The sequence below is a fragment of the Gallinula chloropus genome (genome assembly GCF_964237585.1).
Source record: "Gallinula chloropus genome assembly, chromosome: 24".
Taxonomy (NCBI): domain Eukaryota; kingdom Metazoa; phylum Chordata; class Aves; order Gruiformes; family Rallidae; genus Gallinula; species Gallinula chloropus.
In genome coordinates, this window is record NC_140109.1 from 7,672,280 (window position 1) to 7,743,684 (window position 71,405).

The window sequence follows — 71,405 nt, forward strand, 5'->3', positions numbered from 1 at the left end:
TATCCTCTCCCCAGGGAAGGAAGGATAGGGTTAAAACCAATAATAGAAAAACTAGTGTCCCAGGGAATATTAGAGGCCTGTATGTCACCCCATAATACTCCTATTTTGCCCGTTAAGAAATCGGACGGGACTTATCGACTAGTACAAGATCTCCGAGCAATAAATGAAAGAACAATAACTAGGTTCCCGGTGGTAGCCAATCCTCACACAATTCTGAATCGTCTAACACCGGAATACAGATACTATACGGTCATAGATTTAAAAGATGCCTTTTGGACTTGCCCCTTAGATTTAGACAGTAGAGACTATTTTGCATTCGAATGGGAGGACCCTGATACGGGAAGGCGCCAACAATACCGGTGGACGGTTCTCCCTCAGGGGTTTACTGAATCCCCAAATTTGTTTGGAGAAGCTCTGGAACAAATATTAGAAACATATGAAAAAAATCCTGAGACCATCCTTTTACAGTATGTTGATGATCTTTTAATAGCTGGAAAGAAAGAAGAAACAGTTAGGGAAGAAAGTATTAACCTTCTCAATTTTCTGGGGAAACAGGGATTGAAAGTATCAAAATCAAAATTGCAATTTACAGAAAAACAGGTAAAGTATTTGGGACATTACCTAACTGAGGGAGAAAAAAGACTAGACCCAGAAAGAATAAAAGGAATCCTGTCTCTTCCAACGCCTACCAATAAAAGACAGGTTCGACAAATGTTGGGTTTAGTGGGATATTGCAGACAGTGGATCGAAAATTATAGTGCTCAAACAAAATTTTTATATGAAAAATTGAGGGGAGATGGACACTTTAAATGGAATAAGGAAGACAACCAAAAGTGGGAAAACCTGTTACAGAATTTAACTAAGGCACCTGTTTTGAGTCTACCTGATCTTAGGAGACCTTTTCAATTATTTACTGCAATTAACGATGATACAGCTTATGGAGTCTTGACTCAACAGTGGGCAGGAATTCGGAAGCCCGTAGGATACTATTCTAAACTCTTGGATCCTGTAAGTAGGGGGTGGCCACATTGCCTACAAGCAGTAGTTGCTGCGGCCTTGTTAATCAAGGATGTAACCCAGATAACTTTGGGAGCGGACTTGACAGTGTACACCCCCCACAACTTAACCAGTGTTCTTAAACATAGAGCAGATAGATGGGTTACCGATAATCGACTTTTGCAATATGAGAGCATTCTTTTAAACACACCACGCTTGAGGTTGGAAATAACATCACTTTTGAACCCTGCTCAATTCCTATATGGTGAACCAAGGGAAGACCTCACACATGATTGTTTGCAAACCATAGACCTCCAGACAAAAGTCAGAGAGGATTTAGAAGAAGAAGAGTTAGAAGGTGGAGAAAAACTTTATGTGGATGGGTCCTCCCGGATAATAGAAGGAAAGAGAAGGTCAGGATATGCTATAATCGAAGGAAAGAATTTTACAGTAAAAGAAGCCGGAGCCTTAGATCCAAAATGGTCCGCTCAGGCATGTGAAATCTATGCCTTATGGAGAGCTTTACAATTATTAAAGGACAAAGAAGGAACCATTTATACAGATTCAAAATATGCATACGGGGTAGTGCATGTATTTGGAAAAATTTGGGAAGAACGAGGATTAATCAATACTCGAGGAAAGGGGTTGATTCATGAACAACTTATAAAAGAAGTTTTAAAATCATTAAGAGGTCCAAAACAAATAGCTATAGTATATGTTAAAAGCCATCAAAGGGGGTTATCTCCAATAATACGAGGCAATAACCTGGCCGATGTAGAGGCCAAACGGGCAGCTCTTTTAGTGGTACAGGAGAGTTTAGCACCACCTGAGGAAAGACTAGAAATACAAACTAAACATAGATTTACTAGACAAGAGGAAGAAAAATTAAAGGAGATGGGAATTACCTACGAGCAAGGACGGTGGCTTCTCCCGGATGGGCGACAAGTACTGCCAAAAGGAGAAGCCTGGAATTTTCTCAACAAATTACACCAGAAAACTCATTGGGCCACTCAGTCTTTGGTAGATTATTTCGAAACAAAATTTGCTGCCATTGGAATATATACATTGGCCAAACGAATAGTTATGGGATGCTTACCTTGTCAACGAATTAACAAGAAAAATTTTAGAGAAAAAATACAGGGAGGACGAGAGTTATCCAAACGTCCTTTTGAAAGGATACAAATAGATTTTACAGATCTACCGAAACAAGGTAAATACCGACATTTTTTAGTAATAGTAGATCATTTTACACATTTTGTTGAAGCTTATCCCACCTCCAGGGCAACTGCTCAAGTTGTAGCTAAAATATTGATGGAAGAAATTATTCCCCGATATGGAGTAGTGTGGTCAATAGACTCAGATCGAGGGCCCCACTTCACCTCACAAGTAATCCGGAATTTATCTCAAGCTCTGGGAATTAAGTGGGAGCTTCGTGTTCCATACCATCCTCAAAGTTCAGGTAGAGTTGAAAGAATGAATGGGGAAATTAAAAAACACCTTATGAAGCTAATACTAGAAACAGGATTGAATTGGCTAAGATGTCTACCCCTAGCACTCTTACAAATAAGAACTCGTCCCCGCGCCGATATTGGCCTATCCCCTTATGAAATTTTATATGGAATGCCATACGATTTTGGGCACAATCCTGATTCCTCTAATTTAAGTGATGAGGGAATGAGAAATTATTTAGACATATTAAATAAAAGATGAGAACAACTTAGGAGAAAAGGACTAGTCGTTCAAAGACCTCCACTTGACCTGGCCATACATCAGATACAACCAGGGGACCAAGTTCTAATAAAATCATGGAAAGAGACTAGTTTAACTCCCCGGTGGGAGGGACCTTATCTTGTTCTACTTACAACAGATTCTGCGATACGAACAAAAGAAAAGGGGTGGACTCACGCTAACAGAGTAAAGAAAATAACCTCGACCGAGAGATGGACGTCAACCCGCCATTCAGATCCCTTGAAAATCACTCTGAAACGACAAAGTAGATGAACGAAGAAAAAAGACTTAAACTTTGGTTTGGACTACCGTCTTATGAATCATTGCAAAGGGTATCGTATGTCTCTTGGGCACAGGGGAGGGTACCTCATCTAGGAGAAAAGGGGGGACTTTATAGAGCCTGTAAAGAAGGGAGAACTTTAGCTTTATGTTGTGATATCGAAATTGAAATTAATGCCAAATCTACTCTCCCCAGACGCATCCCTTGTTTAAAACATCCTTCATCAGGCCACGAGGCCTGGGTACAGTGTGTTTGTTTTAATTGTAAACAAGTTTGGAATTGCATCTCTCGGTTTAGACAAGCTTATTGTATCTATTGTAGAGGACATCGCAATTTAAGGTCAGGACAAGTGACTATATCCACGCTCTTTTGTGGATGGGAGCTACTGATCCCTTATTGGTGGGAATTCTTGGAAACAGATTGGACAAAAGTAGTGACAAAGTGTAAAAAACGATTTCACTGGAAGCTGAGCACACGGAAAGACCTAAAATAGGATCCATTCTTGAGAAAAATGAGAGAGGTGAATGAAAATAAGCCGTCCCTGAAGACGCTGAGCTGTCGTCAAGAAGAATCTTACCCGGTTGTCCCTTGCCCGGGACAGACTAGGGAAAGGACAAAGTCAGTGAAACGTGGGGCAGATGGCTGCTTCCCATTCTTGGGATCCTTTTACCCTCTCGTGGAATTAGCCATCAACCATACGAATGGGTCCTAAAAGGTACTGGAAGTGACTCAGAGAGCAAAATTGTTCAAACAATAATTACATCAGAAGCTCCACAGTTTATGACCACCACTTGCACGTTGATAAATCAAATCAATAGCGGAAATAGAGTACCCGTCACCAACACGGGATCAGGAACCCCAATTCACAAGGGAAAATGTGACAAGAGAGTGCCCTATTATGGGTGCCCTAGTTCCAACCCTGGGAAAAGATACTGTCACCAGCCAGGGGAATACTTTTGTGGATACTGGGGTTGTGAAACCATTGCGTCAGCCTGGTCTCCTGCCGAGCCAGATCAATATGTATCCGTAAAATGGTACCCTAATGGTAGTATAAGCATACTAGTATTAAGACCAAGAGATTCTACCTGGTTTGTGGGAAAAACTTGGGGCTTACGATATTACGTTAGCGGAAGGGACCCCGGAGGATTTTTCTCCATTCAGAAGAAGGTATTTACTCCACCACCTTCGGCCGTGGGACCTAATCAGGTTCTCCACCCTCCCCCTGAGCGAAATTCTACCCTCCAGCCTACCAACACACCTTCTCATACCTTGTTTCACTCAGTACCTACTCCACAAGAACAGGAGTACAACTTCGTTCAAAAAAATCCTCTTTGGACCTTAATGAAGGCAGCCTTTACGGTGATTAATCAAACGCATCCTAACATTACTAAGGATTGTTGGTTTTGCTACGGAATGCGCCCCCCCTATTACGAGGGAATAGCAACTCCCCTTCCCTTCTTGGTAGGAAATATGACTATACCACATAGTCATTGTAGCTGGACAAATGCAGATCAACAAAAGGCTAAACTTACCCTACAAGAGATAACAGGAAAGGGACAATGTATAGGAAAGGTCCCAACCAATAAACCAAACCCCTGCAATATGACCCTAACTTGGAACGAAACCACCGTCCCAACAGCTAGGTGGAAATGGGCCATCCCTAACCTGGAATTTTGTGTACAGGTTAGCATAGTGCCCCGAATAACAATACAATCCTCAACCGAAATTATGAAAAATCAGGAAGAAACCTCACCAAGATATAAGAGAGAGCCAATAACAGCCCTTACTGTAGCCACCTTAGTGGGTCTTAGCATGGTCGGAGTAGGCCTAGGAACTACATCTATAGTATTACAACAAAAGGGGCTATCGGCATTACAAGCGGCAGTGGATGAGGATTTAACACAACTAGAAAAATCAATCTCATATCTTGAAAAATCCTTAACTTCCCTGTCAGAAGTTGTACTCCAAAACAGGAGGGGGTTGGATCTAGTATTCCTTAAGGACGGTGGTTTGTGTGTAGCCTTAGGAGAAGAGTGTTGCTTCTATGCTGACCACACCGGGATAGTCCGTGATTCATTAGCTAAGGTACGGGAAAGGCTGGAACAAAGAAAAAGAGAAAGAGCATCTCAAGCTCCTTGATATGAAAATTGGTTCAAGGGGTCACCCTGGCTTACTACTCTATTGTCAACTATTACAGGACCAGTTATCATTATTATCCTTCTGTTGACTTTCGGATAATGTATATTAAACAGGATTGTGACATTACTTAAAAACTGAATTGATAGAATTGAAATTCTTACTATCCGAGCTGTGGAATCAGCAAACAGGTGATTAAAGAAAAGGGGTGGAATTGTTATGAGCGTTTGCTGATTCTTCCGATAATAGTTGAAAATAGTACGAGGTTTGGATGAATGATCATAAACGGAATGCTTTAGAAGCTTTTCTGCTTGCCTAGACTCGAACAAAATAAACTGCAGGAGGAGGGAATGATTCTTTTTATGCTTGTACGAGTTAAAACAAAGGTAAAATATTTTGAAGTTAATATTAAGCTTATTTTGTATTATGCTTATGAAATGGAATGAGCGATCAGAGGAAGAGAAAGAAGACGAGGCGGATTTGGAAAACATCCTATAAAATAGTTTGTGACCACACTAGTGTGAAAGGAAACAATGTGCGAAATACATCTGACACCAGGGTCATCGATAAGGAAGAATGAGAAAGTCTGTTTAATGATTGTACAAGAAGACGAAGAAAAATAATATATGAACTTTGCTTGGCTAATCACAAAAATGAATATGAACTTTGCTTGGCTAATCACAAAAATTAATAGATAACTGGAAAATAAATTGCTTTGTTTATTAAAGAGTATAAATACTTGTATCCTACCTCTCTACAGCGCAGAGTGGTGAGACTTAGGTCTCCTCCCGCCCAGCACTGTTTCTTTCTTTCTGAATAAACTGCTGCTAACCACGCTCCCAGCGTGAGTGTCTCGTTTGTCAATAACACCCCACAAAGCCCAAAACACAAAGAAGCCACAAAAAAACCAATTAAAAACTCCCACAAACTGCAGATCCCACAAGAAAACCTAGGGAACCCTGTGACTGAACCTGATGGGACGGGCTCAGAGGGGTCTCTGGGAGTCAGGGTGCCCAATGCCTGGTCTCAGAGAGGCTCCCACAGTGTCTCCTTCCCCTTTACGCCCAGCCTCGCTGTCCTTACTGGCAGCCCTGGCCTCAGCTCATTAGAGCCTGGGCCGGCCCAGACCAGCATGGCCACCTGGCAGCCCTGTGCCCCAGGACTACAGCTCCCAGCATGCCCCGGGGCTCCCCTGGCTGTGCCTGAGCCTCTGGGGACACCGTCCCCCAGCCCGGCCCAGCTCCCTCAGGCCCCAGGGCTGCTCCCTGAGGCTGCCCTGGCCCTGCACTGAGAGGGGCACAGCAGATGGACAGAGGGACGGAGGGACACAGGCCGGGCCAGGGGGCGGGCCAGGGGGACACAGCAAAGGCAGGTGGGAGCAGAAGGGATGGAGAGAGAAGAGAGAAGGGCAGGGAGCGGGAGAGAGACGTGTGGAGGAAGGGAAGCAGAGCAACAGGCTCTGGGACAGACAGACAGGGAGGGGTGAGGAGGGACAGACAGGCTGTCAGGGAAAGAGAACATCAGCCAGTGTCTGTGGGGCAGAGAGGGGAGATGAAGGAAGAAGATGTGTCAGCTGAGAAAGACAGGGAAAGAACAAGATCCTGATGGGCTACAGACAGTGGGAGGAATCCCAAAGTGGGGGCAAGGATCTGGACAGAGCACCGTAGGGAGGGTCAGGAGCAGCAATTATGGGCAGCGGCCCCAGTCCTTGAGCTCCTGTTTGATCCCAGTTTGGAGCCGTGCCATGGCCTGGAGAGCGTGCTGCAGGGAGGTGACAGCCACTGGCGAGCAAGGCTGAGACCCGCCTGAGCGCAGAGGTGGCCACAGAGCAGCCCAGGTGAGCTGGTTCTCTGGACTGTCAAAGGGGACACCCCTGATTGTGCTCATGGAGCAAAGGAGGATACGCTGAGCAGAGATGTCTCTAGTGTTCCGCTCTCCACCCAGGTCACGCGATGGCTTTGTTTCCTCACGCTGTGGCAGTACTGCAGGGCAGGGATGGCAGGGAAGGTTTGGGTTTGGATGTTTGGGATTTGTGTGGATGAGCTCTTGGTTTAGGAAATTCTTTTTTGGGCACCAAAATGGGTGCCAGTGGTTCCAGAAAGTTCCTCTCTCTTCTCCCTTTGCAAGCATCTTGGAGAACGGGAGAAAACTGGGAGGGACGCTCCTGCCTAGGGATATATTCAAAGGGCATTGTAATGTGGGGTGGTGACAATATCACTTGTTTAGTGGTGAAGAGTGGCCTGAAAATAGGACCTTGAAATATCACACAGTCTTTCCATTCCTGTTGATTTGTCCAAGAAAGAAGGAGAGGTGGGAGGAGATAGCATATGTGTTGAAAAGGGACTGTAAGATTAGAAAGAGAGATGGTTTGATGGATTTGTGAATCCCAGAGGGGCAGATAGTCTTTAACTGATGAAGGAAAGTGAGAGGAGCATTTGCATTGCAAAGGTTCTAAGATGAAAAAAGAGTGTGTTTGTTGTTGAAGCCTTGAAAAACTGGCGTCAAAACTCACTAGCCTTGGTTACTCTTAAGCAGGTATCCTTTACTGAAGCATTGGGCAGATGGCTTTTCAGAATGTGTGCCTCCTTTGAAGCAAAATGTCTCATCTTTATACAGATTAGCTCTGCATTGTTTAAGAAAAGGCAGAGATATGCAGATTATTTCTGCAGAGTTTCAAAAGCACCTTCCTGCACCAACTGGACACTAAGGGCTTGTAGCTGAAAACAAGATGTGCTCTGTCTCTTAATGGGGCTGTGGTCTCTTTCTTTATTACTCCCCTGTCTTCACGTACTTCTCTTCAGGCTGTTCCAAGGTTATGGTTCAATTTTGTAGCTGCTCTAACAAAACAGCTGAATTGTCTCTTAAGCTACATCATTGAATCCTCCCCCAGCCCCCATTTCATTATCCTCACAAATTCATTTGTAATCTCCAATGATGCTATTGTGTTTCAATGACTTTTACCTGTCTCTACTTGATGTCTTATTTTATTTCTCCTCCAGTCGTCTGAAGTTACAGTGTTGTGTTTACACCACCAGAAAGAACATTGAATTACCACAGAAGAACCTAAACCCAACATACCTATCGTAATAATCCGTGCAAAAAGCTGCTTGAGCCAGGAAAAGTTTGGGAGCCAGGAAGTAAGCTTATTCCAAACCTCTTTAAATCCCCACGATGTGTCATCTTGAGCTACTGGTTGAAGTTGTTTTGTTTGTTTTCTCATACTAATTAAATCTGCTTCAGTTTCCTTTTCTTGATCTATATCTGCACAAGAGCTTTGATTTATTACCTCCTTCTTTGGCAGGGAGCAAATCTAGTGCTATCAGCTTTGGTCTAACTACGTCCCTTGAGGAAGAAACCTCAGTTTGTAATCTTGATGGCTACCATCTCTTGTGTCCTTTTGGAATAACCCCATGCTGGCAGACATACCAACTGTAGATTTCCCAATTGATTTACTCATAGCAATGGGGAGAACCAAATGGTGGAAAGCATGAGGACATACTACTGGGGGCTTTAGTCCCTTTTTGTGTATTGTCCTCCAAGGGGTTCTTAGAATTCTTGCTGGAGGGTGCAAGTGATTAAAAATTGGGTGTCCAGGAATTAGGTATCCTAAAGCCCATGTTCTGCTCCATTTATGTGGTAATGCTTGGCAGGCCTTTCCATCTCCACATAGCCACCCTGATCCTTCAGGAGTATGGTGAAACAAAGAATCTCCTCTTCATCCGTTAAGCAGAGGGAGTGGACACCCCCTCGGGATGGGAGTGGTGTACTTAGCATTGGTGAGGCAACACCTTGAGTACTGTGTGCAGTTCTGGGCTCCCCACCATAAGAAGGACATTGAAGTCCTTGGGCAAGTGCAGAGAAGGGCAACCAGGCTGGGGAAGGGGCTGGAGGGCAAATCCTCTGAGGAGCAGCTGAGGGAGCTGGGGATGTTCAGCCTGGAGAAGAGGAGGCTGAGGGGAGACCTTATTACCACCTACAACTACCTGAAGGGAGGTGGTAGAGAGGTGGGCGATGGTCTCTGCAGCCAGGGGACAGGAGATGGGAGAACGGGCAATGGTCTCAAGCTGGGCCAGGGCAGGTTTAGATTGGATATTAGAAAAAAATTCCTCCCTGGCAGAGTAGTCAGGGCCTGGCCCAGGCTGCCCAGGGAGGGGGTTGAGTCACCCTTCCTGGATGTGTTCAAAAAAAGGGTTGATGAGGTACTTAGGGATCTGGTTTAGCATAGGATGGGGATGGTTGGACTCGATCTTCAAAGGTCTGTACCAACCTGGTGATTCTGTGATTCTGTGACTGTTTTGACAAGAAGCGTTTCCTTTCATGGGTCAAAACACAAACTCCAAGTTAGGGCTGTAGAACTGACACGAAAGTCTCCTAATTGTAAGGCAGCTGTGTCATTTCCCATTAGAATGATGGCTTTTCCCAAACGTTGCAGCTGTTCCTGGGGACTGGTCCCATTCTTTCACTTCCTGTTCTCACAGGTGTCTGGTGTCAGGACACTCGACATCACTGTAGCTGTCCCCCAGCATCATGTTTATCTGCTGGGGAGTTGCACCGATTTGTGACCAGGCAAACATTCAGTTCCTTCAGCTGCTGGAGAAGGCCAACGTAGTCTCCCTGCCCTCGGGAGCCAAGAGCTATAGGGCCAACTCCAGTTAGCAACTGCCACTGGTATTCCAGAGAGGGGCGGTTCCATGTATTCCGTGGGCAGTGTGGTACAGATCCAAGAGTCATTGTCCTTCCAAGCAGGAATGGTGTCAAAGAACCGTGTTAATAGATGGGCAGAGTCATTTTTCATAGTGCCAGCTCCTCAGTTTCAGCCTTCAAGATCCTTGGGGTTCAGAGGACCATTGCTCTCCTGGGGCTCTTTTTACTCAGGAAGGATGAATCCAGGGAGGTCGCTCTGACTCACGGAAACTAACTTCACAACTCAGGGGGAGTCTCAAAGCAGGTCTGGTTATTGCAGTGCTGAGTGCAAGGGGAGCTGAAGCCTCCATGCCTGCACGCTAACTCAACAAGCAGTGGGATATTGATTAGAGTCTCATGCATATACAGAAGAATTCTGAGGAAAGGTTGTGCTATTCCAAGCAGTTTTGAGAATTCATTATCATAACTCTCCTCCCTCTGGCGCAGGCGAACTGGTGGTGGTCTTTGGGGGTCTTCTGGAGGAAGGCTCGTAGTCTTCCTCAGAGTAAACTAGTCACCTTTGGTGCAGATTGCTGAGTTACAGCCACAAGGTCAGTTTGCACCTTGACTAATTGCACCACCAGCTCCTGCTGTCTTGCCCCTGCCTCTTCCTGTTGCCTCCTCGATGTTATCTAACCTTCAGCTGGGGTTGGGCTCGATGATCTCTCGAGGTCCCTTCCAAGCCCCATGACTCTGGGATTCTGGGATTCTGCTCATGGTAAAACATCTGCTCATGGTAAAACTTCAGCTCGTTAGTGTCTGTCTCTTCCCAGCTATTGTTCCATTAGTCATTTGGAGATGTCAAACTCGTATTTGCCTACTAAACCAATTTCTATCTATATCAGCTTGTTTAACAGTCACAATCGTGAAGAACCTGTCTACACAGAGCAGATAAGAAGCAGTTCTTCAATTGCAGCGCTGGGGAACACGGGGGATGGCTCCACCAAGGACGTGTTCCCCCAAAGGTACAAAGCACAACATATTTATTCACTTTTATCCAAGTCATTGCACATCATGCTCGCTTCTTAGCTTGACCTTTGCAGTGATTGGCTTTTGATGGCTTCACTTTATCTATATTCTTATTCTATAAAAATCATTGGTTAACTACGCTGATTGTTTTAAATACAAAGAGGGGAGGATAGTGATTAGCATATCCATGTTACTTCCTGGAAATTATTCTCCTATGTGAATGTCCTCCACGCATGTGTAGTTGTGTTGAGCTGGGTCCTCTGGTGGTCATCGATACTCTGCCTCACTGTGTCTGCGAGTGAACCCCATCCTTGAGCAAGCTCACTTCGTCTTCGGCTGCTGTTTCCTAACCAAAGCCAGTTTCTTCATGGACTTATTGCTTTAACTCAAGGTCCGTAACCACTACCCACTGTTTTAATTCAGAGTCCATAGTGATTTTCCACAGTGATAAAGGCACACACCGTCTTGTCCCTAAAAGCCTTAACATGCTGTATATTCTCATAGCCCCTATAACTCCTTTAAAAGCAAAATCATTTTCTAAACTAAAACCAAAAATCAACTGGAAGTTAAGCTGTTTTATTTGGGTTACTGTAAGAAGCTCTCGTACATTTAAACCTCTGTCCCTGGTCCCTAATGGACTTTTCTTCATTTGTTTCAATTGTTTTCCTAGAGATCCCTTCTAATTCTGCAACTGCAACGCTCGGTTCAAGTGTGACAGCTGTTCCCCTCACAGTTTAAACACAGCTTAGGCCAAAAATCTGTTCTTCTTGTCTTCCTGCTGACAAAATGGGGAAAACCCCCATCCCCTCCCATCCCATCCAGTGTAAAATGGGGCTGGGAAACACCATCTTCCAGCCTGGAAAAGTCTCCTCGCGGCCGGGTTGGGATTTGTTTTTGCTGAGGGTTATTTGGTGTGTTTGGCCGGGATCGTGCTGTGAGGAGTGACGACTCCTGGCCGCCTTCCCCCTGCCTGTGCTCCCCTCCTTTTCCTCCGTGGGTTTCTGGGCCCCTGTCGAGGTGTTTTTAACATTGAGGGAGAATGAAAACCATTGCGGGATGACAAAATGATGGGTCGGGGGTTTGGGGTGGTTTGGGGTGGGTTTTTTCCTCCCCTCCTTCCCCCTTCGTTTTACCATTAGGAGGGAAAACTCTTTGCCCCGAGGTGAGGTGACTCCAACAACATCACCACGTGTTCTGCTGCTTAAAGAGCGAAGCGGGTTCAAGATGTTTTGGCTTGAAAAGCACACGAGCGTTGAGTGCCAGGAGGAGGTCAGGGGTTGGGGATAGATCCAGGGTCAGGGAGTTCTTCTCCCGTTCCCCATTTGGCCATGTCTCCTCATCCTGCTACCCCAACACTCATCAGACATCGGCCAGGGAGGAGAAGCGTGTCTCCCTTCCGCCTCGGAGAAGTGGCGTTCCGAGCCCGAAGCGCATCTGTCCCCCTCTGTGATTTCTAATTCGTTGCTTTTTTGGAAGGATTTCAGATTCCCCCAGCCCATCTCTTTCCCCCCGACCCGCCTCACCACGTGTGACATCACATGTGTTCCTGTCCCTATAGCAACGGGCTGGCCCAGGGGTGGCCAGTTGCTTCCCAGCATCCTTTGCAGGTAGCAGCCTGCAGTGTCAGTGCTGGTGCCGTGGTTTACGCTTCCCGACGTGGGGGTTCACTCCCTCCAGCTCCTCTTTGGGAGCTTCTCCGGGGTCATTAGCCCAGCCTCGCTGGCCCCATACAGGTCAGACATTTGTGGATCCAGACAAGAACTGCAGCCGACAGACAGCTCAGAAGCCAGGTCCTGGAATCCTTGAGCTGTGGCCCGGGGAAGGTGTTTGTCCACCACCGAGCTTCTCCTTATCATCTGTCGAGGTAGCCGACTTCTTCTCTCTCTCTTTTTTTCCTTTTTCCTTTTTCCTTTTATTGCTCTTCTCCTCCTCCCCAGTTTTCATTCCCTGACTCTCCTTGGGGAGTTCTGACCCACCAAACCCTGGGATCTGAGTAAATACCTCAAACCAGTCCCAGTTCTTCCCCTCCGACCTCCCTCTGAGTCCCAGCCCTGCCCCGTGCCACATCTCAGGTTTATCATCAAGAACTCCTCAATTCCGATCCCTTGTGCCGCAGCAGAACTTTAGGGACGAAACCAACTAAATCAGGGCAGTTTTAAACTGGACTTGGCTTTCTGGCAGCTGGTTGACGTCCCTCTTGACCAGTGGGTGTCCATCCCCACCATCATCGTCATCATTGCTGTGAAGTGGAACACAAAGCGTGGTGCTCGGGGGCTCCCAGCCCCTCTGCTCTCCTGACCATAACCCCTCCCCCCTTTTTCTTTGCAGTTGACATGGATGATGAAGACGCCCGGTGCCTGCTGGATGTCATTTGGTAAGCGAAACCCCACGGTTTCAGGAAGGCAGAAGGGTGGGAAGGGGGTTCTTTTGCTTCCCCGGCGCAGCGTTACATCTCCTGGAGCCAGAAATCCTCCGAGGCGCATTCCAAAGGGGTCCCAGCCCTACAAACCCTTCCTGATGGATGGTTGGCATCCCTCAGAGGGCTCCGGGCTGTACCGGAGGAGGTTTGGCACTTGTCACCTACCCCGTCGCCGCCTCCTTTTCCTTCAGAGTTTGTGGCTGGAGCTCCCTGGGAAGAGGGAGGCCATGGCAGCCTTGGGAAGAGCATTTACCTTCCCCACCATACCTCAGGCCTGCGACAGTGCCGCTGGCTTCCCAACCTGCCTACGCCCTTGGGATCCATTAGCGAAAGGAACTTAATTAGACCCGGGCGCGATGCTGCTGGCGTGGCGTGTGCCTCGTGTCCCCCCTCATCCCTTTTCCTCCCACTTTTGTGTCTTGCAGTGACCCTCTGGCCTTGAACGAATTCTTACATGGATCCCAAAAGGTAGTGGCGGCTTGGTTCTCTGCCCTGAGACCCCTTTTTTTCCTTATTCCACCTCTTTTATTCTTCTTAATGAATGAGGAGGGGGTTGGGGTGTTTTTTCTTACCACACACCTCAAAAAACCAGAAAGCAAACCCCAAGTTCAGAGCCATGTGGTCAGAGCGGCGAGCCAGAGCTCAGATACCTGGCAGCACCACGCACAGGGGTCTTCCCCTCCATCCCCTTTTAGTGTGGTTTTATTTTTTTGTTTACCCTTTTTTAGATACATTTTTAAATCGGGGGTTTTCCTGCATTGTTTCGGCTCTGTTCTCTCAGAAGAAAGTAAATCTCATAATTTTAATTACAGATTGGCAGTGATGATCTCTTGGACAGCACAGGAGATGCAGCCAGTGCCTTTTTTGGAGGTGCTGGGGTATGTATTTTTAATTTATACTTGAGGAATGAGGGTTTAGAAACCTTTCACTTTTTTTATTCCCTCTTCCCCCCCCCCCGCCTTTTTAATATTTCCCTTCCCCCCCCTTTTTTTTTTTAATTCCCCAGCTTGTTTTCCATCTGTTTCTCAGCTCTAGTGAGGAAGAGAGGCAGGATGCAGGGATTTGTATCTCTCACAAGAAAAGCAGCCGGGTTTTTCACAGAGGGCTTTTTCCTTTGAAGATTTCTTCCTGGAGTATGAATTTGTTTCCCCTTCACAACCCGATGGGGTGTTTTCAGAGGTTTGCTCCATGCCCATGTCAAAACAGCTCAAGCCCCCTCCCTTCCCCCCTGCCTCGTTGGGACATCCTTGGCCTCCCTGACTTGCAGCTGGTCATTTGAGGGCCGTCTTGTCGGTTCTCCAAAGGCCACAGTACCCGGGGGTTGGGCTCCCCTGGGGATGTAGAAGCAATTTCAGGTCTGGGGGCGAGGGAACTCATGGCCCCCTCCCCTCCGAGGTGGTTGTCGAAATGTGTCAGGTGAGCTGACTCGAAGTCCTCTTTGCACCTGAGCTCAATTCCTTCTCCTCTCTTCTTCCTCCTTCCTTCTCCTCCTCCCCACGCCGTTGAAGGGCTGTTTACCCAGCTCCACATGCAAGAGCCCTATGGCAACCATCTGAGTACCGAGCAGAGTCCATTTACCACCAGCCTGGGCCTTGATTTTTTAGAGGACATCTTGGGGTCCCCCTCGGGTGATGGGACCAACCTGCAGGACTCGTACCGGCCTCATGACATCCTCCAGCAGAGCCTGCAAGAGGCCAACATCACTGAGCAGATGTTGAAAGCGGAAGCCGAGCTGGATCTGGGCCCCTTCCAGCTTCCCACCCTTCAGCCCGCGGTACAGGCAGCCACCAGCGGCACCCTGCAGATCTTCTCCGGCGGGGCCAACCCCATCGGGCTGCAGCAACCCGCCGTCCTGACTCCCCAGGCCTTGGTGCAGCAGTCGCTGGGAGACGATGTGTTCAACAAGGCCATCAGCATTCAGCCTTTGCTCCAGCAAGTCGGCTTGGGCAACGTCACCATCCAACCCATCTCTACCCTCCAGGGTCTGCCCAACAGCAGCCCCAGCGGGACACTGGGTATCGGCCCGATTCAGGTGGTGGGGCAGCAAGTGATGCCCATCAACCAGTCCACACAGCTGATCAAACAGGTCCAACCCTCCCAAGTGGCCACCATGCCCATCAGCAGCTACGTCACCCTCCCAGCTCTTCCCAACCCTGCTCCTCAACAGCAGCAAAGAGTGGACAGGTTCCAGCAGGTAAATTAAGTTACTGTCGAGGGTCTCCACTGCCGGGCATGGGTCAGAAGGGGAGTGAAGTGCAGCAAGAACGCGACAAAGCACGGCCACGAACCTCCTGCCCTTGGGGAGACGAGGGTTTAGAGGCAAAATCGTAAGCCGAAACACAGCTCATTCCTCCCAGGCAGGTCCTGGGTGCCACCTCCCTCCTTCTTCTTTGGGGTGGGGGGGAGGAGGGAGGCAAAGCCAAGGGGGTTTGGGGGTGCCTGTGCTGCCCATGGTGTTAACATCTCCCTGGCTGGAGAGGCACTGCCATGAGCGTGTGGCCAATCCCTCCCCTCCCTGCGCTCGTGCGCCGGATCACCAGGAGTTTAATGCCCAGTTATTGTTTGGTTTTCCCAACTTCTTGGGGTTTTTCCAAATTTTCTTTTAATTAATCCTGTGTAGGTGCCGCAAGGGATCATCCTGCAGCAGCCTCCCACCAGCCAGGCTTCCGCCACGCTCCGCCAGCTCACCGGCCCGTGCTCCTCCATCCTGGTGAGCGGCCAAGGACAAGCAGTGAGGGTGATACCGACGCCAACCCCTGCACACAGCCAGGCGCCCGCCGCCCTCCCACCTTCCACTGCAGGTTGGTACCCAAGCCAGGGAGGGTATCCCAAATGGCGCCTGTTCACTGTGAGCTTGGGGCAGTGGGGTGAAGCCTGTCACACCCATGTGTGGTCAAACAGCTACTCATTTCCTTTTGCTAAAGCTCTGCCTTTTTTTGGGAGGGGGAAGGTGGGGAAAGGATAAAGGGTGAATTGTGGGAGGTCGTTACTTATTATTGAGATTTTGGGTAGGGGGGTGGGCGGGAAAGACATGGTTTTGAAAGTAAAGGGTGAAAGGTTGAGGACTGAATGTGGCATCACACCGGTTCGGTTAATGATGGTGGATGGTGTTGGAAAGTGGGGAAGAGGAGGGGGTGTGCATCCAAAAGATTGACATGGTGTTTCCCTTGCAGATGGGTACATCTCCTCCTTGTCCCGCTCGCAGAGCCTCTTCTCTTCTTCTTCTTCCTCCTCCTCCTCATCTTCCTCTTCCTCCTCCTTGGCTGTCCCAGCCTCCTCCAGCATCCTGCCGCCCTCACAGAGTCGGAAACATCCATTGCTGCAGCCGCCTCCCCCCATCCACCCAACCAAAGTGCTCATCAGGCACAGTGGGGGTTCTCCATCCCTCACTGGGGCCAAAGCCACTCTGGCGCCGGACAGCGGGGATGAGGACGCTCTTCCATCGCGGAGCAAACCCCCCATCAAGACCCCCCATGAGGCGCAGAGCTGCATCCGCCTCAACCTGAAGGTCAGGCAAGAAGCCGGGCGCATCAAGGTGGTGCACAGCACCGTGGTGTACCCCGTGTACCAGCGCCCCGCCAGGCGCCGCCTCACCAAGGGACCCGTCCCCACGGCTCTGGCGCCGGCAGGCAGATGAACGGCACGTGGGTCACGTGGCTCCATCTCCCCCCAAGACAAAACCTGTCCTGACCTACTGCTGCCTCCCGCTTTGGAAACCCGACCTGGAAAACATGGATGTGTTGCTGGACTCCCCGCTATGCACACCCCCACCCCCCACCCCCAAGTTTCCTTCCCACCCCCTGGGGCATTTGTGGGATCATTTAATCCCTTGTTTTTTAATCCTGGGTCCTTTAATCCTGGATTGATAAACCCTGGTTTGGTTAAACCCTGGATCAATAAATCCCGGATCCAGAAATCCCAGATTGATAAATCCCAGAATGTTTTAATCCCATATTCCTTCAATCCCACATCTCTTAATCCCGGATCGCTTAATCCCAGGTGATTCAGTGTTTCTCTGCCACCGAGGGGCCGTCCTGGAACCCCTTGAACCCTCCAAAACCCCTCTGGAACCCACAGTGATGTTTCCAGGGCTGGGAAGTGGCGGGTGGGGAAATGATGTGGGGTGGGGGGTGTATTAGTGGGATGGGGGAGGTTATATCAGTGAGGGGGGTGTATCTGTTGTGGGGGGGACTAACGCAGCTCCCCCCATGCAGGTTCAGATGCACCCATGTCCCCAGCCAGGTCCTGGAGAGCATCAGCCTCATGGACCTCCCCGGAACCCTTTTGGGGGCCAAGCAGCACCTCCCCAGGGATAAGGGGGGTGTGAGGGGGCCCACGGTCCCCCTCCCTGTATTTCCTCCACACCCCCTCCCAGACAATAGTCAGTCTGGCCATTCCCACTCTCCCCCTCTACTCCCCAAAACAGCCATACCCCCCTTTCCTGAAGCTGTTTTGGGGGGCCCACCCCATCCCTGGGTCTGGCGCCAAGTTTCCATGTCCCCTCATCTTGTTCTGCTCCCCACATTTCCCAATTTCCTTCCGCACCCCAAAATCCTCAGCCTCTGCCAAGAGCCCTGTCACTGGCTGCTGAATCCCGGGAGGAGGTTGGTTGGAGGAGCCCCTACCCCCACATTAAGGGAGGGGGATTGAGAAAGATGGGGAGGGGGAAAGGGAGAGGGTGGGGGTGAGATGGCGTGTCAGGACTGTTTTGGTGCCAAATTGCTGTCTGGGCGGTCCCCGCCGAGGTATGTACAGGGGGCCATGGAGGGGCAGGGTGAAGGGGGTATCAAGGGGGGTTTGGGGTTCAAGGTCAAGAGATTCACGGTGCTCTGGTAGCCCCTGTTTGGGTTCTGGTAGCCCCCAGAGATGTGTATGTGGGAAAGGTAGGAATAGGGGGAGGGGAGGCCTGGGGAGTTGTAGGGTGGGGGGGTTTCAACAGGACACTTCTCAGGGCTGGGATTTAGGGGTTAGGACTGGGGGGAAAGATTGGGATTAGGGAGGGTTTAGTGTTGGGACTGGGATTCGGGGTGGTGTTTGGGGCTGGGATTTGGGATTGGGTCTGGGATTTGGGGTTAGGACTGGGATTGGGGTTGGGATGGGTTCTGGGATTTGGGGTTGGGATTTGTGATTCGGGGCTGGGATTTGTTGTCAAGACTGGGATTGGGACTGGGATTTGGGGGAGGGATTGAGATTTGGGGCTGGGATTTGGGGTTGGGTTTTGGGATATGCTTGAGGTTGGGACCAAGATCAGGCTCGGGTTTTGGGGTCAGGTTTGAAATGAGGGATCAGTTTAGGATTAAATTTGGGATTGGGGTTGGGGATTGATATTAGGGGTGGGATTTGGGGTTAAGGTCACAGTTGGGATTTGGGTTGGGTTTTGGGGCTGAGATTGGGATTAGATTTGGGGTTTGGGGTTGGACTTAGGGTTAGGCACCCTTCCTGGGATCCCCTGCCACTGCGTGTGTCCCCATTGCTGGATGTCATTTTCACTTCTAGTAGTGTCCACCTTAGAACCTGCCGAACATCCATTAATAGATAAAAAAAAAACATAAAAGGCTTAAAGAGGCTCCTGGCCTGAAACCTTCCTGGGTAGCCCATCAGCAGCACAGTGCCCTTAGGGTCAGGGCTTTCCTTACCAATGGAACAGGATTCCCCCGTTTGTGTAGTAGCTCACACTGCCAGAAAACACAGTAATCTCTAATCCTTTGCGCTGGTAACTCATGAATCAAACTTTCAAAGTCCAAGTTTTTTCTGTAATCAAATTCTCATCCATGTAATGATAAAAGATTAGATCAGGATGCGTTTTTCATACTGGAGCAAGTGTCCAGGCTACATAAATCTGGCATATAGTCAGTGAATTTTTATGCCTTGTGGAAGCAAGACCCAATAATACCTTTTGAAGAAAAAAACAAACCCCATTTCTTAAAATTTTTGCGTGGTCCACAAACTTGTGGAAGGGTTTATACGCCCCATGGTCAGTTACTCCTGTATTAAACATTGCAAACGGGCAATATTTTTGTGCAAGTAAGTAGCTAGTAATCAGCCCAATGGGGATTTTCTGTTTTTCAGGTTGAAATTCTAAAGTAAGCTGCCCAGTTTCAATGATTGCTATCAAAAATCCCTTTGCTAAGTAGGCAGCCTTGCTCTCAGTGGAGAAACGCATCCCTGAACCCGCAGCACATACAAACAAACGCTGCAAAGCAAGTCATCAAACAAACCACATTGCAAGACGCGAGTTGTCACATCCAGTCCGTATGGGTGGCTGGGTGGGCAGTTCTGCAAACCCTTTCCCAGCAGGGCATGCTGTTGCCTGCTCCGCTTTTTCCAGCTTTTCAAGGACAAGCTGAAGTTGTTGATGCCAGTTGACATTCTGACTGCGTCATGGGGTGTTTTAGGCTCAGTAAAAGTTCAAGGCAGTCGGTTGTATGTTTGTTTCCACATTTTGCCTTCCAAAGGTATAGTAGTGAGGGGGCGCAGGCCGTGGTGGCAGATTTACGCGCACTACTCGCTCCCCTTCCCGAGCAGTTCCAACAGATTTATCACTTTGGTCTGATAACGCGGCACTATTACTTGGCATAGTAACTGGGGTAGGTGAAAGAACACCCAGAAACAAAAACACATTCTCCATAGTAGATTTTTTCCCTTTTTAAATCGGTTCTGTAGAACCCAGAACTGGTGCTAAAGCTGCAAAGGCTGAAGTAGCAGCAACACGTTCCACTAAAGTCCTTTTACTTAATTTCCAGAGAGTTATTAACGACTTAGGTTTCTTTCGCCCGAACTGAGGGTTCGTCAAGGATTTGAGCTCCAATAGCTTCCCAAGTAGGTAAATCAAAAGCGCTGTCAAGGCTTGTTATCAATTTTCTTTGTTCACTCCCCAAAAAGGAGGGGTTTTACAGACTTTTCATAATTTTTAATCACTCTCTTAGAGAGCATATTGTGAAGGAGTTTCACTGCCGCCTTGCCTTTCCTCCCCGACTTCTGCCTTTCCGAACGCTACCAAACCTTCTAACTCCTTTTTTAAGGATAATGTCCTTTACTTGCCGCTTTTCTAAAAAGCATAAGAATTAAATTAAAAGCTGCCTCGCGCTCCACGGAGATTCCGTCGCGCTGCCGACTCCTGGCAGCTCCTGTTGCTGACTCCCAGCAGCTCGTGGTGCTGACTCCTGGCAGCTCCACCTCGTGCAGCTCATTCTGCGTTTGTAGCCCCGGACGGCAGGACGCTGCTATCAGGCCAGCTCATGACAAGCCCCCGTTATCAGGACGGTCCCAAGCATTCGATCAGACGCACATGTCCGGCATTCGCTGATCTGCTCCCCGGTCGCTGCTCCCGGTGCCTTCCCGACCTCTCGCCACTCCGGATCCGTGTCCACTCCAGGGGACAGGTCCGTATGCACTCCGGGTTCCTGTCCTTTGTAGGGGACAGGCCCGTTTGGGCACCACTTGCCGCGACGAGAGGGAAGAATGTTGCCAATCAATGTGATTGATAAAGCACTTCAACTTTATTGCAGGCACACACTTCCTTTTATATTATTCCTACCACGTGTCACACATAGTACTTTAATTGGTTCTTAACTAAAAATTACATTTACATACTCCACCCATCTTGCAGCCTGGGAATCATGTCTTCTTCTCAGTCCCAGGAACATTGAATCCTTATCACACCTCCTGCTCCCACATCTGGTGTCCTTGCTGCACAATACACAAGAATACACTGACAGATTGTTGACCCTTCTGTTCTCACCAAGATGGTGTGGGGCCTGGTCTGACTAAGCTACACAGGCGACTGCTTGGACAACTGCTCCATAGGCTCATGGCCTTGCTTCTCAAGCCATTCTGCAACACTTGATGATCTTAAAGGTCTTTTCCAACCTTGTGATTCTGTGATTCTCTGGTTCATTTTAATGTTTTCATAAACAACCAGACAACTGGACTGGAGGGTGTCTTAAGTAAATTTGAATATGACACCAAATTGGGAGGAGCTGTTGGCCTTGTTGAGGGTGGAGAAGCCTTGCAGAGACCTGGACAGATCAGAGAGCTGGGCAATCACAAACACCATGAAGTTTAACAAGGGCAAGCACCAGATCCTGTGCCTGGGAAAGGGCAGCCCCTTCATACAGACTGGGGAGTGAGATGCTGGAGGGATTTGGGGCTCTTGGTAGACAGGAAATTAAACATGAGCCAGCAGTGTGCCCAGGCAGCCAGGAGAGCCAAACGTATCCTAGGGTGCATCAAGCATGGCATTGCCAGCCGGTCTAGGGAGGGGATTGTCCCGCTCTACACTGTGCTGGTGCAGCCTCACCTCAAGTGCTGGGTGCAGTTTTGGGAGCCACAGTACAAGTGGGACATAAAAATATTGGAAAGTGTCCAGAGGAGACAATGAGGATGGTGAAGAGTCTGGAGGGGAAGTCTTACGAGGAGAGGCTGAAGTCCCTTGGTTTGTTCAGCCTGGACAAAAGGAGACTTTGGGGAGACCTCATTGTGGTCTGTGGAATCCTGAGGAGGGGAAGTGAAGGGGCAGGTGCTGATCTCTCTTTGGTGGCCAGTAATAGAAGCTGAGGGAACAGCATGAAGCTGTGACAGGGGTGGTTTAGGCTAGAGAGTAGGGAGAGGTTCTTTACTGAAAGGGTGGCTGGGCCCTAGGACAGGCTCCCCAAGGACGTGGTCACAGCACTGAGCTTGACCAAGTTCAAGAAGCATCTGGATGATGTGCTCAGTCCTTGTGCTCTGACTTGGCTGGCCCTGTGTGGAGCCAGGAGTTGGAATTAATCATCCTTATGAGTCCCTTCCAACTCAGGAGATGCTATGACCATGTCTGAAAACACCCCTCAGCAGTGGATCTGCACACCAGCACTTCTGGTTGTTCTCTGGATTTCCCTTCCCCTTGGATCATTCAGACACCTCTCAACAATCCAGCTGCTGCTCTGAGTTTCAGGGAGTTAAACCCTTGCCTTTCTGGCAGTTGTCTGACTCATTCTGTCTTTAGCCAGCTCTTGAGTTGTGGTGATTTCACAGTCTCCTTCCTCACCAGAACATCTCTCACATGGTTAAGCTTTGTGGCAGGTGAACCTCACTGGTGGCAGATTGCACTTGGCATAGAGTGAGGAGTGTTTAATTTAATGGTGAATCTTGTCAGGTTTCTTTTGTTGGTTGGACAATAACTCCCTCTGTGCTGCCTGTGTGCAGCCAGTTCTCTAAGGAAAGCAGGGGAGCTGGTACAGAGGGGCTGTAAATGCCCCACTGTGGAGTGCAGCAGAGAGACCTGATGTAAGAACAAGGGATGCAAGTCCCAGTTGGCTGGTGAGAGTCATGGTGGGCTTGTGGAGATGTGCAGCAAGGTTGTCCCCACTGCCTCAAGGGACCATTTTTCAGACCAGTCCAGACCTCTTTAGGAGGCACCCTGGATCAATCTCAGTCAATTTATCACCTCTCATCTACAGTGAAAATAATAACCTACACCCTTAAAAATAAATCAATTTTACTCTGAGCTCCCTTTGAAACTGCTTCAATGGTCTGTACATCTCTTGAAGACTTGAAGATCATTACTTGAAGAAACATAGCTCGTTAGGGCTTGCTTTTTATTTTAATGACCCCTGGGGTGCATTTGGTGCTGAGTCCTTGAAGCTCAGGTACTGAGAGGAAATTACACAAAAAACTCAATGCCAAAAGCCAAAGTACCTGAAGTATTAATGAGTCCCTCTGAGAGCCATTGCTGGCTGAGCCTCCCCAGGGACTCGTTAGAACAGGTAACTGGAGGCCATGTTGGCTGGTAGGCAAAGGCAATGTACAAGCAGCTGAGAGGCTGAGAAAGCCCTGGGTTGGTTTGATGGAGCATAAAGGCCAAGTCCTGACCCCCAGCCCCAGGGAAGACAGGTCCTGCCCCTCAGGCATTGCTCAGAGCTCCTCCTGGGGCACCACAACGTGGGGTGTGTGATGGAAAGGACAATGGGATGAGAGTACCCAGACTTACCAGGGGTGTGTCAGGAGCCACCAAGCCCCACCCCAGTTCCTTAGGACAACGTTTCTCATTGTAGGTCCAAAAGCCCAGCTCCATGGTAAAGAAAGAAAGAGCAGGGAGACCCTCCATCCCCTATCAGATTCAGGAGGAGACATATCATTGAAAAATGAGGACAAGGCTGAGGTGCTTAATGAAATCTTTGCCTCTGTCTTGAGTTGTACAGAGGACCAGTTGTACAGGGAGAATCCAATTCCCTGAGCTAGGAGACAGGGACAGGGAGCAGAATGACCCCACCGCAATCCAGGAGGAGATGATCCTGCTGCTGCACAGAGATGTGCACAGGTCTGTGGGGCTGAATGGGATGCTGAAAGAGCTGGCGAGGGGGGTTCACCAAGCCACTTTCCATCAGTCCTGGCTGACTGGAGAGGTACCAGCAGACTGGAAATCAGTCAACATAACCCCCTATATAAGAAGGAACAGAAGGATGATCAGAGAGATTACAGGCCTGACAGTTTGACTTCAGTCCCAGAGAAGCTGATGGAGCAGATCATCCTGAGCAGCATTATCCAGTTCATGAAGAACCCCCAGGCATCAGGCCCAGTCAGCTTGGGTTCATAAAGGCAGGTCCTGTTTGACTAATTGGATCTCCCTCTATGGCAGGGTGACCTGCTTCTTGGACAAGGGAAGGGCTCTGGATATTGTCTACCTTGACTTTAGCAAGGCCTTGGACACAGTTTCCTACCACCTTCTCCTGGAGAAGCTCACTGCTTGTGGCTTGGAAACTGTGGTGGTTCAGCCCCAAACAATGGCTGAGCCCCACATGCTGCTCACTCACTCCTGGAGGAGAAGCAGACAGAGCCTCTGTGGGTTGGGATAAGGACAGTTTACTGATAAAAGCACCATAAAAGGGGAACAATATCAGCCCCAATTGCACTCACACCCAGTGACAGCACAAAGTACCTTACAAACCCAACAATAACAGAGTGCTGCACCATGCCACGACCACCCCTCCCCAGCCAGCCCCTTTGACAGGGAAATTATGTCAGTGTCCTGATTTCGGCTGGGATGGAGTTAATTTCTTTTCTAATAGCAGATGGAATGCCATGTTTGGGAGTTGGGATGAGAGCAGTGCTGATAACACCCTGATGTTTTTGGTTGTTGCCAAGCAATCAAGGACTTCTCAGTTGTTCCTATTTCCCTACTAAGGAGAAGGAAGGGGACACAGCCAGGACAGGTGACCCACACTGGCCAAAGTGGGTATTCCATACCAATTACATCATGCTCAGCATAAAAAGGGGGGCTGGTGGGAGGAGGGGGAGGCAGCTCCAGGACATCTAGTTTTCAGGACAGCTCTGGGCTGCACAGCCTGAGTTGGGTGCTTTGGTGAGAAACTGCATTGTGTATCAACAGAGCCAGAAGTGCAGGAGCTGCAGCTCCTGTGTGTCTGCAAAGGCCAGGAGGAGGAACTGGCTGGTGGAGCTGCTGTTGGACATCTGCTGACTCTGGGTGTGGAAAAGTTTTGAGAAGTAAAAGACAGGAGTGAGGAGAGATTTATGACAAGGAAAATTAAAATGCTGGATTTCTCTCACAGACTCAAGTGTGTATGAGGAGCAGAAGCCTCTTCCATGGGCTCCCAAAGAGTCATTCCTGGACTTCAGTTGTGGATAGAGGCAAATGGGGGTGACATATATTTTCAATCAGATGAAGTCCCCTCTCATGGAGAAGGGGATCTTACAAACTCATCTACAACTCCAGTAATTCCCATGGGAGCTGGCACCAGCAGCTCCCAGACAGAAGGTGCCTATTTTGTGCCCACCAGAACCAGGGAAAGAAGAATCCCAGATCCAGTGGCTCTGAGGAAGACACAGGCCAGAGCTGTGTTCCCTTCCAGCCCCAGGGCTGCAAAGCAACGATGAGCGGTCTGGAGTCAGTCGACTGACTCTCTTTCACAGGGCAAGGATTCCCCTTCCTGTTGCTGCCTGGGGGTCCTGTCACATGAGGAGACATGAAAAGGTGATTGTCCTTCCCAGCTCTGGTTTGATCAGGAGAAAGGTCTCTGCTGGTCAGAAGGATTTCTCCCCAGCTGAGGGAGGGAAAGTCAGTAAGAACTTCAGTGTCTTTTGAAGTAGATTCCCTGGAGCTCCAGGGAGGAGCCCAGAGGGGACGGAGGGTATGATGTCTTCACGTGCTCCTCTGCTGTGAGCTGGGTAGGGCTCCTTGGACAGTGGGAGCTCATGGCAAGCCAGAAGCCCTGAAAAGAGACAGCTCTGCCCAGGAGCAGCTCCTCTGCCAAGCACACAGGGCTGGGGACACTGCCTGTAGGCACTGAGGGGAGACCTGTGAGGCTGAGAGAGCTGATGGATGCTGAGAGCTCACTGGGGGAGAAATCTCTACAGAACTCTGCCTGGTATGTCTGTGGGTGCAGGGCAATGCAGGTTCTGTTCCTGGAGGGATCTCCTAAAGCTGGGACATGGGGCAGTGTGTGGGGTCTGTCAGGAGGACAGGTTCTCTCTAGGACCAGAAAGTGCTGCCTGGAAGGGATGCCCTTCTTCCCCATCAGAGGGACAGGGCAGGCCAGATGTCTTCTCCTGGGCATGGCTGCAGAGGTGTGAAGCAGCATGTGCACCCAGGGGTGCCCAGGGCTGTCCTTGTGAGCAGGGTCCCTGCACCCCAGGACCTGTGTGCTGGGGCAGGGACTCTGCTGCTGCCAGGGTCAGCACTCAGCCTGCCTGCTGGGCTTTCCTCAGGGATAGAGAAGGACCTGTGGGTTGAAGGAGTTACCCAGGGAAGAGAAGCGTAAGTTGTTCTGCAGTAATAAAGTGCTGCCTGGGTCAGGTTTGCTCCCAGCTCCAGCTGATCCTTGAGAAATTGCAAAGGGACTTTGAGGAACAACATCAAGGAAGCATTTTCCTGTAGGTAGAGTCTTTGCTTTGACTTTTCCTCTCCTGTGGGCTGTGCTGACTGTGGTATATTAGAACTAATTTCTCCCCTCAAGAATGTCCACATCAGAGGATCTCCTGAGCCCTGCACACACAGAGGTTCCCAGGGCAGTGCCCTGATGCCAGCAGGGGTCTGCAGAGCTGAGCTGAGCACAGGGCAGGTTGGATGAGGTCTGTGAGCACAGAGCAGGAGGTGAGATGGACAGAGAGAAGCAGCTGCAGGGACAGCTCCAGGCAGCAGAGACACTGGCAAGGAGGAAGAGTGAGCTGCTCCCAGCAATGCCCTGGCAGTGGGGATTTGGTACCTCCCTGACATCACCCACCGTGCTGATACTTTCCCACAGCAACCTCCTGGTTTCTGCCACCCAGCACAGACTCTGAGACAAGACTTCCACGTTTTCAGTCTGAGAAACCTGCGAGTACCTGTCTGTCTGTCCCTGTCCTTGCAGTCCTGGCTGGACTGTTTCTCGCTGATTCCCTTCCTGTCCTTGCTGCCTTTGCCCCACCATTACCAAAGCTCTGCTCTGCCCTAGGGTGAAACTGGAGTGACAGTGCTGAAAAGCTCATTCCTATCCACAGGGCATTTAGTCTGAGATCACACCATCCTCCTATGTACTGACTGCTGCCAGGCAGGACTGAGTTCTCCAGAACCCACAGCTGACCATCCTCCCAGCAGTGGCACGCTCAAGCCAGCACAAAGCAGACCTCCCAAAAGGGACCTGCCAAAAGTCTTCTTGAATCCAGAGAGTCAATCTGAAGGCATTCCATAAGAGTTAGAAGATGTTTTCCTAAAAGAAGAGTTCTATCACTTCTCACTGTGTCTTTTCCTCCTTGGACAGGTCTCCACACTTGACAGCAGCAGATGTCCAACAGCAGCAGCTCCATCAGCCAGTTCCTCCTCCTGCCCTTTGCAGACACAAGGGAGCTGCAGCTCCTGCACTTCTGGCTCTTCATGGGCATCTACCTGGCTGCTCTCCTGGGCAATGGCCTCATCATCATCACCATAGCCTGTGACCACCACCTCCACACCCCCATGTACTTCTTCCTCCTCAACCTCGCTGTTCTTGACCTTGGCTGCATCTCTACCACTGTTCCCAAATCCATGGCCAATTCCTTGTGGGACTCCAGGGCCATTTCCTACACAGGATGTGTTTCTCAAATATTTTCCTTTGTATTTTTGATCTCCACAGAGTATTTTCTTCTCACTGTCATGGCCTATGACCGTTACGTTGCCATCTGCCACCCCCTGCACTACGGGACCCTCCTGGGCAGCAGAGCTTGTGTCCACATGGCAGCAGCTGCCTGGGGCAGTGGGTTTCTCCTTGCTGTGCTGCACACAGCCAGTACATTTTCACTTCCCCTCTGCCATGGCAATGTTGTTGACCAGTTCTTCTGTGAAATCCCCCAGATCCTCAAGCTCTGCTGCTCAGATGCCTACCTCAGGGAAACTGGAGTCATTGTGTTCAGTTCCTGTCTACTTTTTGCTTGTTTTGTGTTCATTGTGGTGTCCTATGTGCAGATCTTCAGGGCTGTGCTGAGGATCCCCTCGCAGCTTGGACGGCACAAAGCCTTTTCCACCTGCCTCCCTCACCTGGCTGTGGTCTCCCTGTTTGTCAGCACTGGTGTGTTTGCCTACCTGAAGCCCCCATCCTTCTCCTCCCTATTTCTGGACCTTCTAGTGTCATTTCTTTACTCGGTGTTTCCACCAGCGGTGAACCCCCTCATCTACAGCATGAGGAACCAGGAGCTGAAGGATGCCATGTGGAAACTGAGGACTGGATGTTTCTAAGCAGCAACAAACTGCTCATCTGTTTCTGCTGTCACTGTCCATGTAACTCACATTAGGACCGGTCTGTATTTAGTAGGGTTTTTTCCTTCTATGTTTTCCAAGCTGTAATAACATGGTGCCTGTTCATCCCATTCCTAATGCAGTATCCAGCGGTCTTGTATGAATCACATCCTGTGTAATGACGAGCTGTGCTGCCTTTGCATCATGTTTACCTTGAAACGTGCACATTTTTTGTTTTATTATGTTTCTCCTGGCATTTATAAAAAATTTACAAGAACATTTTCATCACCTGAATGAGTCGACTAATTGTCAGAATTGGCAAACCTTTCCCACCATGATGGAACAGGAATTTACTGGAACTTTACCATAGAATCACAGAATCTCTCCCAATCACAGCCTAACCCTGCCCACTCCACCTCTAGACCCTGTCTTCAAGCACAATATGTAGATGATTTTTAAATGTCTCCAGGGATGGTGAGTCCACCACTTCCCTGGGCAGCCTGTTCCAACACTTGATAATGCTTTGAGTAAAGAAATTTTTCCTGATATCTAACCTGAATTTCTCCTGGTGCAGTTTGAAACTATTTCCTCTTATTCTATCCGTGTCTATCTGAGATAAGAAACTGACCCCCACCACCCTACACCCTCCTTGCAGGTGGTTGTAGACAGAGACAAGGTCTCTCCTCAACCTCCCTTTCTTAAGACTTAAAAAGCCCCAGTTCCCTCAGCTGATGATCGTAGGACTTGTGCTCAAACACTTCTCCAGATTCATTGCCCTTCTCTGGACACACTCCAGCATCTCAACATCCTTCTTGTAGTGAGGGGCAAAAAGCTGGACACGGTATTCAAGGTCCTCACCAGAGCTGAGTATAATGGAACAATCACTTCCCTACTCCTGCTGGTTACACTATTCTGTATGCTGGTGACACCTCCTTATAGGGGCCAGGATGCCGTTGCCCTTCTTGGTCACCTGGGCACAGTGCTGGCTCATGTTCAGCTGCCTGTCCACTAACACCCCCAGATCTTTGTCCTCCAGGCAGCTCCCCAGCCACTCTGCCCCAGGCCTGTAGCATTGCCTGGGGTTATTGTGACCAAAGTGCATGACTCAGCTGTTGGCCTTGTTGAACCCCATAAAACTGGGCTCTGCCCATTGATCCAGCCTGTCCAGGTCGCTCTGCAGAGCCTTCCTGCCTGCCGGCAGATCAACACTCCCACACAATTGGGTGTCATGTGTAAACTTACTGAGGGTGCACTCGATCCCCTCATCCAGATCATTAATAAAGATGTTAAAGAGGATGGGCCCCAGCACAGTGATGAAGGTTTTACTGAACTCTAGGTAGATCACATCCACAGCCTTCCCCTCATCCACTAAGCAGGTCACCCAGCAATAGAAGGACATCAGCTTCTTCAAGCACGACATGACTTTCCTGAACCCATGCTGACTGGGCCTGATGGCCAGAGTGTCCTGCATGTGCTGCATGATGGTACTCAAGATGATTAGTTCCATCCCCTTCCCCAGCACTGAGGTCAGGCTGACAGGCCTGTAGTTCCCTGGGTCCTCCTTCTGTCCCTTCTTGTAGATAGGTGTCACATGTGCCAGTTTCCAGTCAGGCAGAACCACCCTGGTCAGCCAGAACTGCTAGTAAATAAGGGAAAGTGGCTTGGGGAGCACTTTCACCAGCTCCCTCAGTGCTTTTGGGTGTATCCCATCCAAGCCCATCAACTTCTGCAGATATAAGTGGCTGGGCAGGTCAGTAACCAATTCCCCTGGGATTATGGGGGCTTCCATCTACCTCCCGTCCCCATCTTTCCACTCAGGGATCTGGGTATCAGGAGACAAGCGAGGCAAAAAAGGCATTAAGTACATCAGCTCTTTCTTTATCCTCCATCACAGTGGTTCCCCCGAGATCCAATGTGTGGGAGATTCTATTTTTAATACTTTATGTGTTTTTAATAGATTCGATTTTTTTAATTCTTTAAGTACAATAACTAAAGGAGGGACAGAGAGAATCTCCCACCTTTATTATAGGTCACTAACAGAAGCTACAAGGGCTGTAAAAGCATCCTGAACTGAAATCTCCCCAGGTAGCCCACTAGCAGCCCAGTAACCTTGGGGGTCAGGGCGTTCCTAGTCAAGAGAATGGTCCTAAGAGTGCCTCACTTCATTTTTGGGTTCTACTAGGTTCCCCCTTGGATATTTCTAAACATACAGCAATAGCTCCCAAGTAAATCTATGCAGGCTGAACGATGTCCCTAGGCTGAAATCTCCCCAGGTAGCCCACAAGCAGCCTTGGTAACCTTGGGGCGAAGGGCATTCCTAGCCAAGGGAATGGTCCTGTAACACCAGACATCATGTTCTGGCTCTACCAGTGTCCACATTCAAGAAGTGCAAAACGTCCAGCAATAACTTCCAAACTAAAGGTTTGAAAGCTGAAATATCTTGTGAGCTTGAAACCTCCCCTGGTAGGCAGAGCAAAAGCAGCCCCAGTAAATTTGGGATTCAGAGCCTTCATAGCTGAGAGAACGGTCCTAAGAGTGTGTGATGTCCTTTCTGGGCTCTACAAGCATCCAACTTTGAAAAATGAAAAAAGTCCATGTTATCGTGGGTTTCCCAGTCACCAGTCGGAAAACAGTTAATTCAGTTACAAACTTAATTTTATTAATTTAGCAGGCGGCAATTAAGCAAACAGCGCTGGGCGGCCGGAGAGTCTCAGCTCTACCAACGGCACGCACCGTCCCTCTCCGAATTCAGGTTTTTATACTCCTTTAGTTCTGGGTCCCGATTGTTTCACTGAGGCTTATTCTGCACATGCGCCAGTTGTTGTTAGGGGGTCGTCTTCTACCTTCTAGTGGTCGATGGGATGAAGTTGCTCCTCTTCCTCACTTGTCCCTTAGTTGACCCCTCTCCCATATTTGGTCATCTTTAACAGCAAGCTCATTTATTGGCTACTTAATTTCTATGGTTTCCACTTCTAAGTTACCTATAACTCAGTTCTATGCTTTGTTAGCAACTAACAATATACGTTACACAATCATTCTTACAAAATCAGAACGTTACAACCTGTTTCAAGGTACATGTGGTTTACTGAACAAAGGCTCATCTATCACAGGCCACACTGGTTTTGATACAAGCCAGGATGCCAGTGGCCTTCTTGGCTGCCCAGGCACACTGCTGGCTCATATTCAGCCTGCAGTCACCCAACACCCCCAGGTCCTTCTCTGCCTGACAGCTCTCCAGCCAGTCTCCCCCCAGCCTGTAGCGCTGCATGGGGTTGTTCTGTCCCATGTGCAGCACTCTGCCCTTGGCCTTGTTAAACCTCATCCTGTTGGTCCAGCCTGTTCAGATCCCTCTGAAGATCCTCCCTCCCCTCAGGCAGATCAACACTTCCTCCCAGCTCAGTGTCATCTGCAAACTTACTGAGGGAGCATCCAATCCCTTCATCCAGGTCATTGATAAAGATGTTGCATAAGAACTGGACCCAGGTCTGAGCCCTGGGGGTGCCACTCGTGACCGGCCTCCAGCTGGATTTGGTTCCATTCACCACCACCCTTTGGGCCCGGCCATCCAGCCAGTTTTGAACCCAGCTGAAGGTCCACCTGTCCAGGCCAGTGGCAGCCAGTTTCTCAGTCAGAATGCTGTAAGAAACCCTGTCAAAGGCTTTCCTGAAGTCCTGGCAGACACATCCACAGCCTTCCCCTTGTCCATTAAGTGGGTCACCTTGTCATAGAAGGTGATCAGGTTAGTTTGACAGGATCTACCTTTTGTAAACCCATGTTGACTGTGCCTGATCCCCTGGCCATCACACATGTGCTGCATGACAGCTCTCAAGATAACCCTCTCCATGATCTTCCCTGGGACTGAGGTCAGGCTGACAGGCCTGTAGCTCCCCATATCCTCCTTCTGGCCGTTCTTATGTATTGGTGTCACATCTGCCAGCCTCCAGTCGAGTGGAACTTCCCCAGTCTGCCAGGATTGCTGATAGATGATGGAAAGGGGTTTGGCAAGCACATCTGCCAGCTCTTCTGCCAGATCTTCTGTTCCTGGTGTTATATTTGCTGGAATGGAATTAATTTTCATATTGGTGTCACTGTAGTTCTGTGGATTTGATTTATAAGCAAAAAAGTCTATATTAATGTGCTAGTTCCTTGCTGAGCAGGGCTTGCACAGCATCAAGGCCTTTTTTCTAATTCTGCTCCAGAAATGAGTCAACTGGGAGTGCACAAGTACCTGGGAGGGGACAGAACAGGCCCAGCTGACCATAACTGACCAACAGGATCATCCATACTGTATGACTGCAGGAGTGAGCCCACCGTTGTGTTGCACTTGTTGTCTACAAAGGTGGCCTGGTTTATTGCTAGCAGCGAGTGGAATGCTGTGTTTAGGAGTTCAGATGAGAGCAGTACTGATAATACAGGAATGATTTTGTTATGTCCAAAGAATCAAGGACTTTTCAGTTGTTCATGCTGCTCTGCTAACGAGAGGGTGGTGGGCACCCAGGGAGCTGGGAAGGAACACAGCCAGGACAGGTGACCCAACCTGGTCAGAGAGGGTGTTCCATGTCAGTTACGTCATGCTCAGCAGATGACGAGAGGCTTGTGGGAGGAAGAGGCTACCCTTCCAGGACACGTGGATTGGGCACTGTCTCGTTTCAGGACAGCTCTGAGCTGTGAGGTCTGAGCTGTGCGGTTCAGCAAGAAACTGCATTGTGCATCACCAGTTTTGTATATTTTGCTACAAAGTCCTACTGTTGCTTCTCTCTCTCTGCTGTCCCAGTAAACTGTCCTTATCCCAATTCAAGAGGTTTGGGTTGTTTTGGTTTCCTTTTCCCTCCCTTTCCCCTTCCTCAATTTATAACACATCCTCTTAGAGAGGGAACAGCTGTGTGGTGCTTGGCCAGAGCGAAACCACAGCAGGTTCCAGCACAACAGCAAATGTGCAGCTTTGAAGGTCAGAGGCTCTTTAGCCTGGGGAATGGAGGCTGAGGGAAAGCCCACTTTGTGCTATGTGGAAAGAACATAAGAAAGTCCATGTGAAACTGCGACTTTGAAGGTCAGAGTGGACATGAGTATAAAGAAATGTCATTCTGGGGGCAGTGCTGTGGTGCTAAAAGTCACTCAGAGGAAGTGTGGATGAGCTGGTGGCTTTGTGTTTCCAGGATCAGCTGGTGAGGAGGGAGAGACAGCAGTACAGGCAGGGACATCAGGGAGTGAAATCAAAGTGGGGAACGGGGTTTGGTTGCCTGCAGTTTGTAGAGAAACTAGAAAAGGCAAGGGGCAGTGTGGGATGGGCTGTGGTGCAGATGGCCAAGGGGGCCAGCCAGGCTGAAAGGGCCTGATAGCAATGAGGTCTTTACCCCATGGCTATGGCTGATGGCCCTGCCACAGAGGCCTCAGAGGACACACGTTGTCCTCATGGCCATGGAGCATCATTGCCTCCTTGCACCCGCCCCAGGGAAGGTCACCACGTGCCATACCCCTCTCCTTCCCTTGGTGTCACACTCCCCACATCCCAAAGAACAGCCCTGAGACACGGGTGAGGGTCAGGATCTCCCTGCCCAGGGGCTGGGGGTCAGTGCTTGGCATTTCTGTTTCATCAAACCAAGCCAGGGTGTCCTCAGCATCAGAGCTGCCTGCGCTTTGCCTGTGTTTGTCTATAGTTGTCTATTCCAATGAGCCCATTGAGAGTTTCTGCCAGCAATGGCTCCCAGTGGGGCCTCTTAATGCTTCAAGGCACTTTGGGCATTACTCCTGACTAACTTCTGGAGACATTCCTTCACTCTCCTCTTGGTATCTGAGGTCTGTGGACTCAGAAGAAAAGACACCATGGGGCTCATTAACATCCAGAAAGCCCTTACAAGCATGGCTCTTTAAGTAACATTCATTATAAAACTCAAGACTTCTACAGCTACTTGGATTTTAGATAGGTCCTTAGTGATTCCTTAGATTTCAAAGGAATTTCCCAATGAAGGACCTTTGTTCAGCCTGTCCAAGTCACCCTGCAGAGGCTTCCTGCCTTCCAGCAGATCAACACTCACACACTTTGATGTCATCTGCAAATTTACTGAGGGTCCAATTGATCCCCTCAGCCAGATCATTATGAAGATACTAAAGAGAACTGGCCCCAGCAGTGACCCCTGGGGAACACCATGTGTGACCAGCTGCCAACTGGATTTAACTCCCTTCACCACAACTGTTTGGGTCTGGCTGTACAGCCAGTTTCTAACCCAGCACAGAGTATACACATCTAATCCATGGGCAGCTAGTTTTTCCAGCAGCATGCTGTGGGAGACAGTAATGAAGGTGTCACTGAAGTCCAGGTAGATCACATCCACAGCCTTCCCCACATCCAAAGACCAGGTCACCTTGTCACAGAAAAACATCAGTTTGGTCAAGCACGATCTGCCTTTCCTAAACCCAGTCTGACTGGGCCTGATCCCCTGGGTTCCTTCATGGGTTGCATGATGTCACTCAAGATGATTTGTTCCATCACCTTCCCCAGCACCGAGGTCAGTCTGACAGGCATTTTGTTCCCTGGGAACCTCCTACTGTCCCTCCTTGTAGATGGGTGTCACATGTGCCAGTTTCCAGTCAGACGGAACCAGCCTGGTCAGCCAGGACTGCTGGTAAGTAAGGGAAAGTGGCTTGGGGAGCACTTCTGCCAGCTCCCTCAGTGCTTTCAGGTGTATCCTATCGAGACACATTGACTTGTACAGATCTAAGTGGTTGAGCAGGTCACTTACCAATTCCCCTGGGATTATGGGAGCTTCAGTCCCATTCACATCTCCATTTTTCCATACAGGGGTCTGGGTATCAGGACACAACTGGTCTTACTGCTAAAGACTGAGGCAAAAAAGGCACTAAGTTCCTCAGCCTTTTCTTCACCCTCTATTACATTGGTCCCCCTGGGTTGAATAAACACTGGAGATTCTCCCTGTCCCTCCTTTTGTCATTAATATATTTATATAATGATTATTAATTATCAATAGCATGAAATATTAATATTACTCTTAATATTACTTAATATTCAAAGAACTATTATTTATACCAGTAACATTGTTATTAATGTATTCATAGAATTATTGAGAAAAGGAGGGACAGGGAGAATCCAAAATCTTTACTGTAGGTCACAAAAAAAATTTGCAGGGGCTGAAAAAGTTTCCTAGCCAGAAACCCTCCTAGGTAGCCCAATAGCAGCCCCAGTAACCTTGGGGGTCAGGGCTTTCCTAACCACTGGAATGGTCTGAAGAGTCCCTGGTGTCATTTTGTGTCTCTACTAGTGTCCCCCTTTAAACATTCTAAACATACAGCAATAGCTCCCAAATAAATCTGTGAAGGATGAATGATGTTCCTGGGCTGAAACCTCCCCAGGTAGCCCACATGCAGCCCTGGTAGCCTTGGGGCAAAGAGCATTCCAGCAATAGCTCCCAAATAAATCTGTGAAGGATGAATGATGTTCCTGGGCTGAAACCTCCCCAGGTAGCCCACATGCAGCCCTGGTAGCCTTGGGGCAAAGAGCATTCCTAGCCAAGACAATGGTCCTATAATATCACACATCATTTTCTGTGTCTACCCATGTCCACAGTCAAAAATGCCAAATGTCCTGCAATAGCTCCCAAACAAAAGGTTTGAGAGCTGAAATATCTTGGGAGCCTGAAAGTTCCCTGGGTAGCCCAAAAGCAGCCCCAGTAACTTTGGGGCTCAGAGCTTTCGTACCTGAGGGAATGGACCTAAGGGTCACTGACGTCATTTTCAGGCTCTACCAGAGTCCAACTTTGAAAATTCTAAATGTCCAGTAATAGCTCCCAAACAGAAGGTGTGTGGGCTGAGAGATGTTTCTGGCATGAAACTTCCCCAGACAGCCCACTAGCAGCCCCAGTAACCTTGGGGCTCAGGGCTTTCCTAGAAAAGGGAGCAGTCCTAAGATTGCCTGACTTCATTTTTGAGCTCTATGAGCGTCCACCTTTGAAACTGAGAAAGTCCAGGAATAGCTCCCAAACAAATTGGTGTCAGGGCTGAAAACGGTTTGTGGCCTGAAGCCTCCCCAGGTGGTAGAGTAGCAGCACAACAAACCTTGAGGCTCAGGGCATTCCTAGCCAAGGCAACGGCCTTTAGAGTGCCTGACGTCATTTTTCCATCTACCAGCAATCACCTTTGGAAGTGCTAAACCTCCAGCAACAGGTCTCTAACAAGAGGAGCAAGGGCTGAAGGATTTTCCTGGCATGAACCCTCATCAGTGTTCAGATGTGAAGCACAAGGAATCTTGGTGCTCAGGTCATTCCTTGCCAAGGGAACTCTCCTCATATTGCCTGACGCCTCCTCAAGCTCTACCAGCATCCACCTTCGAAACTTCTAACCTTCCAGCAACAGCTCCCAAACAAAAGAGTGAGAGTTTAAAGATATTATTGCCCTGAATGCTCCTCAGGGAGTGGACAAGCAGCCCCAGTAACTTTTAGGACCAGGGCATTCCTAGCCAAGGGAGGGGTCCTAAGATTGCCTGATATTGGTTTTGGGCTCCACCAGCGTCCACACTTGAAACTCCTAAATGTCCAGCAATAGATCCTAAGGAAAAGGGGTGAGGGCTGAAAGATGTTCCTGGCTTGAAATCTCACTGGTTAGCCCACTAGCAGCCCCAGAAATCTTGGGGCTCAGGTCTCTCCTTACCAAGACCATGTTCTGACAGTGCCTGACGTCATTTTCAGGCTCTCCCAGCATCCAACTTTGAAAGATCTGTATGTCTAGAAATAGTTTCCCCAAAAAAGGGGTGAGGGCAAAACACAGTCCTGGATGAAATCTCCATAGGAAACCTACTAGCAGCATGAGTAACCTTAAGGCTCAGAACATTAGTACCCCAAGAAATGACCCTAATAGTGCCAGACATCATTGCACAGCTGTACAGTCCTCCACATTCAAAACTGCTAAACTGCACCAGTAAATCCAAAACAAAAGGTGCGAGGGATGAGATATATTCCTGGCCTGAAACCTCCCCAGATATCCCACAAAACACCCCAAAACTAAACAGGTACTGAATACAAGAAGACCAATCTACCTGGGGTAGGCATCTGAGCATGTGAGGCTGAGGATCTGGGGGATTGCAGAAAAGAACAGGTCACCAGCATTGCCCTTGCAAAGGGGTAGGGAACATGTACTGGTTGTGTGCAGCACAGCATGGAGAAACCCACTGCAGCTCCCGTGTGTCTGCAAGGCCAGGACCAGGAAGTGGGGAATAAAGCTGCCATGGGACATTCTCTGCCTCTTTGCATGGAGCCGTCTGCAAGGAGAACAAGGCAGTGAGAACTTGGGGCACTCTTCACTGAGCAAAACACTCTCATTGGAGACCCAAGGACTGCCTCTCCCTGTTCTATTAGACATTGGAAAGGTGCTTTTTGGGAGGTGCATTTCCTGCCTGCTGAGGGTGCCACTGGCTGTATGGGGCTCTGATGTGAACTCTCCAGCTGGCAGTTTGTGCTGGCAGCAGAAGGTCTGCCTTTTTTGATCTCTAGGATCTTTTCTGGGTGGTGGTTTCCACTTCCCCCAACTGCAGAGCAGAGCTTTGTAGATTTGTTTTTTCTGATTTCATTCTTGTTACACACCAAGAAATGCCCAACTGCTCACCTAACTCCCTTTCACAGGGGGAAAGAGTCCCCGCTCTGTCCCTGCCTGTGGGTCCTGTCTCATGGGGAGACAAGGAAAGGTGATTGTCCTGCCCAGCTCTGTTTCGATCAGGAGAAAGGACTCTGCTGGACAGAAGGATTTCTCCCCAGATGACGGAGAGAACATCATAGATGAGGTCATAGAGCAATCCCCATGAGGCCTGAGACACCAGAGGGAGCCTAGAAGAATTGGTCTTCTGCTGAGCTGTGCTGGGCTCCTGGGATGGAGGAAGCCCAGGGAAACCTGGCAGCGCTGCAGACCGACAGCAGCAGCTCCTCTGCCAAGCACACAGGGCTGGGGACACTGCCTGTAGGCACCGAGGGGAGACCTGTGAGGCTGAGAGAGCTGATAGATGCTGAGAGATCACTGGAGGAGAAAGGTAAAGAGACTTTGCTTTGAATTTTCTGCTCTTGTGGACTGGGTGGGAAGTGGGAACTGTGATTTTCTTGATAACTTTGAAGAAGTCAGTGGTCATTAGGACTTGTCAGAGCTTCTCCTGAGCCCTGCACATGCAGAGGTTCCCCAGGGCAGTGCCCTGATGCCAGGAGGGGTCTGCAGGACAGAGCCGAGCACAGGGCAGATTGTATGAGGTCTAAGAGCACCGAGCAGGGGGTGACATGGGCAGAGAGAAGCAGTTCCAGCGAAAGCTCCAGGCAGCAGAGACATTGTCAGGAAGGGAGAAGGAGCTGCTCCCAGCAATGCGCTGGCAGTGGGGATTTGGTACCTCTTTGAAATCCTCTGCAGTGCTGACCCTTTTCATCAGAGACTCCCTGGTTTCTGCCACCCAGCACAGGCTCTGCATGCACAGTTCCAGGTTTTCAGGCTGAGTCTTCTCCTTGGTAGCATAACCAAAGTAGCAAGAAACACCTGAGTGCCCCACTCTCCTAGGGACTCTTGTGCCCCAAAGAGGAGCCTCATGCAGAAGACATGTTGGTGCTAAGGCCATGGCAATGCTGATCATTGCCTGTGTGTCGGCAGCTGCACTGATGTGTGTGTGTCCCTGGCTTGGAGTGGGGATCCTTCAGTAGGATGAGACTGCAGGAGGGCTTTGGAGATCTGCCGTGGAGACTGGATTCCTCAGCATTCTGAGGGCTCCAGTTTCTTCTACAGAGAACACCAGGGTGTGATCACAGAGTGTCCAGCACAGGGCAGCTGAGAGCAGGGCTGATGGACAAAGCAGCTCTCCCCTCTCTGTACTCAGGGGAAGGTTTCACTGGCACTGCAGCAGCAATCTCAGGGAGTTCTGACAGAAGAAACACTCCTCAGGTACAGGCAGGAGAAAACCAAAGCTCCAAAGCTCTGCTCTGCCCTCTGGTGAAACTGGAGTGACAGTGCTGAAAAGCTCCTTCCTGTCCACAGGGGATTTATTCTGAGGTCACACCATCCTTCTATTTCCTGACTGCTGCCAGGAAGGACTGAGTTCTCGAGACCCCACAGCTGACCCTCCTCCCAGCAGTGGCATGCTCAAGCCAGCACAAAGCAGACCTCCCAAAAGGGACCTGCCAAAAGTCTTCCTGAATACAGAGAGTCAATGGGAATTGGAAGAGGTTTTCCCCATAGAAGAGTTCCCTAAGTTCTCACTGTGCCTTTTCCTCCTTGGACAGGTCTCCAGTATCCACCAGAGCCTTGTACTCTTGTGGGTCTGACGTGCCAGGCCATCGGATCCACACAGTCCAATAAACACGGTTATCCCTCTCCTCCACCTGGCTGGAGGCAGGGCACCTCTATTGTTGCTGACTGTGTTGGCTGTTCACTGGTGCAGCGTTCTTCCTGGCAGAATCTCGTTGTGCGATCCTTTTGCCTCGCAGCTCATTTACTCGTGCTTGAAGGGCTGAGGTGGGCTGCATACCCCGCTTCATCATGTCCTCACCATGGTCACGCAGGTAAAAGCACAGTTGACAGCAGCAGATGTCCAACAGCAGCAGCTCCATCAGCCAGTTCCTCCTCCTGCCCTTTGCAGACACACGGGAGCTGCAGCTCCTGCACTTCTGCCTCTTCCTGGGCATCTACCTGGCTGCTCTGCTGGGCAATGGCCTCATCATCATCACCATAGCCTGTGACCACCACCTCCACACCCCCATGTACTTCTTCCTCCTCAACCTCTCTGTTCTTGACCTTTGCTCCATCTCGACTACAATCCCCAAATCCATGGCCAATTCCTTGTGGGACACCAGAGCCATTTCATACACAGGATGTGCTACCCAGCTATTCTTTTTTCTCTTCTTGGCATTAGGAGAGTACTATCTTCTCACTGTCATGGCCTATGACCACTACGTTGCCATCTGCCACCCCCTGCACTATGGGACCCTCCTGGGCAGCAGAGCTTGTGTCCACATGGCAGCAGCTGCCTGGGCTGTGGGTTTCTCAATGCTGTGCTGCACATGGCCAGTACATTTTCACTCCCCCTGTGCAAAGGTAATACTCTGAAGCAGTTCTTCTGTGAAATCCCCCAGATCCTCAAGCTCTCCTGCTCAGATGACTACCTCAGGGAAACTGGAGTCCTTGTGGTCAGTGTCTGTTTAGGTTTTGGGTGTTTTGTGTTCATTGTGGTGTCCTATGTGCAGATCTTCAGGGCTGTGCTGAGGATCCCCTCGCAGCAGGGACGGCACAAAGCCTTTTCCACCTGCCTCCCTCACCTGGCTGTGGTCTCCCTGTTTGTCAGCACTGCCATGTTTGCTTACCTCAAGCCCTCTTCCATCTCATCCACATTCCTGGATCTGATGGTGGTGGTTCTGTACTCAGTGGTGCCTCCAGCAGTGAACCCCCTCATCTACAGCATAAGGAACCAGGAGCTGAAAGCTGCACTGAAGAAGCTGATTCAGTCAGTAATCCTTCAGCAGAAATAGTGTCTACATGCAACACACTTCCCCAGAGGGCTTATTCCTGCCTCTCTGACCTAGAGACCTTCATGACCTTTTTTTCTAGATCAAAGGTGCAAGTTCCTTTCTACATCAGAACTACTGGTGTTTGAAAGTAGAGATGTTCTTCTACACATGAAGTCAGTTACAGGGTGAATGAATATTCATCAAAACACTGCACTAAAAAATCACAAGTTTGGCAAAGACCTTTAATATCATCAAGTCCAACCATTCCTGTCCAATGCTAACCCATATTACTGAACACCTCATCTACCCATCTTTTAAACACATCCAGGGATGGTGACTCAGCCCCCTCCCTGGGCAGCCTGTGCCACATCCACATAACTCTTTCAGAAAAGAACTTTTCCCTCACATCTGAGCTGACCCTGCCCTGGTGCAGCTTCTTGCCAATTCCTCTTGTCCCATCTCCTGTCCCCTGGCTGAAGAGACTATCCCCCACCTGTCTGCACACTCCTGTCAGGGCAGTGGTGGCAGGGATAAGGTCTCTGCTCAGCCTCTTCTTCTACAGTCTGAACATACCCAGCTCCCTCAGGTGCTCCTCAGAGGATTTGCCCTCCCGACCCTTTCCCAGCCTGGTTGCCCTTCTCTGGACTCACTACAGGACCTCAATGTCCTTCTTGTAGTGAGGAGCCCAGAACTGGACCCAGCACTTGAGGTGCAGCCTCACCAATGCCCAGTACAGGGGCACAATCCCCTTCCCAGACCTACTGGCCACACTATTTCTGATACAAGCCAGGATGCAGTTGGCCTTCCTGGGTACCTGGGCACACTGCTGGTCCATGTCTAGTCAGCAGTGAACCAACAGTACTACTTTTCAGGAGTTCTCAATGGGTTGAAGGGAGCAGTATATGTTATCAAATGGGCCTGGACAGAGCTTGTGACTTCCCTAATGTGCTGTGTCCAGTGGTTTTCCCTGACCACAGTTTTATGTTTTAGTTGTGCTGAACGGCCATTACCCTCCTCCTTCCATGGCTAGGAGAGCATGGCCAGAGAGAATGGCCAGCCCTGCTCCACCTCTCTTATTGTCCAGACCATTACAGGCTCCAGGGCAGGGATGTCAGATGTGGAATCTGTCTCCTGGAATAGGAACATAAGGGGGAGAGGGTGCAAAGGACTGTTTTGGGGATCATGCAAGATCATAGAATCATAGACTGGTCTGGGTTGGAAAGGACCCCAAGGATCATAGAGTTCCAACCCCCCTGCCACAGGCAGGGACACCAACCTCCAGGCCTGGAGCTACACAAGGTTGCCCAGGGCCCCAGCCAACCTGGCCTTGAACACCCCCAGGGATGGGGCATCCACCACCACCCTGGGCAGCCTGTTCCAGCCCATCACCACTCTCTCTGTAAAAAACTATCTAATATCTAATCCAATATCTAATCTAAACCTTAGATATAGCCTCTATCACACTCTGATTCCACCCTTGGCCGTGCTTTGCCTGTTCAGTGTGTCCATGGGACCGCGTGTGGGGCAGTAGGCTAGGACAGCACTGGACACAGCATGGACTAGGGCCATGAATCAGCGGCCAAGGGGTTACCATCTGGAGTGGGTTTCTTCTGAGAAGTCAAGAGCAAGAATAAGAGTTACAATTGTGGGGTTAGAGACTGAGGCTGAAGAAAGGAAATGCAGGGCTGCTGCTGAACGAGGATGGTGATGTAACAAACAGCATACACCAGAGGGGTTGAGGGACTCAAGACCTTTTTTACCTGGATTTTTACTGAAAAGGTCTCCCAGGGCTCTGTGCTCAGTGAAGGGCTTCACAAAGGAGGGCACATCATGGCAGGAACCTCTTGACTTCCCAGAAGGACAAACGCCGGTTTCTGCTCCTGAAGATGACTCAGCCTGGCAGTGGCACAGCCTGGGGGTACCTCCTTGGCAGCAGTCCTGTGAGAAAGGTCTGTGGGCAGCAAGCTCGACAGGAGGCAGCCATGTGCCCTGGGAGCAAGGGAGGAAAGGAGCAACCTGGGCTGTACAAGCAGGACTGTGGCCAGGAGATGGAGAGAAAAGATGCTCTGGGGTACTACATTCTGTTTTCAGATTCCAAATTGATTAAGATACTGGCAAGCTGGAGTGAGTTCAGCAAAGGGATCTCAGTGAAGTCAGGGACTAGAGCACTTTGCCTGTGAGGAGAGGCTGAGGGAGCTGGGCTTGTCCAACCTGCAGAAAGGAGGGTTGATAGGGAGCTTATCCAAGTATGTCAGTACTGGAAAAGAGGACATGGAGAATACAGAGCCAGTGTCTTCACTACAGCGTGTGATGGGAGGACAAGGGGCAATGGGAGTGTTGTGACTATTGTCAGGGCTCTTCCATGGGTTGTAGGGAGTGTGATGGCAAGTGAAAAACAGTGTAATGACACAGGGTGACCTTCCCCAGGGTGGGGGCAGAGTCAACAATACCCCATGGCTGTAAGGACAATGTGTGTCCTCTGATGCCTTTGTTGCAGGGACATCAGCCATAGCAAGGTGTCTCCTCCTTTCTCTCAGGCCCTTTCAGCCTGGACAGCACCCTTGGCCACCTGTACCACAGCCCATCCCACACTGCCTCAAGCCTGTGCCTGTTTCCCTGCAGGAACCCAACACCCTTCCTCACCTTGTTGTCACCCCATGATGTCCCTGCCTGTACTGCTCTGTCCCTCCTCACCAGCTGTTCCCAGAAACACAAAGCCAGACTTCCTCTGAGTGATTTTTGCACCACAGCACTACCCTCAGAATGGCATTTCCTTATCATCATGTCCACTCTGGACCTCCAAAGCTGCTGTTCCTGGTTGATTTCCTTGCTTATTATCTTTCAAATATCAATCTAGCAGTGCCAGTAGCTCATAAAGTAATTTTCAAGTTTTCTTGAGATACTCCTATACTGCCTTCGGCCTCAGGCAAAAGAAGCCCTTGAACTCTCAGCATCTCCACACAAGACCCCTAAGCATATCTTGGCAAACTTTCTTGCCCTTATCACAGTTCCTCACCCTTCCTTCAGACTGGTGATTCTATGAAATGTAATAATGCTGAATAGATTGATGTAGATGTAGCTTGAGATAATTAATATAACTTTAATTAGTGCATTTTAAGAATAGATTTGGTTTGGATTTTAGTAGAATATGGATGCAACTGTGTGAGTTGTTTGGTGAAAGCAGCTACAAAACTGAGCCATGACAGTGCAACAGCCTTGGAGCTACAGAAAGTGAAGACAAGGGAGTCATAAATAATGAGACCAACGAGCAATTAAGAGACAGAGTATATCTTGTTTTCAGTTAAAAGGGGTTCCTAACTAGTTTGTGCAGTAATGTGTTTTTGAGCTCAGGTAACCATGGAGAAGAAACATAAAGAGCATGTGCTGAGGGAGAGGAAGACGTCCAGCCTTCATCCCTTAAGTCCACCGGAAGACCTCTGAGTGTCATTGAGCATGCTCTATCTGGGAGGAGTTGTTGCAAATGACTTCCTGGAAATAATTTGCATAACTCTGCCTTTTCTTAGAAATTATAATGAACATGTATAGTTAATCTGTATAAATAGGAGAAATTTGGCTTTAATAGGGGCACCCATTTGGAGGAGCGATGCCCTGAGTGCCCAGCGCTGCGATAAAGAACACCTGCTTCATAGTCACCAAGGCTGGTGAGTTTTGATTCCAGCTTTCCAAGGCATCCCCGGGGAGCCCCACATTGGGACTGACTGCTCCAGAAATGGCCACACCAGGGCTGAGTCCAGATGGAAAGTAAGTGTTATTGTCAGCGTGGCCACCCTCCTCGCAGTACAGACCAATTTGCCCATGGCCAGATTTCTGCTCAGCACCACTGGCTGCTATGCCATGCCTCATAATTCCCAAAGCCTCTGCCCTGAGGACGCTCTGCCACCAGTCACACCTGAGCCTTCCCTCATGTACAGCTATTATGGTTTTACACTATTCACTCATGACGTTGTAAGGTATGGGAGATGCCTTCGGCAGTCGTGGTCATCTGTCCTGGTAGTGTTCCCTCCTTATTTTTCATTCTCTCCCAGCCTGCTTGCTGCATGAGAAGCAGGAAAGCCCTTGATGCTGTGCAAGCACTCTTCAGCCAATAACCAAAACATTCTGAGAACTACAGGCCTGTCAGTCTGACCTCAGTCCCGGGGAATATCATGGAGAGGGTCATCTTGGGAGCTATCATGCAGCTCATGTGTGATGGCCAGGGGATCAGGCCCAGTCAACATGGGGTTACAAAAGGCAGATCCTGTCAAACTAACCTGATCGCCTTCTGTGACAAGGTGACTCTCTTAATGGATGAGGGGAAGGCTGTGGATGTGTCTACCTGGACTTCAGTAAATCCTTTGACATGGTTTCTCACAGCATTCTGACTGAGAAACTGGCTGCCACTGGCCTGGACGGGGCACCCTCAGCTGGGTTCAAAACTGGCTGGATGGCCGGGCCCAAAGGGTGGTGGTGAGTGGAACCAAATCCAGCTGGAGGCCGGTCATGAGCCTCTGGGACACCAGGGCCATTTCCTACACAGGATGTGTGTCTCGACTCTTTTTCTTTTCATCTTTTATCTGCACAGAGTACTGTCTTCTCACTGTCATGGCCTATGACTGCTACATTGCCATCTGCCACCCCCTGCACTACGGGACCCTCCTGGGCAGCAGAGCTTGTGTCCACATGGCAGCAGCTGCCTGGGGCAGTGGGTTTCTCAGTGCTGTGCTGCACACAGCCAGCACTTCCCCTCTGCCATGGCAATGCTGTTGACCAGTTCTTCTGTGAAATCCCCCAGATTCTCAAGCTTGCATGCTTACAGACCTATCTCAGGGAAATTGGCTCCCTTCTGGTCATTGCCTGCTTAACTTTTGGGTGTTTTGCGTTCATTGTGGTGTCCTATGTGCAGATCTTCAGGGCTGTGCTGAGGATCCCCTCAAAGAAGGGACAGCACAGAGTCTTCTCCACGTGCCTCTCTCACCTTGTTGTTGTACCCCTGTTTCTAAGCACTGCCATGTTTGCCTACCTCAAAGCCCCCACCATCTCCTCTTTATTTTTGGGGCTGGTAGTAACATTCCTTTACTCAGTGTTTCCACCAGCAGTGAACCCCTTAATCTACAGCATGAGGAATGTGGAACTCAAGGATTCTGTATGGAAACTGATGACAGGAGAGTTTTACCAGCAATAAACTGCTCATATCACCAACTCACATCATGTCCACTCCTTATTTAGCAGGATTTTTTAGTTCATGGGGTATTTTTACCTTCTAGTTAGTCTAAGGTATAACAACAGGAACATTTTTCAGCCCTCCCACGTTTGCTTTAGGGCCTTTACTAAATTTTTACCAGTTTCAAAGTTGGTCAATTTCAGTTCTGGAAAGTTCCCTCTGGTAGAGTTAGGACCGTTTCCTTGTAAGAAATGCCCTGATCCCAAAGGTATACAGGAGCTGGTAGTGGGATACCTGGGGAGGTTTCAGGCCAGGAATATCTTCAAGCCCTTGCTCCTTTTGTTTCAGACCTATTGCTGGAGGTTTCGCAGTTTCGATGGGAGTTGCTGGTAGATTGAAAAATGACATCAGGCACTGTTCAGAACGCTGCCTTGGCTAGGAATGCCCTGATCCTCAAGGTTTGCTCTACTGGTACTCTACTACCAGGGGAGGTTTCAGGCCACAAACCTTTCTCAGCCCTGACACCAATTTGTTTGCGAGCTATTATTGGACGTTTCTCAGTTTCAAAGGTGGACGCTTGTAGAGCCCGAAAATGAAGTCAGGCAATCTTAGGACTGCTCCTTTGGCTAGGAAAGCCCTGAGCTCCAACGTTACTGGGGTTGCTAGTGGGCTTCCTGGGGAGGCTTCTGGCCAGGAAACATTTTCCTCCCATGCACTTTTTAACTGCGACCTACAATAAGGGTGGGAAATTCTCCCTGGTCGTCCTTTTGTTATTGATTCTAGAAATACATTAATAACAGAAGGAGGGCCAGGGAGAATCTCCCACCTTTATTGAATGGGGGGGGAACCATTGTGATGGAGGATGAAGAAAAAAGGCTGATGTACTTAATCCCTTCTTTGCCTCAGTCTTCAGCAGTAAAACCAGTTGTCTCCTGATACACAGATCCCTGATTGGAAAGATGGGGATGGGAAGGAGACCAAAGCTCCCCTAGTCCCAGAGTAATTAATAAGTGACCTGCTCAGCTGCTTAGATCTGCACAAGTCAATGGTTCCAGATGGGATACACCTGAGGGTAGTGAGGGAGCTGGCAGAAGTGCTTGCCAAGAATCTCTCCCTTTTTTACCAGCTTTCAAGGATGACCAGGGTGGTTCCACCTGACTGGAAGCTGGCACATGTGAAACCCGTCTATAAGAAGGGCTGTAAGGAGGACCCGGGGAACTACAGGTCTGTCAGCCTGACCTCAGTGCTGGGGAAGGTAATGGAACAAATCATCTTGAATACACAACACATACAGGACACTCAGGTGATCATTCCCAGTCAGCATAAGTTTAGGAAAGGCAGATCTTGCTTGACCAACCTGATCTCGTTTTATGACAAGGTGACCTGCTCAGTGGCTGTGGATGTGGACTACATAGTTAAGCCTTCATCACTGTCTCCACAGCATCCTCCTGGAGAAATTTGAGCACCTTACCAGGGAGACATAATGCAAAGAGAGCACAGCTTTTTGTTACAGAATGTCTGCATCACGCAAGACCAGGAGATCCTGGTTTAGGAATGGGATAAATGTGAACCATGTTAGTATAGAAGAGATTCCCTTGAAGCCCCTGGTGAAGGCCATGGTCAGTGAGGCTGTTCCCCCACTGCCCATTCTGGATGATGTGGAACAGTGATTCTACCTGCAGCCTGTAGACATCCCCATGCTCAAGCATGTGGAGACACCTGAAGGAGGCTGTGACCTCATAGGAAGCCTGTGCTGGAGCAGGTTTGCTGGCAGGGCTGTGGAGGACCCACGCTGGGGCAGTCTGTTGCTGAAGGAGGGCAGCCCATTAAAGTGACCCACCCTGGAGCAGTTGGTGATGATCTAAAGCTGTGTGAAGGACTCACGTTAGAGGGGTTCATGGAGGACTGTCTCCTGTGGGTAGGACCCAATGCTGGAGCAAGGGGAGACTGTGAGGTGTCCTCCCCAAAGGAGGAAGGAGCATCAGAGACAATGTGTGGTGAACTGACCCTTATCCCCATTCTGATTCCCCACCCCCATGCAGCTCAGTCAGAGGAAGGAGAGAAGTGGAGAGTGAAGTGGACCCTGACAAAAATAGGGAGGGATGTGGGGGTGTGTTTTCAAGTTTGGTTCTTTTCCTTTTTCCTCATTGCTCTACTCTCTTTGGATTGGGTAATAAATTAGATGGGTTTCTTGAGAGTAACTCAGGAGAGTGACCGCTGCATGATCTCTCCCCATATTTAACCTGACCCTTTGTTACATCTTCTCTCCCCTCTTCAGCTGAGGAGGGGGAGTGATAGAGCAGCTTTAGTCAGCACCTGGACAACCTACCACACGTTCAAAAAGACATTGAAGAGGAAGAATAAGTACATGGGGGTGTGGGATCAATGTTCATAGGCTACAGTAATGATCATGAAACTCTTGCCCAGAAAAGCAGCCAGGTAGATGCCCAGGAAGAGCCAGAAGTGCAGGAGCTGCAGCTCCCGTGTGTCTGCAAAGGCAGGAGGAGGAACTGGCTGATGGAGCTGCTGTTGGACATTTGCTGCCTCCGGGTATGGGAAAGTGTTGCAGAAGTAAAAGACAGTAGTCAGGAGAGATTTATATACAAGGAAAATTAAAATGCTTCATTTGTGTTGCAAACTCCTAGGTATGTATGAGGAGCTGAAGATTCTCCCATGGGCTTCCAAAGAGTCATCGGTGGTCTTCAGTTTTGGGTACAGGCAAATAAGTGTGACATACATTTTCAATCAGATGAAGTCCACTCTCATAGAGAAGGGGATCTGGCAACTTGCCTCCACCTCGAGAAATTTCCATGGGAGCTGGGACCAGAAGCTCCAAGGCAGCAGGTGCCAGTTTTGTCCCCACTGGAACTGGGGAAATCCCAGCTCCAGTGCCTTTACGGCAGCCATAGGCCAGAGCTGTGGTCACTTCCAGCACCAGGTCTGCAAAGCAAGGATGAGGGGTCTGGAATGACTGGCCTGACTCCTTTCTTTTCACAGGGGACAAGAGTTGCCTCCCTGTCCCTGCCTGGGGGTCCTGTATCATGAGAAGACAAGAAAAGGGGATCATCCTGCCCAGCTCTGGTTTGATCAGGAGAAAGGACTCTGATGGACAGAAGGATTTCTCCCCAGCCAGGGGAGGGAACGTCAGAGAGGACTTCAGTGTCTTTCCAAGTTAGTTCCTCGGAGCTCCAGGGACACCTTGCAGGAGCCTATGGGGAATAGAGTATGTGATGTATTCACCTGCTCCTCTGCTGTGAGCTGGGCTGGGCTCCTGGGACAATGGGAGCTCATGAAACATGGCAGCGCTGCAGAGAGACAGCTCTGCCCAGAAGTAACTCCTCTGCCAAGCACGCAGGAATGGGGACACTGCCTGTAGGCACCGAGGGGAGACCTGTGAGGCTGAGAGAGCTGATGGATGCTGAGAGCTCACTGGAGGAGAAATCTCCACAGCACTCCGCCTGGTATGTCTGTGGGTGCAGGGCAATGCAGGTTCTGATCCTGGAGGGATCTCCTAAAGCTGGGACATGGGGCAGTGTGTGGGGTCTGTCAGGAGGACAGGTTCCCTACAGGACCAGAAAGTGCTGCCTGGAAGGGATGCCCTTCTGCCCCATCAGAGGGACAGGGCAGGAGAGCTGTCTTCTCCTGGGCATGGTTGCAGAGGTGTGAAGCAGCGTGTGCACCTAGGGGTGCCCAGGGCTGTCCTTGTAAGCAGGGTCCCTGCACCCTGCACCCTGCTTACAAGGGGCTGTGTGCTGAAGCAGATATCCTTCTACAGCCAGAGTCAGCACTCAGCCTGGCTCATGGGCTTCAAACCACAGACAGCAGCTGTCGGTGGGAGGAGGGACCCAGGGAAGGTCCTTCTGTTGTAAGAAAAACACCATGGGTCAGCTTTGCTCCCAGCTCCAGATGATCCTTGAGAAATTCTTCAGGGACTTTGAAGAACAATATCAAGGAAGCATTTTCCTGTGGACAGAGTCTTTGCTTTGACTTTTCCTCTCCTGTGGGCTGTACTGACTGTGGTAGGTGAGAACTTATTTCCCCACTCAAGAATATAAAATGAAAACTCATTACACATTCCAGCGTCACCTGAGCCCTCCACACAGAGGTGCCTGCTGGGCTTCCATCAGCATCACCAGAGAAAGAAGCTGTGAGTGGCAAGTGTGACCCATGGAAGAACAGTGTTGGGTCCTTCTGCTGTGAAGGTCAGATTTGGTCCCAGCTCCAGCTGATCTCTGGGAACTTTCTGGGGACTTTTCAGTAACACCAAGGATGCATTTTCCTCTCCAGGGAAAGAGACTTTGCGTTGAATTTTCTGCTCGTGTGGACTGGGTGGGAAGTGGGAGCTGAGCTTTAATTGATAACTTTTAAGAAGGCAGTGCAAACTCATTGGTCATTAGAACTTGTCAGAGCATCTCCTAAGCCCTACATACACAGCGGTTCCCAGGGCAGTGCCCTGATGCCAGGAGGGGTCTGCAGAGCAAATCTCAGCACAGGGCAGGTTGGATGAGGTCTGTGAGAACAGAGCAGGTGGTGATATTGGCAAAGAGAAGCAGCTCCAGGGACAGCTCCAGGCAGCAGAGACATTGTCAGGGAGGGAGAAGGAGCTGCTCCAAGAAATGCTATGGCAGAAGAGATTTGGTAAATCCCTGACAGTACAGACAATAATATTCTACAGGGAACACCCGGATGTGATCACAGAGCGTCCAGCACTGGGCAGCTCTGAAGAGGGCTGATTGGCAGAGCTGCTCTTCCCACTCTGCACTGAAGGGAAGGTTTCACTGGCACTGCAGCAGCAATGTCAGGCAGTTCTGACAGAAGAAACACTCCTCAGGTACAGTCAGGAGAAACACAAAGCTCCAAAGCCATTGGATGAACTTGGAGTGACAGTGCTGAAAAGCTCATTCCTATCCACAGGGGAATTAGTCTGAGATCACACCATCCTGTATTTACTGACTGCTGTCAGGCAGGACTGAGTTCTTGAGAGCCCTGAGCTGACCCTCCTCCCAGTAGTGGCACACTAAAGGCAGCACAAAAGGTACCTGCCAAGAGTCTTTCTTAAAACAGAGAGTGAATCTCAGGGTGTTGCGTAAGAGTTACAAGAGGTTTTCCTCAAAGAATTATTCCCCAACTTCTTACTGCCTTTTCTTCCTTGGACAGGTCTCCACACTTGAGAGCAGCAGATGCCCAACAGCAGCTCCATCAGCCAGTTCCTCCTCCTGCCCTTTGCAGACACACGGGAGATGCAGCTCCTGCACTTCTGGCTCTTCCTGGGCATCTACCTGGCTGCTCTCCTGGGCAATGGCCTCATCATCATCACCATAGCCTGTGACCACCACCTCCACACACCCATGTACTTCTTCCTCCTCAATCTCGCTGTTACCGACCTTGGCTGCATCTCCACCACTGTTCCCAAATCCATGGCCAATTCCTTGTGGGACTCCAGGGACATTTCCTACACAGGATGTGTGGCTCAAATATTTTTCTTTCTATTTCTGCTCTCCACAGAGTACTATATTCTCACTGTCATGTCCTATGACCGCTACGTTGCCATCTGCCACCCCCTGCACTACGGGACCCTCCTGGGCAGCAGAGCTTGTGTCCACATGGCAGCAGCTGCCTGGGGCAGTGGGTTTCTCAGTGCTGTGCTGCACACAGCCAGCACTTCCCCTCTGCCATGGCAATGCCCTTGACCAGTTCTTCTGTGAAATCCCCCAGATCCTCAAGCTCTCCTGTTCAGGTGCCTACCTCAGGGAAATTGGAGTCATTGTGGTCAGTGCCTGCTTATCTTTTGGGTGTTTTGTGTTCATTGTGGTGTCCTATGTGCAGATCTTCAGGGCTGTGCTGAGGATCCCCTCGCAGCAGGGACGGCACAAAGCCTTTTCCACCTGCCTCCCTCACCTGGCCGTGGTCTCCCTGTTTATCAGCACTGCTGTGTTTGCCTACCTGAAGCCCCCCTCCATCTCCTCTCTATTTCTGGACCTGATATTGGCATTTCTTTACTCTGTGTTTCCACCAGCAGTGAACCCCCTCATCTACAGCATGAGGAACCAGGAGCTCAAGGATGCCGTGTGGAAACTGATGACTGGATGTTTCTTAGCAACAACCAACTGATCTTTTTCTCTCTTAATAAGTAACCTTTATATATTCATATCTATATGAATAATTCTGTTCTGTGAGAGAATCTCCTCTGGAAGCTCCCCTTCACATGCTGCTTGGCCATAGCAGGCAGCTGAGGAGAGAGATTTCATGGTTATGAAACTGTGTCATGTTTAACTGCTGTTTGTTGTCAGAGAAATCTGTCCCTTCTTGTGAGCAGAGTGTTGTGAGGAAAAGTGTTGGGCATCCCAGGAGGCCAGCAAGGGCACTGCTGGGCTTGGGGAAGAGCAAAGCTCTCCAGGCAGGGTTGGATCTCAAGAGACTGCTTTTCCTGCCGGTCCAGATCTCCTTAGGACAGCGATATCCATCACAGAATGCTGCTGTCACTTCTTCTATCAACTGAGCCATGACTGAAAGTAGATGTGACTGAAAAAAGGTCCTTCATGGGAAATTCCTTTGAAATCTTCATCACTAGGGACCTAACTGAAGTCCAATTAGTTGTAGAAGTCCTGAGTTTTTTTAATGACTTGAGACATGCTTCTAAGGGCTTTCTGTATATGTAACAAACCCCATGGTGACTTTTCTTCTGATTCCTCAGATACCAAGATGAGAGTGAAGAAACCTCTTAAGAAGTTAAATCAGCAGTAATGGAAAAGTACCTTGAAGCATTATTGGGACCCACTGTCAGCCATTACTGACAAAGCCTCCCCATGGGCTCCTTAGAGCAGACAACCGGAGGCATCAGAACAAACCCAGGCAAAGCAAAGGCAGCTCTGATGCTGAGGACACCCTGGCTTGGTCTGATGAAGTAGAAATGCCAGTGCTGACCCCCAGCCCCTGGGCAGGGAGATCCTGACCCTCACCTGTGTCTCAGGGCTCTTCCTTGGGATGTGGGGAGTGTGACCCCAAAGGAAAGACAGGGGTAGGACAGCTGGTGTCCTTCCTTGCATTGTTCAAGGAGGCAAGGAAGCTCCATTGCCATGAGGTAAATATGGCACATCTGAGGCTTCTGTGTCAGGGACATCAGCCATAGCCAGGGGCCATGACCTCATTTGTTTCATGGCCGTTCAGCGTGGCAGGACCCTTGAGCATCTGCACCACAGCCCATCCCACAGTGTCGCATGCCTGTGCCTGTTTCCCTTCGGGCTGCAGGCATCCAACACCCTTCCCTGCCTTGATCTTACCCTACAACATCCCTGCCTGTACTACTGTCTCTCCCTCCTCGCCAGCTGTTCCCACAAACACAAAGCCACCAGCTCATCCACACTTCCTCCCAGTGACTTCTTGCACCACAGCATGACCCTGAGAATGACATTTCTGTATCCTCATGTCCCTCTGACCTTTAAAGCTGCAGTTTTTAGTGGACTTCCTTTCTTATGTTCTTTCCACATAGAACAAAGAGGGCTTCCTTCAGCCTCCCCTTCCCCTGGCTGAAGAAGCCCAGGTCTCCCAGCCTCTCCACACTGGACTCCTAGCCATATCTTGGCAGACTATCTGCCCACGTGAAAGTTCCTCCCCATTCCTCCAGGCTGGGGACCCCCACACTGGGACTGACTTCTCCAGAGTTGGCCACACGGGTGCTGAGTCCAGATGGGCAATAGGTGTTATTGTAGTCTGCTTGGACTTCAGTAAAGCCTTTGACGCGGAGGAGGCTGAGGGGAGGACTTACAACCCTCTACAGTGACCTGACAAGAGGGTGCACAGAGGTGGGTGATGGTCTCTTCAGCCAGGTGACAGGAGATGGGACAAGGAGAAATGACACCAGGAAAGGTTCAGATTACATTTTAGGAAAATATTTTTCACGAAAGAGTTGTCAGGGCATGGAACAGGCTGGCCAGGGAGGGGGTTGAGTCACCTTCCCTGGATGTATTTAAAAGAGGGCAGATCAGGTACTTAGGGATATGGTTTAGAATAGGACAGGAATGGTTGGACTTGATCTTAAAGGTCTTTTCCATTCTGGTGATTCTGTGATTCTATGATGTGTCAGCAGACACTTTGTCTACCTGAGTTAAATATTTATGATAATATAGAAGAAGTATAACTGTCTCCCAGCCTGATACAGAGTGAAATGATATCTTTTAGAACTGGGAACTCAAGTTAAGTTTCAGAACACATCACAGTTAAGTTTGTGGGGGGGTTTTGTTTGTTTTTTTTTTTTAATAAGGTAGAGTGATAGAACAAACGCAGCGCTCTACTGTGTTCTACTTAAAAATACAGAAATATGTTAAAGAAACCCTGTAGCTAAGTTGAAATATTAGATTTTCACAATTTTATTGCAGCTGAACAGGTGCACTGAACAACATAGAATCATTGCAGTTTGAAAAGACCCCCAAGATCAGCTAATTCAACCATCTCCCTACCACCTGTAATACTAAAACATGGCCCATTATGTAATATTTAAAGTATTGCAATTTCATTTGTTAAAAAGAAAAGCCAAAACATGTATGTTAGAAAGCCATGAGCTCCAAGCTGAATGGTGCTCCTGGTGCGTTATCTGGGGAGGTTTCAGTCCAGGAACATCTTTCAGGTCTTGCACCTTTTGTTTGGGAAATGCTGCTGAATGATTAGCATGTTCATGCTGATTCATGTGGATGCTGGTAGAGCCTGGAAATTACGTCAGGCAGTGTTAGGACAGTTCTGTTGCAAAAGACAGTCCTGAGCCCCAAGGTTACTGGTGCTTCTCTGCTCCCTGAGGTGGTTTCAGGCCAGGAACATCTTTCATCCCTCACACCTTTTCTTTGTGTGCTGTCACTCTAGGTTTGGCCTGTTCATAGCTGGACACTAGAAAAATCCAAAAATGATATCAGGTGCTTTTAGGAAAGCCCTGAGGCCCAAAGTTACTGGGGCTGCCAGTGTACCTGGGGAGGTTTCAGGGCAGGAACATCTCTCATCCCTCCCACCTTTTACTTGGGATGTACAGCTGTACATTTAACAGGTTGAAAGGTGGACGCTGGTATAACTGGAATGTATAGCACCATATTACTCCCCTAAATCTCCCCTTTTTCCCTGCCAAAACCCTTCATATACACCCCCAGCACCCCCTTACATGCCCCCCCCCACTCTCTCTAGCACTCACGGGTGCCCCCTCACCCCTTAAACCCTACCCCAACCCCCCTTAACCCCCACAGCACCCCCGTTGCTTCCCAGCCCCCTCCATTGCTGCCAACCCCTCCTTTTCAGTCCCAAATCTCCCCAAACCCCCCAAATCCCCCCAGATTCTCCCTACACACCCTGCTTATGCTCCCTCCCAGGAGCCCACCATTACCCCCCCTAGCCTAACTTCTATAACACCAAGTTCCATATTACCCACCCTAAAATGTCCCTTTTCCCCCCAAATCTCCCTATATCTCACCCAAGCACCCCCCTATGCCCCTCCTACTTCCCTCCTTCATCAATCATGGGTGTTTCCCCATGCTTTAACCGCTCCTCCCCAGCTCACCCTTGACCCCACACAGCACCCCTGGCGGACCCTTGTCCTGGTTTAGCCTGGCTGGAGGCCAGATGCCCACCAAATTCAGTCTATTACTCCCCTTAGTTGGACAGGGGAGAAATTATATATTAAGAGACTCAGGAGTCAAAATAAGGACAGAGAGAGATCACTCTGTCAATGACGTGGGCAAAACAGACTCAACACTAAGTGAAGAAGAGAGAAACTACTCTACTTTATTACACTACACTACAACTGCAAAGAACAGTGAAGAAACAGGAGTTGGGAGCACGACCAGATCTTAACACAAACGTACCCAGATCTTAAAACATTTTCCCCCCACCATTCCCTTCTTAGAACACTTTAGTCAGGATTATGCTCCCTTCTTCCACCCCGCACGCAGTACAGAGGGGCAGGGACTGGGGAAGAGCGGGTTCTTGGTAGCACCTTCCCCCATCCCTCCATTTTAAGCAGACTTCCCTTTAGTCAGGATCTTGCTTTCTTCTTCCCCCTGCTCACAGTACAGAGGGGCAGGGACTGGGTAAAATGGGGTTCTCGGTTACTTCTTCATGAGCTGTTTTCCTTTTCCAGATCTTAAGACGTGTCTAACCTCCCTCTCTGCTCCCTTCTTAGCAGACTTCACTCTAGTCATGATCTCACTCCCTTCTTCCCCCTGATGGCAGCACAGGGGGGCAGGGACTGTGAGATGGGGCTTCGGTCAGTCCCTTGCAAGTTGGTTTCCCTCTCAGCTGGGGTGGGGAGTGGGCCATTCATTCCACACCCTCCCCCTGCTGCACCGTGGGGTCTCACCCACAGAACACAGTCCTCCATGAATTTCTCCCACGTGAATCCTTTCCCACAGGGATTTATCTATTCACCACCTGCCCTGGTGTGCATCACTCTTATGGGTGCAGTCATAAATCACAGTGTCTCTCAGTCCCAGTCCTCTGTGGGGTCACCAGCCTCTCCCCCGCAAACCTGTTCCGGTGCAAATCTCTCTGTCACTCATCTCTGTGTCTCCGATTCTCCTCATGGCTGCGAGTGCTGGCAGGGGCTTGTTCCAACGTAGGGTCACAGCATCTCCTCTGTGTCTCCACCTGCTCCATCCAGCGTGGAGCCCCTCCACAGGCTGCAGGTGGGGTCTGGGCCTTTTCCATGGGTTTCTCCAGGGGCTGCAGGGGCATCTTTCTCTCTGGCACCTGGGGCGCCTCCTCCCCCGCCCTACTCCAGACTTGGTGTCTGCACAGCTCATTACATCTTCTCCCTCCCTCCTCTGGTGGCAAAATACAGCTGCTTCTGGGTTATTTTCTCCTCTATGTTATTCTCAGAGGCACTCAACTATCTCTCAGGCCGCGACTTTGGCCTTGAATTGCTCGTTGTTTATAGTTTAGGCTGGCAGAAAACTCTAACTGCTGCTTAAAGAAACCATCTCAGCAGCACAGCCTCACAAAACTGCAACAAGTGGGTTTCCCATGATCACCTCCTCATGTCTTTGCCATGGTCATGCAGAAAGAACCACAGGATGCCTCTTGGTGTGTGATTATTTCTGGAACAGGGGAAGGCCTACTTGAGATAGCTGAAATTGTTGTCTGCCCTGGTGGGCAGTAGAACATATCACCTTTGAGTTGCCAGACCTCTCAAGACAACTTATCCACAGATGAGACGAGGGAGGAACAAAGACTTTCTTCAAGTAGACAGAGTTGGCCAGACACCTCAGCCACTGTCAGTGCTTCTTCCTTTCCCCAATCTATTACTGCCAGTCAGTTGGCATATGATGCTGGTGCACTCCACACAGACTTACACCACATGGGTGAGGAACATTGGACATCATCAGGAATGGTGGGTAGCTGCAGATCATCAGGATCACAGTAATTCATCTCTCACATGGCTAATCCCCTCAAATACTGCACACTCTGCTCTGTGGTCATGCACTTGCCTGGCCAACACATGACATCTTCACTGAACGGGTACCTTGCCCCCACACTTGACAGAAGTCACCTCCAGAGGCTGAGGTGTTGAGACTTCTTTCCAATCACCTTGTCAATGACTCCTATTCTGAACAGGGATCCCAGCTGCTTGGCCTCCCTGCCTTCTAATTCCAGGCTGTGTGCTCCATTGTCTGAGCATCAGAGTAGCCAGGTGATGATGTGCTCCCCTGGAAGGCAGCTGAAATCTTTTCTCATTTCTCCCAGCTCACTCATGTACAAGGGTCAGGTTATAATGCTCACTCCTGGAGGAGAAACAGACAGAACCTCTGTGGGCTGGGAGGAGGACAGTTTACTGACAAAATCACTGTGAAAAAATGATAACAGCACATCGCAAACTACACTGACATACAGTGATAACAGAGAGTACTTTACTGACCAAAGGATCACAAGGTGCTGCACAATGCAAGGACCAACCAAACGTCCCAGCCACTCTCAGACTGCCCTTAAGGAACCCAGGAGTGCCCCTCCCCAACCAGCCCCTTTTATGGGGGAGTGATGTCAGGTGGTGTGGAAAACATCCTGGGCAAACTCAGCTCAGCTGTACTAAGGTCACCTCTGCTAACTTAGCTCACCTCTACTGGCTGCTTGGGGAGGTTAACTCTTGCCTGGCCAGAAACAGGGCAGCTGTGCATTTAATCTGTCACATATTTCTACCTGTCCAAAGTCAATTGTCCGTGTATGAAATCATCATTCCGACAGTGGATCTGCACACCAGTGCTTCTGGTTGCTCTCTAGATTTCCCTTCTCCTTACCCTAGGACCATTCAGACACCTCTCAACCATCCAACTGCTGCTCTGAGTTTCAGGGAGTTAAACCCTTGCCTTTCTGCCAATTGTCTGACTCATTCTGTCTTTAGCAAACTCTTGAGTTGCAGTGATTTCACAGTCTCCTTCCTCACTAGAACATCTCTCACATGGTTAAGCTTTGTGGCAGGTGAACCTCACTGGTGGCAGATTGCACTTGGCATAGAGTGAGGAGTGTTGAATTTAATGGTGAATCTTGTCAGGTTTCTTCTGTTGGTGGGAAAATAACTCCCTCTGTGCTGCCTGTGTGCAGCCAGTTCTCTAAGGAAAGCAGGCGAGCTGGTACAGAGGGGCTGTAATGCCCCACTGTGGAGTGCAGCAGAGACCTGATGTAAGGACAAGAGATGCAAGTCCCAGTTGGCTGGTGAGAGTCATGGTGGGCTTGTGGAGATGTGCAGCAAGGTTCTCCCTACTGCCTCAATGGACCCTTTTTTGGACCAAACCAGACCTCCTTAGGAGACACCCTGGATCAATCTCAGTCAGTTTATCACCTCTCATCTACAGTGAAAATAATAACCTACACCCTTAAAAAGAAATCAATTTTACTCTGAGCTCCCTTTGAAACAGCTTCAATGATCTGTACATCTCTTGAAGACTTGAAGATAATTACACAGAGAGACACAGCTCGTTAGGGCTTGCTTTTTATTTTTAATGAGCCCTGGGGTGCATTTGGTGCTGAGTCCTTGAAGCTCAGGTACTGAGAGGAAATTACACAAAAAACTCCATGTCAAAAGCAGAAGCCAAAGTACCTGAAGTATTAATGAGTCCCTCTGAGAGCCATTGCTGGCTGAGCCTCCCCAGGGACTCGTTAGAACAGGTAATTGGAGGCCATGTTGGCTGGTAGGCAAAGGCAATGTACAAGCAGCTGAGATGCTGAGCAAGCCCTGGAAGGGTTTATTGAAGCATGAAAGGCCAAGCCCTGACCCCCAGACCAGGAAAGACAGGTCCTGCCACTCAGTCATTGCTCAGTCTCTTCCTGGTTCAGCATGGGGTGTATAACACTGAGGGAAGAACAACAGGATGAGAGTTTCTCCTCATTGTTGGTCCAAAGCCCAGCTAGAAATTCATCTGTCCTCCATTTAAATAAAAGAAAGACCAGGGAGACCCTCCACCCCCTTTCAGATTCAGGAGGAAACATTGTGGAAAGATGAGGACAAGGCTGAGGTGCTTAATGAAATCTTTGCCACTGTCTTTAGTAATAGGAGCAGCTGTACAGAGAGAATCCAATTCCCTAAGCTAGGAGACAGGGAGCAGAATGAGCCCACCTCAATCCAGGAGGAGATGGTCCTGCTGCACCACAGAGATGTGCACAGATCTGTGGGGCTGAATGGGATGCACCCAGGGGTGCTGAAAGATCTGGCAAGGGGGGTTCACCAAGCCACTTTCCATCAGTCCTGGCTGACTGGATCAGTCAATGCAACCCCCAATAAAAGAAGGGACAGAAGGATGATCAGGGAAATTACAGGCCTGATAGTTTGACTTCAGTCCCAGAGAAGCTGATGGAGCAGAACATCCTGAGCAGCATTATCCAGTTCATGAAGAACCCCCAGGTGATCGGGCCCAGTCAACTTGGGTTCATAAGAGCAGGTCCTGTTTGACCCACTGAATCTACCTCTATGACAGGGTGACCTGCTTCTTGGACAAGGGAAGGGCTCTGGATGTTGTCTACCTTGACTTTAGCAAGGCCTTGGACACAGATTACCACCACCTTCTCCTGGAGAAGCTCACTGCTTGTGGCTTGGAAACTGTGGTGGTTCAGCCCCAAACAGTGGCTGAGCCCCACATGCTGCTCGGTCACTCCTAGAGGAGAAACAGACAGAGCCTCTGCGGGCTGGGATAAGGACAATTTACTGACAAAAGCACCATAAAAGGGGAACAATAACAGCCCCAATTACACTCACACCCAGTGATAGCAGAGATAGAACCTTACAAACCCAACAATAACAGAGTGCTGCACCATGCCATGACCACCCCTCCCCAACCAGCCCCTTGGATGGGGAAGTGATGTCAGGTGGTATGGAAAACAGCCCAGGCGAACTCAGCTCAGCTGTGCAGCCTGCTTGGGGAGGTGAGCTCTGGCCTGTCCATTAGAAGGACATTATCCACCCCTGTTTCCACACCATCTAAATCCTGCCCAGATCTTACATTTTCACAGTACTGGGCAGGTTCATAACAGCATTTGTTATTTAGACCATCTGCCATGGACCACCATCCAGGAAATAGTATAGAGAAATATGTATCATTTGGCCTTTTTTCTCCTTTGGCATTTTCTAAAGCCAACTGGATGGCCTTCACCTCTGCAAACTGGCTGGATTTGCCTTCTCCATAGGCAGCTTCTGCAATTTGTGTAGGACTCCATACAGCAGCCTTCTACCTCTGATGTTTGCCAGCTATGCCACAGGACCCATCGGTGAACAGGGCATATTTTTTCTCATTTTCTGGACGTTCACTACACACTATGCACTATTCAGCACGTCACCTGCTTCTCTGGCGATATTCCAAAATCTTTGCCTTCTGGCCAGTCTGTGATCACTTCCAGGATTTCTGTGCAATTGGGATTTCCTATTCCAGCCCACTGTGTGATAAATGTGACCCACTTGCTCCACGTAGCATGAGTGGCATGGTGTGTAGGAGGGGGCCTTCCCTTTGAACATCCTGCCCAGCACCGGCAGTCAGGGTGCCAGGAGGAGCTGGGCTTCAGTTCCAATCACTTCCTAAGTGGCTCGAACCCCTTCATAGGCGGCCAGTATTTCCTTTTCTGTTAGAGTGTCTGGATCCTCTGTAAACCCGACTCCAAAACCAGAGAGACTGACCTTGAGCCTCACCTGGTGCTTTCTGCCAGAGTCTCCAGGTAGGACCATGCTCCCAGGCTGACCTGTAGAACACATTTTTTACATCTGGCACAGTCTGGACAGGCCCAAGGGCTACTACACAGACTATCTCCTGTTTGATCTCTTCAAAGGTTTCTCACTGCTCAGGGACCCATTGGAAATCGTTCTCTTACCAGGTTACACGGTAGAAAGGGCAGAGAATTAGACTGTGGTTTGGGATATGCATTCTCCAGAAACCCACAGTGCCTAGGAAAGCTTGTGTCTCCTTTTTGTGGGTGGGTGGACACATAGCTGCTATTATATTGATAACATCCAATGGGATCTGACAACACCCATCCTGCTATTTTATTCCTAAAAAGTGGATTCCTTAAGCAGGTCCCTTGCCCTTACTCTGTCTGATGGCAAAACCAGCTTTAGCAGAATTAGGATCATTTTCTTCTCTTTCTCAAAAAATTCCTCAGGTGTGCTGTCCCATGCCATGACATCATCAATATACTGCAGGTGCTCTGGGGCTTCATCCAGCTCTAATGCAGACTGGATCAGTCCATGGCAGATGGTGGGGCTGTGTTTCTAGCCCTGGGGCAGTCGATCCCAGGTGTACTGGATTCTCTTCCAACTGAAAGCAAACTGTGGCCTGTATTCTACTGCCAAAGGAGTCCAGAAAACCACATTTGCAATGTCAGTTGTAGTGTAGCACTTGGCTGCTTTTGACTCCAGTTCATACTGGAGTTCCAGCATGTCTGGCACTGCAGCACTCAGAGGGAGCACTCAGGGCACTATAGTCCAGCGTCAGCCTCCACTCTGCACTGGGCTTCTGCACTGGCCAGATCGGACTGTTGAAGGATGAGCGTGTTCTACCAATCACTCCCTGACTCTCCAGTTGATGATCAATTTCTGAATGGGAATCAGGGAGTCTCTGTTGGGTGTGGTATTGTTGCCTGTGCACCATCCTTATAGCAATTGGTACTCACTGTTCTTCAACCTTTAGCAGCCCCACAACAGCAGGGTCTTCTGACAGTCCAGGCAGAAGAGACACTTGTTCAATATCTTCTGTCTCTGAGGCAGCTATTCCAAAAGCCCACTGGTACCCTTTTGGGTCTTTGAGGTACCCTATCCAGAGGAAGTCTATACCCAGGATGCACAGAGCTGCAGATCGTCAGGATCACACTAAATCATCTCTCACATGGCTAATCCCCTCAGATAATGGATATCTCTCTCCATGGTCATCCACAGGTCTGGCCAATAGACAACATCTTCAATGAACTGGTACCTTGCCCTTACACTTGATCGAAGACACCTCCAGAGGCTGAGGGCTTGAGACTTCCTTCCAATTGCCTTGTTACTGCCTCCTTCTCTGGACAGGGATCCCAGCTGCTTGGTCTCCCTGCCTTCTCCCTGCTGCATGCCCCATTGTCCCAGCATTGGAGTAGCCAGGTGATGATGTGCTCCCCTGGAAGGCAGCTGAAGTCTTTTCTCATGTCTCTCAGCTCAAGGACAAGGATCGGGTTGTAACCTCTGGTGTTGGCTCTTCAGGTCCTTGCAATGGTCCCAGTTCATCATCATCTTTCACGATGAGGACTGATTTCTCCATGTATTTCTTCTTCTGGATAGAGGTGACTGACAGTCGTACTGGTTGGCTGTCTGATCAGCTCTGGGGTTGACCTCTGAGGTTTGAGTACCCATGGTGCTTGTTGGGGAGACTGGAGGAGCTGCACTCTCTGAGTCACGGGTAGCTCCAATGCCTGTTGTAAGGGTTCTTTCTGGCTCAGCTGTGGTGTTGATCTCTGAGGCTTGGGCAGCCACAGTGACTCTGGATCTGTTTTTCTTGTCTAGGTATTGTTTAATGCCCTCCCATATCCCATGCCACCCCTGACCCTTCAGCCCAGGGAAGACCTCCTGGCAATATTCTTGGAGCAGTTGTTGGTAACACATAGGTCCAGACAGACATTCAGGAGAGAGAGCAAGACATGTATGCTGGTCTGAACATCCCAGGGATAGTCAACATTCTCAACAGATACTGTAAAAAGCCTAAAGGGAAAAGGGGAGGATAATGCACCCCTCATCTCATCCTCTAGGTTATCAAAACCTTCAGGCTCCACCTTGTGATTTAAAAAGCTCCAACCAGTGGCCAAGCAGCACATGCTGCTTACTCACTCCCAGAGGAGAAACAGACAGAGCCTCCGTGGGCTGGCCTAAGGACATTTTACTGACCAAATCACCATGAAAGGAGAACAGCCCACAGTGAATTTCACTTATACCCAGTTATGACCCAATAACTGCAGAACATGATGACCAGCTCAATGACTTGGCAGCACTTGCACTGCCCTGGAGGCACCAAGAGTGCCCCTCCCCAACAAGCGCCATTTTATGGGGGAGTGATGTCAAGTGGTGTGTAAAACAGCCTGGGCTAACTCAGCTGTCCTGTGCTGCCTGCCTGGGGAGGTTAACTGCCCTGGGAAGATCCAGGACAGATGGGATGGGATTGGGATGATGTAGCCAAGGCACCCATCGATCAGGTGGCGTGTCAGTTTGCCAGGGTTGTTTGCCTGTGCAGCTGTAAAGTCACAGGCTGTAGGAGGTGGTAACTGCCCTACGACATGGCCAAATCCTTCCACAAACTCTGCCAGCCAGGGACTGGCTGCTGAGGGAGGAGGAAATGTTGGAGAGACTGTAACAATGATCATCAAACTGTTGCCCAGAGGAGCAGCCAGGTAGAATCCCAGGAAGAGCCCGAAGTGCAGGAGCTGCAGCTCCCATGGGTTTTGTAAAGGCCAGGAAGAAGAACTGGCTGATGGAGCTGCTGTTGGACATGTGGTGCCTCTGGACATGGATGGTCCTAACTGTGACCATCTGGTGTCTTTTCATTTGGCCAAAGGAATTCCCCACCAGGCTCAAAACTGCTGCTCCCAGGCATTGCCCTCTTTCAGCATCACTCTATTGCACCTTGAACCTACTCACGTCTCTTGGACCACCTCTGGCCCTTCGGGTGGCAACAGGGGTTGGTGTCTTAGCAACTCTCTCCTGGCCTCCACCCTCATTAATTCCCATGGGCACTGGGACCAGCAGCTCCCAGGCAGCCATGCTCATTAACCTCTGAGGGGACAGATAATCCTTGCGTCCCTGTCAGGTCTCATGCAGAGGCAAGGAAAGGTGATTGTCCTGCCCAGCTCCGGTTTGACCAGGAGAAAGGACTCTGCTGGACACAGGGATTTCTCCCCGGCTGACAGAGGAAACATCAGTGAGAACTTCAATGTCTTTCCAAGTAGGTTCCCTGGTTGTTAAGGGTGAAGCCCAGAGGGAAATGAGGGTATGATGTCTTCGCTTGCTGATCTGCTGCAAGCTGGGCTGGGCTCCTGGGATGGACAGTAGGAGCTCAAGAAATATTGCAGCGCTGCAGAGAGACAGCTCTGCCCAGGAGCAGCTCCTCTGCCAAGCACACAGGGCTGGGGACACTGCCTATAGGCACCGAGGGGAGACCTATGAGGCTGACAGAGCTGATGGATGTTGAGAGCTCACTGGAGGAGAAATCTCCACAGCACTCTCCCTGGTATGTCTGTGGGTGCAGGGCAGTGCAGGTTCTGTTCCTGGAGGGATCTCCTAAAGCTGGGACATGGGGCAGTGTGTGGGGTCTGTCAGGAGGACAGGTTCTCTCTAGGACCAGAAAGTGCTGCCTGGAAGGGATGCCCTTCTGTCCCATCAGAGGGACAGGGCAGGACAGCTGTCTTCTCCTGGGCATGGCTGCAGAGGTGTGAAGCAGCATGTGCACCCAGGGGTGCCCAGGGCTGTCCTTGTGAGCAGGGTCCCTGCACCCCAGGGCCTGTGTGCTGGGTCAGTGACTCTGCTGCTGCCAGACTCAGCACTCAGCTTGGCTTGTGGGCTTTACACAGGGATAGACAAGGACCTGTGGGTTGAAGGAGTGACCAAGGGAAGAGCAGCGTAAGGTCCTTCTGCAGTAAGACAGTGCTGCCTGGGTCAGCTTTGCTCCCAGCTCCAACTGACCCTTGAGAAATTGCAAAGGGAATTTGAAGAACAACATCAAGGAAACATTTTCCTGTAGGTAGAGTCTTTGCTTTGCCTTTACCTCTCGTGTGGGCTGGGCTGACTGTGGTATATTAGAACTTATTTCTCCTCTCAAGAATGTCCACATCAGAGGATCTCCTGAGCCCTGCACACACAGAGGCTCCCTGGGGCAGTGCCCTGATACCAGGAGGGGTCTACAGAGCAGAGCTGAGCACAGGGCAGGTTGGATGAGGTCTGTGAGCACAGAGTGGGAGGTGACATGGCCAAACAGAAGCAGCTGCAGGGACAGCTCCAGGCAGCGGAGATGTTGGCTAGGAGGGAGAAACAAGGAGCTGCTCCCAGAAATGTCCTGGCAGTGGGGATTTGGGACCTCCCTGATATCCCCCCTAGTGCGGACACTGATATTCTACAGGAACACCAGGGTGTGATCACAGAGAATCCAGCACAGGGCAACTGAGACCAGGGCTGATGGTCAGACAAGCTCTCCCCACTCTGCACTCGGGAAGGTTTCACTGGCACTGCAGCAGCAATGTCAGGGAGTTCTGACAGAACTAACACTCCTCATTTGAAGTGAGGAGGAAAGCAAACTCCAAAGCTCTGCTCTGCCCTCTGGTGAAACTGGAGTGACTGTGCTGAAAAGCTCCTTGCTATCCACAGGGGATTTAGTCTGAGATCACACCATCCTTCTATTCACTTACTGCTGCCAGGCAGGACTGCGTTCTCGAGAGCCCACAGCTGAGCCTCCTGAAGCCAGCACAAAAGGGACATGCCAAAAGTCCTCCTGAATACAGAGAGTCAATGGGAATTGGAAGATGTTTTCCTCCAAAATGAGTTCCCTAAAGTCTCACTGTGCCTTTTCCTCCTTGGACAGGTCTCTACACTTGACAGCAGCAGATGTCCAACAGCAGCAGCTCCATCAGCCAGTTCCTCCTCCTGCCCTTTGCAGACACACGGGAGCTGCAGCTCCTGCACTTCTGGCTCTTCCTGGGCATATACTTGGCTGCTCTGCTGGGCAATGGCCTCATCATCATCACCATAGCCTATGACCACCACCTCCACACCCCCATGTACTTCTTCCTCCTCAACCTCTCTGTTCTTGACTTTAGTTGCATCTCCACCACTGTTCCCAAATCCATGGCCAATTCCTTGTGGGACACCAGGGCCATTTCCTACACAGGATGTGTGGCTCAACTCTTTTTCTTTTTATTTTTGCTCTCAACAGAGTACTTTCTTCTCACTGTCATGGCCTATGACCGCTACGTTGCCATCTGCCACCCCCTGCACTACGGGACCCTCCTGGGCAGCAGAGCTTGTGTCCACATGGCAGCAGCTGCCTGGGCCAGTGGGTTTCTCAATGCTGTGCTGCACACAGTCAGTACATTTTCAGTTCCCCTCTGCCATGGCAACGCTGTTGACCAGTTCTTCTGTGAAATCCCCCAGATTCTCAAGCTCTCCTGCTCAGATGCCTACCTCAGGGAAACTGGAGCTGTTGTGTTCAGTTCCTGCTTAATTTTTGGTTGTTTTGTGTTCATTGTGGTGTCCTATGTGCAGATCTTCAGGGCTGTGCTGAGGATCCCCTCGCAGCAGGGACGGCACAAAGCCTTTTCCACCTGCATCCCTCACCTGGCCGTGGTTTCCCTGTTTGCCAGCAGTGCCGTGTTTGCCTACCTGAAGCCCCCCTCCATCTCCTCCCTTTTTCTGGACCTGGTAGTGGCATTCCTTTACTCAGTGTTTCCACCAGCAGTGAACCCCCTCATCTACAGCATGAGGAACCAGGAGCTCAAGGATGCCATGTGGAAACTGATGACTGGATGTTTTAAGCACCAATAAACTGCTCATGTCATCAACTATGTTGTTTTTATTTAGTAGGTTTTAATTTTTTGAAGTATTTTTTCCTTTTACATGGTCTATGTTATAATTACGTGGTGCACATTAGTCCTATTCCTTTCATAGTATCTCTAGGTCTTCTCTGCTCCAGGCTCTTTGAAATGACAAAGTATGCACACTTTGCACCATGTCTGCCTCCAAAGGGACATGATTTTTCCTTTTTCTTTTCTTTTTTTTTTTTTTTTTTTTTTAATTTACATGTACCTCTTCATCTCCTGAATCATTTGTCTACTTGTCTGGAGTGGCAATGCTTTCCCACAAGGACAGAATGTCTTACCTCCAATCTGTCTCTTTCATCTCCATCATCATGCAGGTGTTTCCACCTCTCCTGATGATGTGGCCATGCCTAAGGACAGCTTTTCAGCAGACTAGATGGATGTATCCTCACTGAATTCCACCTTCACTTGCTCTTTGGTCATTCCGACGCTGCTCAGTCTCCAGTTCCTGCTTTGAGCTTCAGAGAGATGGAAACATCCCATCTTTCACAAGTGAAATGAACTGTTCTGTCAGGCTGACCCCCCGCCCCTGGACTGGGAGATCCTGACCCCCACCAGTGTCTAAGGGCTCTTCCTTCGGATGTGGGGACTGTGACCCTGTGGAAGGACAGTGGTATAATACATGGTGTCCTCCCCTGACATGGGTGCAAGGAGGTAATGATGCTCCATTGCCATGAGGAAAATGTGTCTCCTCTGAGGCCTCTGTGGCAGGGACATCAGCCACAGCCAAAGGGGTAAAGACCTCGTTTCTATCAGGCCCTTTCAAACTGTCCAGCACCCTCGGCCATCTGTACCACAGTCCATCCTATAGTTCCCAACACCTGTGCCTGTTTCCCTGCTGGCACCTTATCCCCTTCCTGACCACGTTCTCACCCGATGATGTCCCTGCCCGTACTGCTGTGTCTCCATACTTGCCAGCTGTTCCCACAAACACAAAGCCACCAGCTCATCCACACTTCCTCAAAGTGACATTTTGCACCACAGCACTGCCCTCAGAATGACATTTCTTTATGCTCATGGCCACTCTGACCTTGAAAGCTGCAGTTTCACCTTGACTTCGTTTCTTATGTTCTTTCTCTGTAGCACAAAGAGGGCTTCCCCCAGGCTGCACTTCCCCTGGCTAAAGAAGCCCGGGTCTCTCAGCCTCTCAACACAAGACCCCTAACTGTATCTTAGTAGACTTTCTGTGTCCACACGAGGGTTTCTCCACATTCCACCAGACTGGGGAGCCCCACACTGGGACTGGCTGCTTCAGAGGTGTCTTCACTCGGGCTGAGTCCAGATGGACAAGAAGGGCCCTTATCTGCGTGGCCACACTCCTCCCACTGCAGCCCAATGTGCTCATGGCCAGATTCCTGTTCAGCACCTCTGACTGCTATGGCAGCCCCTGCAATGCCCAAATTCTTCTCCCTGCAGCCTGTTCTCCACCCGTCATGTCTGAGCTGCCTTGATGTGTGGGCGTTGTGCTGGAACCTTTTGTCATGGTTTCATTCCAGCCAAGAGCTGGACATCAAGAGGCCACGTTCTCTCTAGGAGGATGATGTGTGGTGGGAGGGATTGGAGACAGGGGGAAGGGAGGGAAATGAAAACAAAAAAATAGTAAAACATACAACACTGGTGATGCCCAGTGCAGTTTCTCAACAAACCACACAGCTCAGGCCCTACAGCTCAGAGCCCTGTGCTCCTCCCCCCCACCAGCCCCCTTTATGCTGAGCTTGATGGAATTGGCATGGAACACCCTCTTTGGCCAATTTTGGGTCACCTGTGAAGGTTTATCGAGGTCTTTTTGAAGGGAAACTCCATCTTTTTAATGGTCCACATGTGCTTGCAGGTGTCTCTCCAACTTGTGATGCCTCCAATGAAATGCCAGCAATAGGTGTTAGAGACCCTGGGACTCCATTGCTGGACGTTCAGCGTGTTGGATGTTGGACTATGGAAGAGCCAGAAAATGACATCTGGCACTGTTAGGACTGTTCCCTTGGCTAGGAATTCATGAGCCTCAAGGTTTATGGGCTGCTTGTGCACTCCTGGGGAGGTTTCAGGCCAGGAACATCTGCCATCCCTCACACCTTTTGCTTGGGACGTACTGCTGGATGTTCAACAGGTTGGAAGGTGGGTGCTGGTATAGCTGGAACATATAGCACCATATTACTACCCTGAACCTCCACTTTTACCCCCAAAATTCCCTTATATCCACCCCAGAACCTTTTTACAACATCCCCACACCCCTCCCATCACCCATGGGTGCCCCCACAATTAACCCTCCCAGCACCCCTGGTGGATCCCCAAAACCTAATTACCCCCACCCCTTCATTTTCACCTCCAAATCCCCTCATTTCTCACCCAAACTCTCCTCTACACCCTCCAGATGCCCTCCCTTCTGCAATCATGGGTGCCCTCCACACGTTCATCCTGCGCCCCAGCCCACCCTTAACCCTTCCCAGGCACCCTGGCAGGCACCCCCCACCCCCCTGTATTTCCATTGGCCCCCTTCTCCCCCCAAAGAAATCCCACTCATACCCTCCCCCTCCCCCCCCCAGCACTGCCTACGCCACCCCCAGGCTCCCTCCAGAACCCATGGGTGCCCCCCCACTCACTCCTTAGCACTGTGTTAAACCCACAGCACCACTGCTGGCCCCCCAACACCCCCAAAAACCCCAAACCCCCTCCTTTCCTCCTCCAATAACTCCATATTTCCACCTACCACCCTCTATGCCCCCTGCTGCAATGCCCCTTGGACCACCTTTGGGTTCACCCCCTACCCACTTAACCTCCACTCCAAACCCAACATTAAAGCTACACAGTGACCCATGTTGCCCCCCAAAACCCTCTGGAAAGACCACACCCCACCCTTCCCACCCAAAATCCTCCCATGCCCCCCTCAGCACTACTCTACATCCCCCATGCCCCTACACCACAGCACTAAGGGGTTCCACCAGCACAACTTATGCACCCTCAGCCAAACATTAACAGCACAGAAAACTCTACACCCCCCAGACCCATATTACTCACCCAAACCCCTTTCTTTTCAACTTCAAATTCCACCATATCTTCCCCCAGCACCCCACTTCAACCCCTAAACCCCCCAGCAAAATTAAGTGTCCTCCCTCCCTCTCCAGCCTTATCTTAACCCTCAATCACACTGATGCTCCCAAACACCATATTATCACCCCAAACCCTGCTGTAGCAGAGGGAAATATGGTGCTGAGGGGGTGTGCAAGTAAGTGAGAAAGGTCTCTTTTATGTTAGTGCTGAGATCAGCCATGTTCAGTCTCGTATTGGACCTCTTGCTTTGCCTCATCCTTCTTCCACTGACTCGTGTTGCTCCTGGGAATGAGCTGTAGGTCCTGAGTCTGGTTATCTGCAGACAGGGAAGGGACTGGCATGGATAGAAGTAAAGCTGGTGTGTGAACAGCAGCCACACAGAGGAAAAGGGATGAGGAGAAAATGCCTTTGTCCTTCACGGTAAAAAGCCCAATGCCAGCCCCACCCCCTGATAAAGCAAGGGAATGGGAATAGCACTTCAGAAGGTAATGGAGACTTTGCAACAGATGTGCCACAGAATCACAGGACGTTAGGAGTGTGAGGGGACCTCGTAAGATCATCTAGTCCAACCCCACTGCCAGAGCAGGATCACCCAGACTAAATCGCACAGGAAGGCATCCAGATGGGTTTGAATGTCTCCTGAGAAGGATACTCCACAATCTCTCTGGGCAGTCTGTTGATAAGGTCACCCCTCAGTCTCCTAAAGCTGAAGAGGCCCAGCTCCCTCAGCCTCTCCTTATAAGGAAGGTGTTTCACCCCCTTCACCATCTTGGTAGCCCTATGCTGGACTCTTTCAATAAGTTCTGTGTCCTTCTTGAACTGAGGGGCACAGAATTGAACCCACCATTCCAGGCACAGTCTGATCAGGGCAGAGGAGAGGGGGAGAAGGACCTCTCTTGACCTACTAACCACACCCATTCTAATACACCCTAGGATGCCACTGGCCTTCTTAGCCAGGAGGGCACATTACTGGCTGATGGTCATCCCATTGTCCACCAGGACACCAAGGTCTCTCTCACCTGTGCTGCTCTCCAAGAAGCCAGTCGCCAACCTATACTGGTACCTGGAGTTGTTCTTTTCATGATGCAAGTCCCTACACTTGCTACAAGACCCTACACAAGTAGTAGTGCCACGAACAACTCCAAATATACAAAATAGTCATGAGGCAATCACAGTCCTGCCCTGCTGTTGTGCACTGGGGAGCTGGAAGAAGATTCCTGAAGTTTGACCAAGTGTTAACCTTGATGAACTTTGTGGGTTATACAAAATTCAGCAGGGCAAGTAGACACTTGGGAAGAGATTGCCACCTGCTAGGAAGACATGGACAGGCTGGAAAGGTTGGCAAGGTCGAGTGCAGGGTTTAGGGGCTGGAAAAGCATAATCCAGGAGTACAGCACTGACTGGGATCCACCTGGATGGAGAAGAGCCCTGTGCAAAGGGACCTGGAGGTTCTTGTGAACAAGCAGCTCACTAGGAATAAACAGAGTGCTGCTGCGGCAAACAACTGCAAGGTGCCTCAGCATGGGGATCACCAGCAGACATAAAGAGTCACTACTCCACTCCACTCAGCACTTGTCAGGCCATGCCTGGAATTCTAGGTGCAGTTTTGGTCGCTGCTGTAAAAAGAAAGAAGTTCTGTGCAGGTTGGAGAAGGTGCAGAGAAGGGCCACAAAGATGACCCAAGGCCTGGGCAGCCTGCCATCTGAGGAAAGGCTGAGGGAGCTGGTTTTGTTCAGCCTTCAGAAAAAGGCTTAGGGGAGACCTCACCAACAGGTGCCAGT

At 49.8% G+C, this 71,405-nt stretch overlaps 1 protein-coding gene and 2 pseudogenes across 3 annotated transcripts; all 3 read left to right on the forward strand.

Moving 5' to 3' along the window:
• Positions 1-26,967: 26,967 nt before the first annotated feature.
• LOC311200668 (olfactory receptor 14A16-like) lies at positions 26,968-27,894 on the forward strand (the record flags this gene model as incomplete). Its single annotated transcript, XM_084274954.1, has 1 exon — positions 26,968-27,894. One exon carries the CDS (start codon positions 26,968-26,970, stop codon positions 27,892-27,894), a length of 927 nt encoding a protein of 308 aa, XP_084131080.1.
• An 11,559-nt stretch (positions 27,895-39,453) lies between these two features.
• Positions 39,454-40,391, forward strand: LOC311200670 (olfactory receptor 14A16-like; annotated as a pseudogene). The gene has a single exon. The product of its transcript is annotated as an olfactory receptor 14A16-like (transcript).
• A 10,320-nt stretch (positions 40,392-50,711) lies between these two features.
• On the forward strand, positions 50,712-51,642 carry LOC311200671 (olfactory receptor 14A16-like; annotated as a pseudogene). Its single transcript has one exon. The product of its transcript is annotated as an olfactory receptor 14A16-like (transcript).
• The last annotated feature ends 19,763 nt before the right edge of the window (positions 51,643-71,405 follow it).